Raw genomic sequence first — 62,226 nt, 5'->3', positions numbered from 1 at the left:
GGGTGATAATGGCTTAAAAATTAGAATTTTTAAATTAAAGTTGGAATACTGGATTTGGAGAAATAATAAATTTTTTATTTTATTTAAAAAAAATCAATTTCTAATTCTAATGTTTAATCAAAGGATTAACCTTTTGGTATATAATTTTAATAATATCCAATAATATTTTTGTATTTTTAACGAATTGAATTACTAGTTTAGTTATATTAAGCACTTGTGCAAACCAAATGTTTAAAAGCGAGGTTTAAATCTCTACTTACTTCTGATGGAATACAAAAACTTTGAACTCTATTGTTAGCGAATTACTGGATTTAGATATCTTATATTTATATTCAGAAATTAAATAATGTTATTAATTATTTGTTTAAACCGGTTCCACTAGTCTATAAGTGATCTATTTACTGATTGAATTATAATATTCTAATTTTATATTTTTTTCTATTCAATAATTTTATCTCTAGAAGTAGTGGACCAATGAAATATGGCATTCACTTATCATTTTTATTTTATTAAATTATGAATTTAATGTCAGAACAAACTAACCAAAGGTTGAATACGTAAACCTGTAACAGCCGTAAAAAATTATGAAATGGACAAATGGTACAAAAGTTTACCATCACCGTAAATCAAAATGTTTCTCTTTTTTTTTTTTAAATGATATAAATTGTTAGTTTTCACTTTTCACTGAAACTAATAAATGGCACTTCTATTTACGATGAGCCTCCAAATCTGTTATTTGCTTCACTGTCTTACTTCTTCTCTGCTGATATTTAGCATATGAATACCACACACCACCAGCTGTATTGATAACCAACCCAGTCACGTTCAAAGCATGGACTTGAACACCACCAAGTAAGACAAAACCAAGGGTCTGAAAGAAATTCAAGAAACATATTTAATATTTGCACCTAAGTTTTGAAAACGTGACATGGTAGCTCACACCCCATAATACAGATAACACTTCTCTAAATAGAAAGGCCATGAATTTGGTTCAATCAATAAAATATAAAGAACCAAGCATAGATAGATAATGTGTATGAAACTATGAATCAATACTCTCTGTCACGAAAATAGTTCAAAATTTTAGTGCCACGCCTATGACAAATTTTAAATGGCAAATAAAGTCTTACTTACCGTGGAACCGACCCCTTTGAGGACTCCAACAATAGTTGTCGTTAGAGCTGAATTAACAATAGTACACAAGAACATGGTGTAGTTGAGAACAATGCCCATTACCAATGAAAGAACAAGTATCACCAAAAATGGAAAAGAATAACTCTGCAAGAAAAGATTATGTTAGACATGAGCTTTTACATAAATAGATGACTAATTAAATAATATTAGAAGCTACATCAAACTATCACTAACGATCTTTTTAGCAGTTCCTTTTGAGATTATCATATTGATGAAGTGATTTACATCTAAATTCAAAATACAGAAGAGGCCATATGTTTGTAACATTCAATCAATGAAAGCTTAATCATGCACCAATTCCAACACGAAGAAATGGGTTATGATTCTGACCTTTGCTAGTAGTATTGATAAAGAATTTGGGAATTCCCCAGTGGCTATGATAAGAAACATCAAAAATGGAAGAGACAAAAAGCTATTATAGAACATTATTTCCACTGATGTAAGTCCATCCTCAGCACCAGATCTTTCCACCAGAACAAGATACATGGTCTGCAGAGATTAGTACACAACATTATGGCAAAGCACATAACTAAAGCATTAACACTACTACATTATAATTATAATGTTACTAATAATAGCAACGAAATATCAGAATGTAACCTGAAAAAAAACGGAAATGAAGGCCATGCTATACCCAAAAAGGTCAAAAGAAAAATCCCCAAGGGCAGCAATTAGAACTCCAGCAGCTGTCATTACCACTGAAAGGGTCACCTGAAACATGACATAAATAAACGTCATTTTCTATCGAGTTAATGTTTGAATAATACTAAAATTGGTAGATAAGTTAAAACTTATGACCATGCATAATTCTCATATTTTTAAACACAAATTTGGTCAGGCAAGTGTAGTGGATAAGATTATACTTTGGCCTCCATTTAGTGTAAATCTAATGATCATTTTAGATGGATTTCTCTCTTAGATATGTTGAAAGATTGAAAGGCTATGCTTTATAATGTTTTTTCCCATTTTGTTAACTATTGTTATTGAATGAGGATCTCATATCCTCTCTTTACTTTGTGTCCGTTTGGCAAATCACAGAACTAGAGATCTAGGTACATGGGACTAGGATATGGATTCCTAATCTTCCATTCTTCATCTTAATAATATCTTTATTTACCAAGTAAAACAGAACAAAAAAGGCAAATAAGAAAATTTTAACAAATTTACCTGCATTGTAGGTCTCCCCTTTCCATAGAAAAAACCAGCAATAAGTACAGCAAGAGGTGTAAGCCTCTTGATTGCAATATACATTGGAATATTGACTCCTTTCAAACTTGCCAAAGCAAATGCTACATTGGCATTATAAAAGATCGAAACTGGTAGCAGTCGCTTGGCCGTTGTCACATCCACACCTCTTGCTTTTGTGTACCCCATGCTTCTACCAAAGTGTATTAGCATGGTGGTAGCCAGTTGCTAAAGAAACACACACACTATCACTATCATTATTCAACATTCATAATTCATAATCTCAAATAAATATACTCCCACAATTTCACAATTTTTTTCTTTGACTAAATTGGTACACTGGAAAATTGATGTATCATGAATTATGGATGCTATCGTGTCCAACTACGTTTGATTGTTTCAAAGGGAAAGAGTACATTCATTCATAGTACTCACTAGAAAATAAATAACCAAAGTCCACACAAGCCTCTGTGTATTGGTTACCTGCAAAGTGAGGAGTGTCATTGAGTGTGCATACTGCATAAGAACAGCCTTGTTGATAAAAACCATGGCCATCGACGCAATTCCATACGATACTGCCGCAAACAAGCTGCGCCGAAACAACATCATCATGGTTACAAGATAAGACTGGAAATTGAAAAGCATTAGTGACTTATTTTCTAATTTCTAAGTGCAATATAAGAGGATTAAATTATTAATTATAGACACCTTTTCGGGCAAATCAAGCAACATGCATAACATGTTCAGTACTAAAAAAAAATTGAAATTCACTGAAGAACCTCATGTAAGAGCTGGTTTCTGCATCGTTACGGATCTCCATGGCCAATGGAGTGGCGAAGACGAGATCCAATCGAATCGAATCCAACGGCTACCGTGTCCTCTACACTAGAACACAAAGTCAACCCTGAAAAAGCAAAAGCAAAACCAAATCCAAATCACGTTGACGCAACCTCAAATGGATTCAAAACCATCGTAAAGAATACGCTCGGAAACTAATTAAACCAAACTACAGCTGGTGAAGGAAGATTCATTAACACAGAATGCTACAATTTTGTTAGGAAAATAATTAAGCAATGAAAGTCGAAAGCAAAAACCTGAAGAAACAAATGAGAAGGTTTAAATGAGAGGTTTACATGTTAATTGAGTGAGTTGGGAATTTAGGGAATTGGAGAGAGAAAGTGAAGCGTGAAAGGAGGAAATTGAATGAGTGAGTGAGTGAAGAGTGGGATTCTGAGATTTGGGGAATAGATAGAGGGAAAGGAAGAGAGAAAGATAAAGTAGTAAAATAAAATGGAATAGGAATTGGAATGAATAGAAAAAATGGCACGAGGCACCGATCGCCATCAAGATATAGGAGACGTTGTGGTTTTGGATCGTGTTCCTCGAAATCTTGGTAAAGATGAATGAATACATTATACATACACACAGGCCACAGCACACTCGTGAATCCAAATGGAATCTTCACTACCTTGTACATCTTTCGTTATCCTATTTTCATTTTCTCTTTAACTGCACAGTAGAATTACAATCGGTATACTATTCCAAGCGCACTATAAAATATATATTAAAAATAAATTAAATTATATATATTTATATGTAAATATAAAATAATAAAGTTTAATATATAAATAATATTTTTATTAAAATTAAAATCAATTATTATATAATTTATATATAAATACATATTTAATTTAAGCTATTAATATATATTTTAGATTAGTAGTTAATTTTAATATATATCTATTATAATTATTTTTTTAATATTATTAAAAGAAAAATCTTATTTACTCGGATACAATTATTTTGGCTTTTTTTAATAGATATTAAAAAAAAATTATTTACCAAAATGTATAGGGCCATTTATCTATTATATAAATCTTAAACGATAGTCATAGACTGTAGCATTATCTATAATGAGTTTTAAGTTGGTGATATACCAGCCAAGCACGTTGAAACCACAAAATATAATATTAAATCAAAATATATTTTTTCTCTAACATTTTTGAAATTCTTCAAAAATATTCCTAACGTTTACTTTGATTCAATTTTATTCTTAACGTTTGAAATACACTTCAATTTTATTCTTTATATTAATTTTTTATCAATAAAAAACTTTTCTTCTAATTATACTCTTATCACATACTCATCATCACATCGTACCATCTTCTCTCATCTCTCCTTATTCCAGCAACCTCTCTCCACTTCCATCGTCACCGTCAACATCCTCTTTTTATATCTTCCCCACTCCACCGTCACTCATTCTGTCTTTACAACCCCACTTCCATCATCAACATTATCTTCTCATCCCTTCAATCTCCATCACCACACCTTTCTCACTCTATCCGCCAAGCCCACCTTTGAGGAAGAGAATCCAAGCCCACCATGTCCATCACCTTCTCTTCTCTCCTCTCCCTCCTCCTATCCACTGTCTGCCATATCCTCGTCGAAACCAATCTTAACTATGTTAGCATCCTTCACCAATTATGAAAAGGACTTGACGACCCTAAACTCCTTTCATAGCCCGAAAGATGGTGGCGACCCATGTAGCGCTCTTTGTTGGGACTAAATTTTTTACGACGGAAAAAGAGTTGCTCAGATTTAAGCCAAGAATCTCAACCTCTCTGATCCCTTGGCTACAACCTTTAACCAACTCACCGCACTCACCAACGTTGGCCTCCAAATTCTCTACCATTAAATTCCTTCGACGGTCTCGATAGTTTGGAGGTTCTTGTGTTGGATCACAACAACCTGAACCCCACGAATGGCAGTTGGAGTCTCTCGCCGAGTCTTCGGCGTTCGACTCAGTTGACCAATCTCTCTTGTATGAGTTGTAATTTGGTAGGTTCCTTGACAGATTTTTTGGGAAAGATAAAATCTCTCTCGTTTTTAAAACTTTTCGACAACAGTTTGATCGGAAAGCTGCCGGCGACACTAAACGGCACCGTATTGTAGGTTTTGTGGCTAAACAACCAACACGGTAAATAACTTACTATGATAATTGATGTGGTTGATCACTATGGTATCACTAACAAGTTTGTGAATTCATGGAAACAAGTTTAGTGGGTCAATTCCAAAGAACATTGGAGACTTGGATTCATTGAAGGCTCTTAATCTCAATGGGAACTAGCTAGTTAGGCTTGTACCCGATGCATTAGGTAACATAAAATTGGAGAAATGAGAAGATGATGGAAGTGGGGTGGTGAAGGTAGAGTGAGTGGCGGAATAGTGAGGAAGGTATAGAGAGAGGATGTTGACGGTAATGATGGAAGTGGAGAGAGGTTGCTGGAACGAGGAGATATGAGAGAAGATGGTATAATATAATTATGAGTATGTGAGAATGGTATAATTGGGAAAAAAGTTTTTTATTGACAAAAAAATTAATATAAAGGGTAAAATTGAAGTGTATTTCAAACGTTAAGGATAAAACTGAATGAAATTAGACGTTAGGAGTATTTTTGAAAAATTTTGAAAACATTAGGGATAAAAAAAATATACTTTACCCTACAAGTAATGTCTATTGTGTGTAATTGTATGCCATCGTGTCTTTTAAAATTTGTGTCTCAATAACCAAACGATGAATGTGTGTTATCATATCTATGTTTTTTAAAGACACACTCACTAACCAAATACTGCCTTAGTATTTAAAAGGAAGAAGGGACAAAAATATACCTGAAAGTTTATGTGCTGAACACGATTACACTTTAATCATTTAATGAGTCGCGCGTGCACAATATTTATACACTCTGGCGGACACATTCACCCTTCCGGCCACAGGCGTGTGGCTTTGTTAATTTAAGTGGACATGTGGAGGTCTTTGCTCCTTGCTGGCAATGTGATTGTGAGTGAGGTATCCCCTTAGTGTCAACTCAGAATAAACCATTTAATTTTATCTTTAAATTATTAAAGAAAATTAATTAGAAACCCTCCATTAATTGGATTATGAAGAGTCAAGGTCCTTTGGTGTTCAACGTAAAAGAGTTTGCTAGTTTACTCAAAGAGAGTTAGAAAGTTAGAAAGCCCTAGCAGAGAGGCAATGTCATTGCCGTGAAGTCCTCACTTGATTGATCGTTGGAGGATTCTTTGCTAGTTTACTCAAAAAAAGGCAACACATACCACAACAGTGACGATCACGTATTGGAGTCAGCGACTATCAAAAGGTACTAACTTTTCTATTTTTGACTATACTGATTATGATAAAAATGCTCTTAGATGTTTAGTTAATAGTTAGTGATTGTCCCAAAAATGAGGGTTTTCCAGGTTTAGTAGTGATTATGAGAGTTTTATTTTTTCCGTAGATGTCAAGTCATATCACACTCGTGTATCACCATAGAGGAAGGTTAGAAAGAAATTCAAAAGGGGTTTCAGTATACAGTGGAGGTCAAGCGTCGTTAATACTCAGAGTCAATGTGGATACGCTGAACCTTTGTTTCATGGAGGGATTATTCAAAGACTTGGGATATATGCATTAGAAAGATTTTTACTGGAAAAAGCCTAATGCAGGGGCTGGTATTGCTCTTAAGCTACTTAAGCTTGATAGGGATGTGGTGAACATGTATGAGGATGCAATTAGAAATGATGATAGGGTGGTCCATGTGTATTGGGAGCACACTGTAGGCATTTCAACTGAGGTTGAGGTGGTTGATGTAGATGCAGAAGAGGTGCCGACCTCTGAAACTGAACCATCCATTGCGAACGCAAATACTGTAAACAAATCACCCAGGGGGAGGATAAAGAAGAGGGCACAAAGGACTCTAACACCAGCCAGGATTTTGAGCCAAGAAAACTAACAAACACAGTAGGCCAAAATTCATCCAGACATCCTTAACTTTAATAAGAAGAACCAACCAAAGGAAAAGATAACCAAAAATTCAATCTGATATAGCCACTGGAGCCCAATCTCAGCCCAAACCAATCCCACCTACAGCCCAGGTCCAACCCAAACAAGTTCATCCAACACTTGTGGCCTAATCCCAACACACATAAACTGATCCACCACCATAATCTAAATATGGAATTCAACCACAATCCAAAGTTGCACAAAATGAGGTCCCTACTAAGGAATCAAGCGGAAAGCAAAAGAACAGAAGAGCTTCTTACAAGAGGCCAGCTCCGAGTAAACAAACCTTTGTGCAATGAAGCAAAGGTGAAGCTCCTAAGATATTTGTCCCTCATCCAAGGAGTGAGTCTTCAAAAAATGATGATGACTCTGACCCAGATTACTATCAATATGAGTCTAAGGAGTTGCACAACCTTTATTCATCAGATTGTGATAGTGACTATGAGGCAGAGAGCACTGTTTGGCCTCAAGGAAATCCAAATGCTGCTTTAGTACATTTAAAGCTTAGGATGGAATTTGATACTATGGACCAATTCAAAAGAGCAGCTAGAAAGTTCAATATACAAATTGGAAGGAGTATCATGTTTAATGTCCTTGGACTATCTATTATTCAAGGTCTAATAAACCAAAGAGCTTTCAAGTAAAAATGTTTGTGAGACAACATGTTTGTGCAAAAGGCCACACCAACAAATCAGCTGATAGAAAGTGCGTTATTGAACAGTTAGAGGAGAAGTTAAGGGACCAAAGAGATTTTAAAACTGCTGAAGCTGAGGCATGGTTTAGAAGAGAGTTTAATGTCACCATTAACTACAAGAATATACAGAGAGCAATGAAGAAGGCAAGGGAGAATATTGAGGGCTCGGAGAGAGAGCAGTATGCTGAGTTAAGAGATTATATCCTTGCCCTATTGACTGCTAATCCAGGAGCAACTATTGACATAGACACAACCCCTATGCCTGATTCCCTCCCGATTTTCAAGAGACTTTGTATATGTTTTGATGTTTGCAAGAAAGGATTCATACAAGGTTGCAGACCATTTATTGGACTGAATGGAATATTCCTCAAAGGGTATTATGGTGGAGAGTTGCTTACAGCAGTGGAACAAGATGCTAACAATCAAATCTTTCCCATTACGCATGCAGTTGTTGACTTAGAGACAAGAGATAATTGGAGATGATTTTTAGAACTCCTGTATCATGATTTGCAAAACTATAGGGTGTATGGTTAGAACTTCATGAGTGACCAACATAAGGTAATTACTAACATCCTTCTTAGATTATGCATTGTTTCTTGGTTCATTTGGTAAACTGTTGTTGTTGACTGTTGTTATCTGTGTGTTTTTTGGGTCTCATACCAGTCATGGAGCAGGTTTTATTCCAAGTCCATCATCGTTATTGTTCAATGCACATTCGGGGTAATTTCACTAAAAGGTGGAAGGATAAGCAGTTGAAAAGAGCAGTTTAGGAATGTTGTAGAGCCAACCCTATTCATGAGTTTGAGGCTGCAATGATAAGGTTAAAGATAATCAACAATGCTACCTGAGAATACTTAGATAGACTTGACCCAAAGACTTGGACAAAGGCACATTTTAGTGAGTGGCCGAAGGTGGACAGTGTGACTAACAATAACTGTGAGACATTCAACAAAAAGATATCAAAGTACATACCTTGAGGGTTATGGCAAGGAACAAAAAGTCTCTTAGTGACTATATTGGTTCGGTTGCACCAAGACAACTTAGTAGGCTTGAGAGAGAAAAGGAAGAAAACAATAAATGGACTCCCACATGGACAGGTGATGATAATGAAAAAAATATATGAGGCTGAGAAGCATCCTACTAAAGTAATTGTGGACTTAGTAAATCAGAAGTGCACCTGTAGATTTTGAAAGCTCACAGGCTTACCTTGCAGACATGCTTGTGCAGCACTTGTTCTGAGAAGTCGTAAGCCAGAAGATCAGATTCATAACTAGTTGGGAATGGCAACATATAACACAATATATCAACATAACATCAATCTTGTACCAAGTAAAGAATTTTGGGATAAGGCTGAAGGATATTCCCTACTGCCTCCTCATTATAAGACAACTATTGAGCTGACCAACAAAAAAGAGAAAAAAAAGAGAAAAATGAAGCAAGACCGAATTCCAACCCACACAAGTTTAAAAGGAGATATGGAATAATTATTTGCAAGTACTGTGATAAGATATAAATGTATTGTATTATGTATTCAGATTGAAAAAAACTTATAATATTATATTTACACCAAGACATGTTTATATATTGTAGAGTGGCCACAACAGTAGGAGTTCTCAAAAAAAGCTTGATGATATGGCTGATGAGGTAGCAGCTATGGAAACAGAAGAAGCTGCTGCTGCAACTAAAAATCAAAACCAACCACAACCTGCACACAGCCATATCATCAAGCTTTTTATTATTATTGATTATATATTTAAACAAGTTTATCAAATTATTATTGATTATATATTTAAGAATTTAACATTTAAAATCTTACTGAATAATATACTAGTTATTTTAAAATTTAAATCTTTTAAATTTTTAAAAATTATAATTTTTATTATTATTTAATTATATGTTAGAACTCAATAATGAAAAAACCGATTTGTGGGATTACTTGTTGAATCTTTATATTTTAATATAGATTTTTTTTAAATAACTACTATATTTATTTAGTGAGATCTAAAAGATTAAAACATTTAAAATAACTACTATATTTATTTAGTGAAATCTAAAATATTAAAACTTTTAACATATAACTAGTTTTAATATTTTGAATTTCACTAAATAAATATAATAGTTATTTTAAATATTTTAATATTTTAGATCTTACTAAATAAATATAGTAGTTATTTTTAAAACACTATATTAAAATATTAAGATTCAACAAATGATCCCACAAATCGATTTTTCAATTATTGAGTTCTACTATATAAATTAAACAATAATAAAATTATAATTTAAAAAGATTTAAATTTCAAAATAAATATTATATTATTTAGTGAAATTTAAAATATTAATTTTTAAATATATAATCAACAATATTTTGATAAATTCATTTAAATACAAAATTTTATTATAAAAATTATAATTTAAAAATATAAAATTTTAAAATACAAATGAGAAAATAACTTTATAATAATTAAATTATTTTTATTATTTTATATAAAGAGAATTTTGTTTATTAAAGTCTAAAAGATAATATTAAAATTAGTACCATCAAAAAATTTTCAAAATTAATATTATGAAGAAAAATAAAAAAATATATAAAGACTAATTTAATTAATTTTTAAAAGTTTAAGGATGAAAATAACTTACGTTTGAAATTTATGGACTATTTTGATTATAAATAATTTTTTGACATGTCAAGTTATACGTGGTGTGTTAGGTATCACTGACCTAACACGTCAACCAATCATCTTGTGATACGTGATATTAACCTACCACATCATCATGCCACGTGGCACTTAACGTGACACTATTGGAAATAAATAGTATGACCACAATCCAATCAATCATGTGTCAAATAATTTGTTATTGTTATTATATTAAAATATTAATATAATAAGGTCTTTGATTAAATTTAGAGATTTATCATTATGATATTGATAATAATATTGAGAGATAAATCTTTTATAATTTAATTTAAATTATTCTTGGTCATAAGATTATTAAAACAAACACTAATAATCCGGAAAGATCAATATATATATAATAATCTTCATTAGATGTAGATTAGTAAAGCTCATTTATTAAATTATATATATAGACGGTACACATAGAGATATGACCATTGAACTTACTCAATTTGAAAATTTCTAATCGTTATAATTACCGTATATTTGTCAATAGGATATTTTCAAAATGAACATAGTAATTAAGTTTCCTCTGACTTGCGACTGTCATAATAATTAACAATGTCTTTATTATACTTTGATTATAGACACCTAATACTACCCTATGGTACTAGTTGAATGGATATTGGGTATGATTGAAATAATTATAGAATTAATGATTAGTAAAAAATGAATATGTAAACTCTCGATAAAGAGTTTGAGCTCTATGATTATAATGACTGAGATGAATAAAATATTGGCCAAGAAAATTGAATGAATGAAGAAATGAGTTTCTTAGGTCATTCACAATTTATTATAATAATAGTAATAAATTAGAGTTTGACAATTAAACTATACTCTAAAGATTAACCAAAACCTGGAAAGATGAAAGGAATTATACTTTGTTCTTCTCAGGTTCTTAGTAAAATTATATTACTTTATACTATCTGGTTATTGAGGAGTGTTGTTATATGCCAACATTGATTAGTAAATTTAGTATGACTAATTTAGTATCCGCTTAGTATTGAATCTATGAGGTTATACACTAACGAGCGCTCTAATATTTGCCGTAGAATTATTTAATTATTGTTTTAATTTAATTAAATAAATAATTATATTAATTCAAATTGAATATTATTATTTTTTTGCTAGCACCAAGAATATAATAATAGTATGATAATTGAGAATATTAAATGAGATATGAGAATAATTAGTTATTTTATTTCTGAATTTGAATTCTAAATTTAGATGAGATCCTAATTGATTCTATTTCAAATTGAGTTATGATATGATTTATAAATTTGAAAGATTCAAATTTAAAATCAATAACAAATCTCATACTATATATATGTATGCCAAGAGTAGAGAAAAAAAGACAAAAACCAAAGCAAGAGTTTTATTCCTTTATTTCTACTTGGGGTGTTCATGGTTTGGTTAATCAAAAAACCAAACCAGTTTTATGGTTAACCAAAAATATAGTATTGGTTAATTAACCAAATTGGTTTTACATGATGAAACTGGTTATTAACCGGTTATTGAAATTCAAAATCGGTTATTAAAACAAAAACCAGTTTTTACTTAAAAAATCGATTTTACATCAAAAAACCGATTTTACACCAAAAAACCGATTTTATGCCATAAAATTGGTTTTTACATGTAAAAATAGATTTTTACACAAAAATTAATATTTTTACATACAAAAACCTAAATTTTTAAACTTTTTAATTTAAATTTTTTAATCTAAATTTTTTTCTTTTTAAATGATACGAGTAACCTTTGTAAATAATGAAATTCCTTCCATTGCTTTTCTTCTATTTTCTTTCTTATCTCTTTTCAGTATTTTCTATATATAATTTTTTCTAATATAAATAATTTTCTTTCTAAATGATACGAGTAACTTTTTCTTATCTCCTTCTTTCCATCTCTCTCCTTTTCTCTCCCCTTCCTCTTCTCTCTTCATTCTCTCTCTTTCTCCCCTCCCCTATCTTTCTCTTCCTCTTTCTCCCCTCTCTCCCATTTCTCTCTTTCTCCCATTTTTCTCTCTCCTCCTCTCTTTTTTTTCTCTCTCTCCCCTTCCCATCTTTCTCCCCCTCCCCTTTCTTTCTATCTATCCTTCTCTCCCTCTCTCTCCCCTTCCCTCTTTCTCTCTCCCCTCCTCTCCCTCTCTCCTTCTCTCTCATTCTTCTCTTTTTCTGTCTCTCTCTCTTTCTCTCTCCCCATCCCTTCTCTATCTCCCCTCTCCCTTTCTCTCTCTTTGTCCCCTTTCTCTTCCTCTTTCTCTCTCTTTTTCTCTCTCTCATATCTTTTTTCTCTCTTCTTATCTCTCTTCTTTTTTCTTTCTCCTCCTTTATCTTCTCCTCCTCTCTCTTCTCTCTCGCTTTAGAGAGAAGAGGAAAAAAGAGATATAAGGGGATAGGCATTGAAAGAAGGTTGAGAGAGAAAGAAAAAAGAGAGAGTAAAAAAAGAAAGAGAAGAAGGAGAGAAAATGAACAGAGAAAAGGGAGAAGAGAAAAAAATGGGAGAGAAATAAAGAAAAAAAAAGAGAGATGAGCGATAGAGAGAGAAAGAGAGAAAAGAAAAAAAGAGAGAGAGAGAAAGAGAGGGGAGGGAAAGGGGAGAGAGAGGGCAAGGAGAGGGGAGAGAGAAAGAGAGAGAAAAAAGGAAAAAAGAGGAGAAAGGAGAGAGATATGGGAGAGAGAGGAGAGAGAGAGATAGGAGGAGAGAGAGGAGGAGGAGAGATAGAAAAAGGGGAGAGATGATTAGAGAGAGGAAGGAGAGGAGAGAGAGGAAGAGAGAGAAGGGAATGGGAGAAAGAGGGTAAGGAGAGAGAGAGGAAGTGAGAGAGCGGAGAGAAAGAGATAGAGAGACAGAGAGAGAATGAGAAAAAGAGAGAGGGAGAGAAGGAGAGAGAGAAGAGAGAATGGGAGAGAAGGATAGAGAGACAAGGGAGAGAGAAATAAAGACGAGGTGGAGAAAGAGGGGAGGGAGAGAGAGAGAAAGAGAGGAAGAAAGAGAAAGAGAGAGATAGGGGAGACTGAGGAAGAGAGAAGGAGGGAAGAGAGAAGGAGGGAAGAGAGAGAGAGAGAGAGAGAGAGAGAGAGAGAGAGAGAGAAGGGAGAGAAAGAGGAAGAGAGGGAGAAGCGGAGAGAGAGAGTGGGAGAGGAGATAAAGAGGAAAATGAGTGAGAGAGAAAGAGAAAGGGGGAAGGAAGGGGGAGAGAGAAGGATATGGGAGAGAAATAGGGGGAAAACAAGAGAGAGAGATGGAGAGAGAAAAGGAGAAGACAAAGAGGAGGAGGAGAAAGAGGAAAATGAGAGAGAGAGAGAGAGGAGGGAGAGAAGGGAGAGAAAGAGGAGAGAGAAAAGGGAGAGAAAGAGGAGAGAGAGAGAAGAGAAAGAAGGGAGGGAGAGAGAAAGAGAGAGAGAGAGAGTATGTAATTTGGTTTTGAAATTTGGTTTTGGTTTTGATTTTAATTTGGTTTTGGTTTTGGTTAACCGGTTAAAAACTGATTTTTTTATAATTTGGTTTTGGTTAACCAATTCTAATAAAGAGTGAAGTAACAACCCGACCCTGTCTATTTTCAAAAATGACAACGCAACCCCTCAAAATAAAATCGATCCACTTCGGTCCCTGTCCCCTGATTCCGTCACACAACGCGGTCCCTGTGGGTATTTTCCGTCAACTCTGAACGAAAAATGCTGACGTGTCAGGTTCAGAAATGGACATGAGTCTAATTGTCTCTAATTTAAATTGGTTAGGGATTTATTTGTCCTTATAATTCTTTAAACAATATTTTTTTTTAATTTTTTTATTCATTATATTAATATTCTTTTTCCAATAACTTATTAAATATATAATATAATAAGTACAAACTAATTAATAAATTATTCAAATTAAAAAATATCATTTATTATGAAACTAAATAAATAATTTTCAAATATAATTTTTAAATATATAAATAATAAACATTAAAATTCAGTTAATACATTAATAATAATAACCATATGATATACTATTAGTATTATGATCTAGATAATTTTTCATAATAAAGTGAAAACTAATGAACACATTATTTGATATATAGTAAAATATTTTTGAGTAATAACAAATTTAATTTTTTATCTCTTTAAACTAAATTAATAATTCTATTTGATATCTTTTTTACTAAAATACACTATGAGTAAACTATTAATACTAAATGAAATAATTAAAATAATATATATATATATATATATATATATATATATATATATATATATATATATATATCCTATGAAAACCATTTATAAACTCAACAAATTTAAAATATCAATAATATTATTAATCTATTAATAATACATATGGTCATAAGGTTATCGATTGATAAAGATTTATCAATATAATTATAATATAGATTAATTAAAATTTTAAGTATATTAAAATTCAATTAAAGAGATAAAAAATAGAATTATTTCAATTAGTATTTAATTATTTCCTTAAAGGTTATATATTTTAATTATTTCATTTAGTATTAGTAATTTGTTGATGTGTATTTTAGTACAAAGATATCAAATAGATTTATTAATTTAGTTTAAAGAGATAAAAAATTAAATTTGTTATTACTCAAAAATATTTTACTATATATCAAATAATGTGTTCATTATTTTTCATTTTATTGTGAAAAATTATCTAGATCATAATACTAATAATATACCATAGAGTTATTATTATTAATATATTAACTGAATTTTAATGTTTATTATTTATATATTTAAAAATTATATTTAAAAACTATTTATTAGTTTCATAATAAATGATATTTTTAAGTTTGAATAATTTATTAATTAGTTTGGATTTATTATATTATATATTTAATAGTTTATTGAAAAAAATATTAATATAATGAATACAAAAATAATTTAAAAAATATTATTTAAAGAATTATAAAGACAAATAAACCCCTAACCAATTTAAATTTAGAGACGATTAGACCCCTGTCCATTTCTGAACCTGACACGTCAGTATTTTTCGTTCAGAGTTGACGGAAAAATACCCACAGGGACCGCGTTGTGTGACGGAATTAGGGGGCAGGGACCAAAGTGGATCGATTTTATTTTGAGGAATCGCGTTGTCATTCTAGAAAATGGACAGGGACCAGATTGATACTTCACTCTTCTAAAAAATATGGATATGGTTTTAAAAATTGTTTTATTAAACTGGTTAACCAAAATGTGGTTATGGTTTTTTAACCGATTAACTATATTTTGGTTTTTTTATGAACACCCCTAATTTCTACATACATCAACATATGCGTGTCTAATTCTTGGAGAAGAATTTTATGGTGTGTAAAGAGTTGCAAAGAGATTTCTCAATTAGATCATATATCCATTGGTCAAGGAGTTGACAGCAAATGTTTGTGTCGATGTGGATACGCATAGAATCTTAGTACAATCGAAGAATAAAGTTTTTACTAAAGCGTCTAAAGGTATTTAGATCTGATAAAAGTTTAAGCATAAAATATATTTTTTTAATTATTTTTTTCTTCTGCTGCGTGTTATAAACACATGGTAATCCTTCAGATACGTCATCATCTAACTAATAAAAGGACCAATTTGAATTACGTTTTATCTTTCAAGGACTGATATGACTAAAAAAGTTATTTGAGGACTAATTTGAAAAATAGATGTTCTTTTAGTTATGATGTATAAACAACACGAATACACTGCATATATATAAAATATAAAGTATTTTTTTAGATAAATTACAATTTTCATATTTTATTGGTATTAAAATATAAAATAATTTTTTAACTATTTTTAATATCTTCTTTTAACTAAATAAAAGTATTTAAAATATTTTTTGTTTTAATAAATAATAATATATATTATTTTTAAACTAATTTCATGAATATATGTTAAGAATGATATACAACGATATTTAGGTATGTCCAAGTATGTTAAGAGAAGAATTTTTTATTTTTTATTATTTTTTATTTTTTATTAAGATACAGTTGAACACGGCAGACACACATGTCGATATCCCCTAATTCGACAGGTCAATGACTAATTCGTCGCGGATCTGAACTCCATTTAAGGGTCTGCCGCTGGCCAATGGGTTGCTGCATGCACAAGGTGGGATTCGAACTCCCGACACTTACTTAAACGGACGAGTGAGCTGACCACTCGACCAATCCGAGTTGGTTTGGGTACACCTATTTCATTTCTTTGTCCTATGCCTTAACCCTCGTTTTTTTTTTTTTGTTTTTCTGAAAATTAAAATCCAAGGCTACCCTTATGTTCGGATTTTGGCCCAAAAAATAAAGAGAAAGGGAAAAAAATAGGTTGATAGGGTAAAGCTAAACGGGTTTAGACCCGACCCTACCAAAAGTCCGAATCCCGTGGTTTGAGTTACAGTGGTAGTAAGTGGATGGAAGGAAGAGAGAGAGAGAGAGAAAGTAGAGAGAGAGAAAATGAGAAGAAACAAAGAGTGTGCAAATTCCAAAAAGAAAGAGTAGCCACACGCAATTGGGAACCATCTTTCGCAACCCTCACACCCACCCCCACCCACATCGCCCTCTTCCTCTCTCACATTCACGGTAAGCACTCAGAACCGAAAACTTCAAATTGAAAACAGAAAAACCCTTATTTTTCCCCCAATCACAGATTCCAATCACCGATTGGCGTTTCATCTCGTCACTATTTAGATTATCGACTTCGAATCTCGGTTTCTTAATCACACCATTTCGTTCCACCTTTTTTTTTTATCAGGAATCAATCGGGAGAAGAAATAACGAGAGAAGTTGCGACTGATTTCTCGGTGTGTGTTTTGGGGTTATTGCGTGGAATATGCAACATAGGCTGAAGTTGCAGCAACAACAACAACAAGCCCTAATGCAACAAGCCTTGCTTCAACAACAGCAGATGTACCACCCTGGCATGCTTGCTGCTGCAATGTCTCAGGTTCTCTCACTTTCTTTTTCGGGATTTTATCTTCTTATTTTAATTTTTTTTATAAATATATATGTTTAATTTGTAAGTAATAGATATTTGTATGTTGTTCAACTAGTGTATTCAGTGCTGCGTTTTACTCTTTCTGCTCTGGATTCAATTGCATATGCGTTGGTCTGAAGAATAAAATTAGGGTAAATGGAAAAATAGTGAAGTTACTAATTTAGGGTCTTAATGTTACTACTACCTCTGTGTGACTTGCCTTTTCTTTTTTCAAAAAAATAAAAAATAAAAAATAAATAAAGCTCCACTGCGTTAATTGATCATGGTTTCTATGGTTTTTTATTGAGCTTCTTCTTCCACTTTCACAGCGTTTTAAAATTTATACGAAGAGTCTGCCTTGGTTTTGTTTTTCCCCAATTTCATTTCATTAAGTATATATGATAAGTGCCTTTCTACTTCATTTAGTGGCTATTCAACTATTCGTAAGGTTTCATAGTAAGTAAGGCGGCACATGATGAAAATTGCTGGACAATTGACAATACTACTGCACGAATCTATAAAAATATTTATCAATTATGGATGCCTAAAGCATTCAGAGAATTGTCAACCCCAATAGGTTGAGTACTGAACAATTTTTTTTTATTTTATTTTTTTTACAATTGGTGAAATGGCCTGAATTGTTTTGTGTAACTTATTGGTTGGTTTGTCTTCTTTTTCTCCCTTTGGTTCTATATGGGAGTCTTCATGTAGTTGCTTGGACATTTCCCTTTTCCTTATTTATTCATTCTAGTTTTGAAATTTAGCAGATGGAGCCAGTTCCAGGTGGAAATCTACCCCCTGGGTTTGACACTTCTTCATGCCGTAGTGTGTAAGTGCTGGATTTCTTTCTGCTTTTACGTTTTCAGTGTACCAGAAGTAGTATACAGCTTTTGTATGGTGCCACCTAAATAATCTGAGGCTCTGTCCTTTCAGTTATGTAGGAAATATTCATGTAAATGTCACGGATAAACTTCTTGCAGAAGTTTTTCAGAGTGCTGGTCCTCTGGCTGGGTGCAAGCTCATAAGAAAAGAAAAGGTTTGATTCCGTATTAAACTTGATGTTCTCAGTTGATGATCTTCATTTATAGTTTTCGTCGTCTTCCTCTTTTAACAAGCATCACCTTAAAAACAAAATAGAATTGTGTATTTTCCTATGCTATATTACTAATATGAGTTATGAAAAATGAATATGGATATGGTAAGTGGGGGCTTTAGCTAACTGAAAATGTTTGATGAGACCAACTTTCAATATCAAAAGAGTTTTCTTTCACCAACTTCATTCTTTATAATCCTCCCTTGATGTGATGAATTTTTTTTTTTGGGGGGGGGGGGTGTTAGTACCTTCTCATAGCCATAAAAAATTATGATCACTTGTCTATCATGATGTTTAGGCAGTGAAAATGGGCTTCTCTACTTGGAATAGCCTATGCTGAAAGCTTAGAGCTTGATAGAAAATGCTGCAGCTAAGGTCATAGACTGCGTTAAATCATGTTATGTTATATGTGAATTGCTGTCATCAGTCCTGCTGTGGGAAGCAGAATTAACTTATCCCTTGTATCTGTTCTCTAGTTTCTGGTTTCTGCTGATTAGTGTCACTTTTCTGATTCACATTGGTTTTCCAGTCCTCTTATGGTTTTGTGGACTATCATGATCGAGCATCTGCAGCCCTTGCGATAATGACATTGCATGGAAGGCAACTGTAAGCATCATGTTTTACACTTGGTTATTTTGAATCTCCGATATTTGCATTGGTATGTGAACTGTGTGGAGACTTGCCGTGTATAGCCATTCTTACTGATACACCTATTGTATGGTTGCCAATATACATGTATTGTAATGTCTTAGTGGATGTCATGTTAATTATTCAATTTTGATAAGTTTGTTAGACTTTTCCTTAATGTGCTGCAGCACTTCACTAATTAATTAATTTGTTTTTTAATTTTTTTAATTCCTACCTGCAGATATGGTCAAGCACTTAAGGTGAATTGGGCATATGCCAATAGCAGTAGAGAGGATACTTCAGGTTACTCTTAAGCACACTCCATTTGTATTTCTTTGACTTATGATGATTTTCTTTTGTTCCTTTTTGGGGGTGTTATTTTTCTTTTTTATTTTTAGTTGTTTATTTTTTTTTCATTTTATTTTAAAATCATCAGGGCACTACAATATATTTGTTGGTGATTTGAGTCCAGAGGTTACTGATGCGACTTTATTTGCTTGCTTCTCAGTCTATCCTAGTTGTTCGTGAGTTCCTCATTGCTTTTTTCCCCCCTCTTCATTTCATTTTTTTCGTTCACTAGAGCAAGGTTTATTCTTTGAGATGGACTGATGGTGACTGTACTCTTAGTCATTATTGTTAGTGACAGTTGAAGGCTGATAATTGGTGTGGACAGTTAACTCTTAAACAGGTTACTGTACTGCAAGTTGCAATATACTCTGGCCTTGGAACTTACTTTTCATTCTCTATTGTATTCATTGCAGGGATGCAAGGGTTATGTGGGATCACAAAACTGGGCGCTCAAAAGGATATGGTTTTGTTTCTTTCCGTGATCATCAGGTAATGCTTATTTTGTGTACTCGAATGTGCTAGAGTGATAAACCAAAAAACCCTCCTAAAAGGTTGAAAATAGTTTTTAATTTTTTTAAGGTAAAACCAAGTATACTTTTTCTCCCCTAGCTTTTTGGTTTGGTTTCAAATTTACCCCATATTTTTTTCCCCACAATTTTGTACCAACATTTCAAAACACCTTCAGACCAACCCCCCACCCCAAGTCAACCACCCACCCTCAAACACATCACAAAAGGAAATCCTTTTTTTTTTTGCAGACTTCTATTGCATAGGAGCATATTTTCTATGAAAAAAGCTCTTGATTATGGATAATCTATGTTAGTCAGTGGGGTACAAGCCTTAGGTGAAGATTGATAGGTTGATTTTTAAGCTAGTAGGAAATTCGAGAGTTGAAGAAATTAACAATGGAGAGAAGGTCCTAAGTGTATATTTCTAAGGTATTGAAATTCCCATATGGGTGCTTCTTTTTTTTTCTCTTGGGGTCTCATCTGAGAGGGAGGTGATAATTCTCAATTGATTTTGGCGATGGTGCTGCTAGGCTTGAAAATATTCTTTTTATATTCTTCTGTGATGCTGATGAGAAATATGGGGGACTTTCATAAAGATATTAATACAATCAATTACATGGAGAGCAATATAAAGGTATCTAGTTTCCACCCATGTACCTGTTGATGATTGCTTGAAGAGAAAGGTCATCTATGGCAAGGAGGGTGATGGGAGAGAGAAGGTGGTGGTAATGGTGGTGGAGGTGATAGTAGACGGGTTGGAGGAGAGGAATGAAGGAAGATGATGGGAAAAGAGGGGGGGGGGGGGGGCATCAGATGAATGGAAGGGTGAAATTGAGGATGTTATACAACTTTAGATAGAAAATTGGAACAAAGAACGTTCTAGGAAAATTTGATACCAGAACCCATCATTAAGGACAAAAGTATAATCTATCCTATAGTCTTTTTTAGCACATGGTCTCTTTCCTTCCTTAAGTTGTATTATGATTATACTCACAATGATAGACATGGTGATGGCTATCATTCAAGTGTTTTCCAACTTAGACTAGATCAGAATACTTAATGTCGCTTGGAGCATAAAACCACTTTACATAAGCTGTACTATATTACATTGTTTTCTGCTTCTTTATTTATGGATGTATAAAGATCAATTTGAAGTTCTGAACTGGAATGGCATTTTCCAAGTTAAACTCTGCAAAGTTAGTTTGGTTTAATGTAGCTATGTTAGTTTTGTATTTAATTATGTCTCTATGCAATGTATATGCAGGATGCACAAAGTGCTATAAATGATATGACAGGTTAGTGATTTAATCATCTGTTCCTTTTTAGTTTTTTTTTTTTAAATTATTTTTGAATCTCATGCCATTTACTTTTGTTTCTACCAACTTGTGCTATTTCCTGCTTCTTATAGGTAAATGGCTGGGAAATAGGCAGATACGATGCAATTGGGCAACTAAGGGTGCCAGTACTAGCTCCAATGAAGAGAAGAGCACTGACAACCAAAATGCTGTTGTTCTTACAAATGGGTCTTCAGGTATTGTGTACCTTGCTAAAAATGAGTGATTGATTCTATTTGCATAACTGTGAAAATGTATAATAGACCACAGCTACTCTGGTAACATGCATACTTTGGTAGTATACGCTGGTTACATCCAAAGCTTGTCTTGTAGGGAAATGTTCCTAAAATTCTAATTGCTAGTTTTTTCTTAGATCAGATTTGATACATGCTTGGTTTATATATATGGGCTTTTGATATTTTCTGCTTGCACTCTATCTATGTTTTTAGATGAAGTGGATAAGAGATATCTAGCAGACACAAATAGTAAAGTTAATTTTGTTTAAGCTAGAGTTTCGTAAGCCTTTTTGTTTACTTTTTTGGTACATTAATATTATTTGGCAACATGTATTATCCTTACATATTCAGAATGCTGTTTCTGGATCAGTTTATGTATGGAAATTAAATTATTACAATAATTGATTCTACTTTGGGGTTTGGATTTTGGACCATACTTGTGCTCTATTACTTTATTTGCTTGTGTTTCATTTGCACATTTGGGATCTTCAGCAGGATTGTTGACGTACTCTTTTTTTTTAACCCCGGGTATTCTACAGATGGAGGTCAAGATAACAGCAATGAGGATGCCCCTGAAAACAATCCTGCATACACCACTGTTTATGTTGGCAACCTTCCCCATGATGTATGTATAGTAATTGAAGAATGAAATGCTATCATTATGTTTCCACATACATTTGTGCATAACTTAAAAATTTCATTCCTTTGTTCAAGAAATATTGAAAAGCATGTAATTATATGGTTTGGTTTGTGCGAATCGTCTAAGTATAATCTTTGATGAGTTTTTACAGCATGCATATTTTTGAATGATATGTATGTAAAAACCCTTGTATTTTCTGTTTTCTGTATCATGATCCAGTAATCAGTTTGACATTTGATAAAACCAATATACCAAAAGAATTTGATAGTGTTTGCAATAGTATTTTGCTCCAATCTTTCCAACTGCACAAGTGCCTTGCTGCATGTGATTAGTGATATAGACATGCCTAGGTCTGCAAAATTATGACTGACTTGACCTTGAACTAGTGTAGTTAAAAGTCAAGTTTGTTCTTGGTCTTGAACTTGACTGATAGCGTAGACTAGTCTAACAACATGTTTGGTTTTTCTGTTTGGAACCTTCCCAAACTCGTGCAATGTCTCTGCAATTTGAAGTCATGGTTGAGATTTGAGTTAATTGTAATATTTGCATCTACTTATCGATGAATACAATAACAATAAGAAAACCTTGTACTGTGTTCTAGATAAATCATATTTATAATTATCAATGAATATCTCTGTCAAGACTGGCAGTAATGGTCTGAATGTTGGTCTGTCTTGCAAAGTTGCAATTTCTTGAGCACTTTGAATTGTTCTGTCCACATATTTCTTGATAACTGATTCACCATATCTCTACAAATGTGGTATTTTGTTACAGGTAACACAAGCTGAACTCCACTGTCAATTTCATGCACTGGGGGCTGGAGTTATTGAGGAGGTTCGAGTTCAGAGGGATAAAGGTTTTGGATTTGTCAGATACAACACTCATGAGGAAGCAGCATTGGCCATTCAGATGGCTAATGGAAGAATAGTTCGTGGGAAGTCTATGAAGGTGAGAAATATGCCACTTGCTGCTTATCTATCTATTTAGGTTCTTAAGTGAGTGAGGATGCCATCCTTCTTTCTTATTTGCCAGTAGATGATGATGTTTCTTACATGTTTAGACATTAGACCCATACATGCACCCATGCGTGCCAATGACCTGACCTCATCCGTAAAAGAGACGTCACATATAGGAGGGTTTGGGATTTTGATTCAGATGACAAGTCTATACATATAGCATTCATGTCAATATGTCATGGAATGATAGGACTCATTTTATTATTTTGTTTGAATTGAAAATGAAAATGAATGAGTTTAATGAAATTCCATGGTTGCGAAGCACACCAAAATTCGGCATGTTTCCGCGTTTGTGTGAATAAAATGTAATTTCATTGGTTTGTGCAGTGTTCATGGGGCAGCAAGCCAACTCCTCCTGGAACAGCTTCAAATCCTCTGCCTCCTCCTGCTCAACCATATCAAATACTTCCTACTGCAGGGATGAACCAAGGCTATTCTCCTGCTGAGTTGTTGGCGTATCAACGCCAGCTGGCCTTGAGTCAAGCTGCTGTATCCGGCCTTTCAGGTCAAGCTCTTCTGCAGATGTCTGGACAACATGGCCTAGCTCCTGCATCAATGGGTATAAACTCCGGGGGATCCCAAGCCATGTATGACGGATATGCTGGTAATTCATCAAGACAGCAGCTCATGTACTATCGCTAAACATGCCGGTGCACATCAGAGTGTCCTTGTTGCATCTCATTTCTCTTGCTTCTCCACATCATGTCATTTTCCAAACTCGGCTTTTTCTTTTTAAATTGAGGTATTGTGGTTTGATATTTACTTTGAATTTTATCTCTTGTTGTAATTTGTATTGTTTGATCTTAAGTGGGTTTTATGACTAAGATAAAGGGAGATATCTATATGGGTTTTGCTAGAAAGGGTATTGAGTTTTTATGTTTGGGTAGTTTTCTTTAATGGTATTGTATATTATGACTATTAACTAAATTTTATGTTGATAATTTTATGCTTCTTATTTTCCTTTTTGTTGCCGCAAAAGGCGGAATATGTGCTCCTTCATGGATCAAATAATGGGGAATGCTGCGGTAGTAATTTGTATCAGCCAGAATACCCATTAGGAATTTAGGATACGCAAGCTTTCATTATTATGATGCATCACTTTAGATGTCTCTCATAACAGAACAATTTATGACAAGGATCACGGTTATTTTTTTCTACTCGCGATTTTAATTAATATCGTGAACAAAATAGTTGTAGCTTTTGGATATGGTTGCTTGTACATTTAGTCAAATTAATCGTTAAAAGATTACTTGTTCTTTAAGTTTGTTTTTGAAAGATTTTATTAATCAAATTGACTTTTTAAAGATTTATAAATTAATTATTTTTGTTTTTCAAAAATTTATAAATTAATTATTTGTCTTTTAGTTATTTGTTAACTTACATTATATATGACATTTAACATATTTAATTAGATGATAAACAAATATATTTATAAAGATTTATTATTTTAGTTTTGTTAAGTTATATTAAGATTATGGTTTATATATTTGAAAAATCTTCATAAATATAGTTAATTAGACATGTTATGTGTCATGTATGCTATCAATTAATATTTTATATCATTAATTATTGACGAAAACTATTAATTGAGTAGCGGAATAACAAAAATGATTAATTTATAATTTTTAAAGAATTAATTTAAATGATAAAAATTTTCAAAGAGAATTACCCTTTTGTTAAACTAATTTGACTATTAATCTTATTTTTTATTGGAAAAATGCAACACCATTAAAATTTAACCGTTAAGGATTATGTGTTATAATATATAATTTTGTAATATTTGTAGAATAATTAATAAAATAATTAATAATATTATATTATTTTTAAATTTTTATTCTGTCCAACTCTTGTTTATAACTGTGTTTAATAGAAGTGTTTTTGTAGATATGTTTAATAAAAATATTTTTTTTATGATTGTGTCTAATAGAAATGTCTTTATAAATATATTTTCTGGATGTATCTCTTTATACATATATTTAAAATATAATAATTAATTATTATTGGCAATAAATTAGAATATATTGGTACCCTATATATTTTTTTTTCGATAACTATGATTGGAACTACAAGTACATTAGTTGACCACTAGATTAGTAATATATATTATATAATATAATTTCAAAGTTTTAAAATTTTTTGGGGTCATGGTGTACACTTGCCCGTTGCCCCCCTTAAAACCCGCTCTGTTCATAGATGCAACACCCTTGCAGACTGACCCATAATTTTTTCTCCGCACCACCCTTCTCTCACTAGTGACACTTCGATTGTTCTCGTTGCAGATCCTTTGGTTGCTGAAAAAGCTATAAGAGATTAGGAGAGAATGAGTTTTGATTTTTGAAGATACTCGAGGTGGTTTAAGAAATTGTGAGGGAGTGGAATAGAACTATATAACCGCGCATCTCTTTGAAAATGGGATGGACAAAATGACCTTTTTGGCGGAAAAGTATAGATACAAATGTTTAATTGGTAGTCGTCAAAATTACTTTTAGTCGGCAAAATAATAATAAAGAAGTTTTATAATTACATTTATTTTTTTGAATAATTATTTATGCTATTAATGTAAAAGATAGTTATTTTTATTTATGTTATGATGTGTAATTAGATGCATGTATAATACTCATAAAATAACAATATATTAAAATTAAATTCAAATAATAAAGCCATAAAATTTAAGGTAAACTAACGTTTTACTTTGGTTCAGTTAACCTTGCCATGGAAACATGAGTCTCTTACACATACCCCAAATTGGTTTTAAAAAAAGTCTTGAATATTCTTAAGACATCTTTGTTAACAAATAATAATAATAATAATAAATACATAAATAAATAAATTCTTAATTTTTTAATTTAAAAATACATAAATTTTTAACTAATTAAAAATATAAAAATATTTCTGATTTTTTAAAATACAAAATATTTAAATTTGATTATTTAAAATATATTAAAAACAAATTAATTCTTTAAAAAATTTAAATATTTTATATTTTAAAAATTAAAAAATATTTTTATATTTTTAATTAATAAAAAATTTATTTATTCTCGAAATAAAAAAGAATCCCGATAGAAAGTCAATGAGATATTTGTACAATGTGTACAATGGGCCGCTTATTTGACCAAATATGAGTTAAAAATGAAAATTATCCACAAAATAATGAATTTAAAAACTCTTATTCAATTATTTCACATCAAATTTCAAATTTTAAATTTTTAAAAAATACAGTTAGTTATTTCAAAAAAATAACCATCTGAAATCCTCCAATACTCTCTTCTTTTTCAACTGGCGGCTACTCCACCTTCGTTAATAATCATCCCATTTCACCGTCGCTACTTAGCTTGCTACATGCCACTCACCCTTAATAAAAATAACCATTCACTTAAGGATAAAAATAATCATCCGCATACCTAATGAATTGAACATCTAACATATTTTAATTATATATAAATAAACCCAATCTAATTAAAATAATCATCTACATAAAAATAAAATAACCATCCGCATACCTACTAAAATTATCATCCTAAATTGACCATTAAAAATTAAAATAGAAGAAGAAGATGAATAAATAGAAGAAACTATTATTGTGGTGAAACATAATTTTAAAGGACTAGTCATGATAAAAGCGGCACTGTTGTGAAGCATAGGGCTCAAATCATGAAACAAGCTAATCATGCTTGGATCCGAAAAAGAAGAAGAGCATGGTGGTATCCTCGGTGAGAAGAGACTTGAAGGAACGGGAAAAAGAGAAGCCGGTTTGGAAGAGAGGCACGAAAATAGCGGTAGCAACGTTAGGCTGAGCGTCGGAAGGCGTGACGCATTGGGTTGACTGGCGGAGGTGAGGACGGTGCCTGTAGGAGGATGCGACGGTCTCGGTATGGCCGGCGAAAAATTTAGTGACGCGAGGTGAGAATCGAAAAAAATGACGGTAAATTTTGGATGTGTATTAAAAGTTACGGTAAGATTAAAAATAATCGTATATAGTGTGAATGGATTTAAATACTAATTTTAATTTTTAAATTTTAAAATTTAAAATTAAATAATTAATTAATGATCTAATTTTTTATTTTAATTTTACTTTTTTTTTAATTTATTCTACACATTATACACAATTAATATTAGTTCCAATAGAGTCACAAAAAAAAATATTAGTTCCAATAAATCATCAATTTCTCGTTTACTCTAATAATAAGGTAGAAGCTCATGTATGGTAGAAGGCGAAGGAAGGGTGATGCTTACACGCGCGCTTGCTTTGCGTGTGACTTAACTCGCAATCATTCTCCATCTGCTTCTCAAGCAACACACAGCAGAGCCGAATTCACAGATCCCCCAATCCGTCAACGCCAAAATCCTTCGGTTTTTTATGAAACTTGAAACCAACCCTAACCCAATCCCATATACTTAGGTCACAACACAATTGCATAATCCCCTTTCTCGATCCAATTTTCACATATCATATTATATTATCCTTCTAATGTGATCGTTTCAGCTTCCTCTCTCTCAGATCCAACTTCTCCCTTTTCAGTTTCCTTCTTTTCTTAATCCGTTTCCTGTGGCAAACTAATTAACAGGTGTTTTATTTATTTATTTATTTATTTTGTTGATTGATTAGTTAAATTAATTAGTTTGGTTCTGTATCTATTTATTTATTTATTTTTCGTTGTTGTTGTTGTTGTTGCAGGGGTTTAATTTAGTTGTTTTATTGGGTACTGAGTTTGGATTGATGTACAATGCAGAGAACTCGTAAAGCTCTTCTGTTGGAAAGAAGAGCTTTTGGTTTAGAAAAGCCTAATAAGAATAACACAGATGGGAGCAAACAACAACAGTTGTATAAAGTTTCAATCTCATTGGTATTTGTTCTCTGGGGCTTAATCTTACTCTTCAGCTTGTGGATTAGTGGCGGCCATGGTTACTCCGGTATCTATCTATCTGTGTTTTGCTCTGTGCTTGCCCCATTTTGCATTTGATGTGAATCACTGTACATTGTATTGTAGGATGGAAATGTTGGTTTTGGTTTAGATGGCAATGTGACATTTTTGGTATTCCTCGTGATTGAACTGAAAAGAAGTTGCTAGCAGGAGGGTGGGAATTATATAAGGGGATGGGGGATATCTTGGAATAGGAAGGAACCAGGTTTATGACTTAGGAGAGTGTTGAGTCTCTCAAATACTCAACAATAGGAGAAATTTGGCCTCTCGAAGTGCGAACACATTGTACTGCTTCTTGCAATTTCAGTGTTACAATTTCATTGTTATAAATTCAGAGAGCATTTTCTTGTGCAATTATCCCTTATGAATATCAGGTTTGTTACAAAACGTTCTCGTTGTTCTTTATTAACAAGCATGGGAAAATTACCTGTTGAGAGCCAATTTCTCCATTTTGGAGTGAAATACCTTTTACTGGTATCATCCTGTGTCAACAACAAGCCTGTAAGACACCTAACCATAAAAGGTTCAATTTATAGTAGTTACTCTTTACTGGCCACCAAAGCAGCTTCCAAGATTTCTTCCTGCAATAAAAGCACTGTGATTCTGAGATACTGCCCCTCAACTGTTTTAAGTGTTTAGCCAATTTTTTCTGTTTCAGGATAAAGAATCTGATCAAATGTTGACTTTAGTTTATTAGTATATGTTATTAACTGCATTTTGGGTGTAAAAAAAAATATAATGTTTATATACCCTGTTCATCATTCATTCTCATGCATCCCTTTATTTTTTTTTCTTTTTTCCTTCCCTTTCTCTTATAGGCTATGATAACTATGTTGACATGAAATTCTGATAAATTTATTAATGGTATTGATTTTGAAGAACATCCACTTGGTGTATCAAACTGGAATGAAGATAAGCATGGACAGTGTAAAATATCTCATTCTGCTTTTGATTTTTTTATCAAAGCAAATGATGCTTACATTTCTTCTGAGGCTATACATGGTGTTGAGTCACTCCCCAATGAAGAGAGCCGAGATTTTGCTGTAACTGATCCTATTAACAAGGAAACTTCTCATTCTCCTGCTAGAGAGGAACCTGTATTGGAGAGTCATCAATCTGCTGCCAAACTTGAAGAAAATTTAACTTGGGATGTGCCTCTTGGTCTCGATGAATTCAAAAGCAGAGCAATTAGTTCAAAAACCAAATCTGGCGGTAGTCCATCTGTAAGTGTAATACATAGAGTGGAGCCTGGTGGTGCTGAATACAATTATGCTTCAGCAGCTAAGGGTGCAAAAGTGTTAGCTTCTAACAAAGAAGCCAAAGGTGCCTCTAATATCTTAAGCCGAGACAAAGATAAATATCTTCGAAATCCATGTTCTGCTGAAGAGAAATTTGTCGTTATTGAACTCTCAGAAGAAACCTTAGTAGATACAATAGAGATAGCTAATTTTGAGCACCATTCTTCCAATTTAAAAGCTTTTGAACTGCATGGAAGTTTGGTCTATCCAACGGATGATTGGGTTTTCCTTGGGAATTTCACAGCCTCAAATGTGAAGCATGCTCAAACGTTTGTTCTTCAGGAACCAAAATGGGTGAGATATCTAAAATTGAATCTTCAAAGCCACTATGGTTCAGAATTTTACTGCACACTGAGTGTGGTTGAAGTTTATGGTGTGGATGCTGTTGAGAGGATGCTGGAGGATTTGATATATACTCAAGATAATTTATTTGCATCTGGAGAGGGTAATGGTGACAAGAAGACAGTATCACTTCATCCTAACCCTGCTGAGAGTGAAAATATACAACAGAATGCTTCCGAGGGGATCTACTCTGACCCTGCTTCAGATATCTCTTCTGCAAGTCATGGAACTGTAAATAGTAATGTTCCTGATCCGGTTGACGAAATCCGTCAGCAAGTTGGCAGGATGCCTGGGGATACTGTTCTCAAGATTTTAATGCAGAAAGTTCGTTCTCTAGACTTAAATTTATCTGTCCTGGAGCGGTATTTGAAAGATTTGAATTCTAGATATATCAATATTTTTAAAGATTACAGAAAAGAAATAGAAGAAAAAGATATACTTCTACAGAAGTTCAAAGAAGACGTTAGGGAACTCCTTGAACAGCAGGATATTTTGGTATGTTAATTTCTATCTGGATTTTGTTGCCAACATCTGCATTTGGTTATGTAAGGTCATTGTTCAACGTAACTCGTATTGAAATTTAACTTCCTCGCCCTTGCAGATCAAAGAGGCTAGTTATCTAAATACCTGGAAGTCCCATATTTCCATACAGATGGATCATCTTCTCAAGGACAATGCTGCTTTGAGGTAAGATCTTTTCTTTATGTGCTTTTTCTTAGTTAGCTCACTATAAGATGCTAGCTCAGATTTCATAATTGGCGTACTTGAGAAATCATCAAAAGTAGTTTCCGTGAATCTCCCTGCCTTGGTCTTTGTATTAGGTTTCTAGGAACCAGATCGGACTTGTCACTTTGGCCAGAAAATTAGTGAACAAGCCGCGGTCACCTAAACCTAAGCACAACCAGCCAGTTATGGCGCAAAAATGTGAAATTTTTAGTAATAACATGGCAGCTTCAGTTACATACTGCAATTTTATTACCAAATCATTCAGTATTTCAGCCTTACAATAATTGAACAATGTTCAAACCTACCATTTGTACAAAGTAGATTGAACCAACTATTCCCTTGTTTTAATAAGCCTTTAAGGGGAGCAAATAGTTATTTTATCTATAATCTACAACAAATTAAAAGAAAGTTCTTCCAAAGTGCTAAAATAATTTGGGTGTGAAATTACAGTTTTTGATAAAAGTAAAACATTTTAAGCATTTATTAAATGCACCACTACGTTGTAGATAAAAAAAAATTTGAAATCATTTTCGTTCTATTTATTTGTTCTTCTTAAATATTTTCAAAATAAATTATTTATCGTTATTATTATGTTTAAATTTTGAGTATTATGCAATATAGTTTTTAGGACGTGTGTATTAAACTGTGATTCAGTTCTTTTAGATTTTTAATTTTTAGTTTATTTTTAACAATTTTCAGATCTGAGGTTGAAAAGGTCAGGGAGAAGCAGGCTTCTTTAGAGAACAAGGGTGTAGTGGTCTTTTTCATTTGTTGTATATTTGCAATGGTAGCTATATTACGGCTAGCTCTGGATATGACTGCAAGTGTCTATAGAGTACTAAGTGTTAATAGAACACTTCATTCCATGAAATTTTGTAATGGTAGGTATCCCTGGTATCTCTTATTGTTTAGTTGTAGTGTTATTATTTTCATATTAACTTTGTGATATCTCATTTTTGAAAATATATTATTTTTGTGTTAGATGGTTAGCGAAAAGGCTGCTTCTATGTTATTAGACTATGGTTTGCTTTCAATTTGATTGGATACAGTTATCATTAAGGTTATAAATAATTGGCTAATAGATTAAAATAAGCATAAAGTTACGATCGAGTTGTATAGGGGTCGGGGAATTAAACAATTGGATTGTTTGAATTAATTAAATAGAGAATATTTAATTTCAAAATAAATTATAGAATCTTCAAAAATCAAGATTTAAATGTGGTGGATATTATTAACAAATCATTTACAAGTTACGATGAGTGGATTGGTGGTGAATCCTGTAATTGATGATGACAATATTTGAAATGGCTATAAATTGTTATTGTAGTGTTATGAGTTTTTTTTTTTTTCTTTGTTCCACTTTGTTGTGTTGAATTTTTTTACTTTAAAAAAATATTTAATTTCAAATTGTTTACTATTTGCACATGTTTTGCTAATGACCTTATTTTTGCGAAGGCCACCTAAGAAACAAAAGCGAAGTATAAAAAGAAACTTCATTAACAAACACTAGTTTAGTTTATTCGTTATTTTTATATCTTAGCAAGTTTGAAATGTAGTTAGTTAATAAAAGTTGGATTGAACACTAGTCTTGAGTATACAATTTTTTGTTATACCTATAACACATTTTTTGTCAATTCAAAATTGATCACAACGTAATATATTAACTCAAAATACGTAAATAAAAAATTCTTCGACTACATATTTAATGATATTTAATTTTAATAAAATCTGGCATAGATAATTTTCACTATATTCTATTGTAAATTAATATTTAAATTGGTAAAATATATATCTCCTATTAACATTTATATACAGTCTGATTTTGTTTAAATTAATATCAATATTATTCAATCCTAACTCATACATAGGAGGAATCCACTTACGCTAAATGTGACTTACACCATCCAATAAATTCACTTTTTCCTTTATTTTATTTATTTATTGGTCAGGAATGAATTCTTATAAGCAATCAGTTGCTTTCATTGTTGGTATAGCATGGTTGTGAACCTTTTGAGCTTGCTTTTAACCACTACAATAAAAGATTAAGGACAAAACGGTAAACATTGATCTCACTTTCCAAGATTGATAGTTGATATAGAAAGGGGATCTCCATAATCATTGGAGACTTGGAGTTTGAACTTGGACCCTCTGTGATTAGGCAAAAGAAGCATGCTGGCAATGAGCACAAAGGGTATCGAAGAAACAGTCAATGACAAAGCCCAAACCCCTTCAAGCACAGGCAAGTAAGAATGGACATTAGTTTATATTTCCCTTCTCAAGATGAAACAACGCTAAAAGGAGAGAAATAGTGTACGACCGTACCTAGACCAAGCACATACTAACAAAACGATACTTGGTGGAAACATTTGATTGGAATACCATATGATCATCATCTAATTATAAATAAGTACTTCAATTTTAACATTGACTTATCAATAATATGTCATCAATTGCCGTCGTCCATCTGAATCATATATCATCCTGACCCAAAGAACAAGACCTTTTAAACAAGATCCTTCAAATCACTTCATCAAATGCACTATTTTAACCATCTATATGTTAACGTCCAAAAAAAATATATATATATACGTTGCAATTGAAGTGACGTCAGTACCATTTCATTCATGTGTCATTGGCAATGCAACCCCTGATATCATGGTGCTGCATCTGATCAGATCACAATGAAAACGTGATCAAAATCGAAAAGAAAATAAACCCCCAGAAATCATCGTAAAGATTCCAACACAAATAAAGCCTCAAAAGAAATCCATTAACCCCTAGAAGATTATAGATGTTTAATAAAAGCATAATGCAATGGTGAAGATGAATATTGGGCGAAGAGTAAAGATTACACCTTTTGCAATAGAAAAAAAAATACAAAATTAAAGACATCATGTACAATACACTACTTTCAAAATATAACTACAATATTCACTCTTCATCAAACATAACTCTTCACCAAAGAAATTCTCTTAATAAAATGACATTCGGCACTGCAGTCTTTTAAAAGTCCATTTGTCCAAATCAAATCTTTTGGGTGTTATTTTGGTGGTTTACTAGACAAACAAAAATACCAAAAATAAAGATGAAGAACCGGGAAACAGATCATCCCCATTGTATTAGAAATTTAGAATAATGCATACAGTGGTCGTTTAAACGAATCCGAGACAGGGTATCATTTTAGTAATTACAAGCATAATAATACAGTTTGTTCATCCAAAAAATAAGTGCATTCTCAACTAAATTTCTTTTAAAAAAACGGCTAATTAATAAAAGCAATGAAAGAGAAAAGAAAGAATATTGAGTAGAGAAACATGACCGATGCATTCAAGTCCACCCTGATGCCAAGCTTCAAGAAATTGAGACAAGACCCAAAAACATACACTAAATAAGCTATAGTCTTCTATGTACACACATTTCTCGACCTAAATTATCCTGCAGAAACAAAGAATTGTGACCTTAACCCTCAAAGGTATGAATGGGGCGAGAGCAGTCTCACCCTCCAAAAATGTATCAAAACACGAATCGTATGGTCAAGTGGTGGCCAGTCAGCCATTTGTTAAACTCTGTATCCGGAAGAACCTGGAGGAGCAGGAGGTAGTCGATTAGGTGTCCGTCGACTGCCAGAGTTTGCACCAGAGTTTACATCACCATTTTGTACAGGATCAATATGACCATTGGATGCTGATCTCAGTGAACCACTTCGGCTAACAGGGCCATTGGCAGCTGCATCAAAGGCTGATCTCCAGTCATCACCTGGACCATTGCTTCTTGGACTAGGACTACTATCTGTAAACCAAAAACCAGAGCAAAAAATGAAAAAGTAGTGATTAGTCAAAATAGGGAGATTGTAAAGCAGAACGGATTTGGTTTCAATAGAAAATAGGCCTAGGAGTTGGATTCTCTTAAGGTGCAAGATGCAATTTACAAAGTAACATAGGTAACCAGTCCACTAGCAAAACATTCAAGAAAGTGAATTCTATGTCAGAATCCATGATTCAGCAAGCAAATTCTTGATAGCATCCAAACCAAAAAGTGGCAATTTTGGGCACTTGAAAAAACCCCAAGGATGTCGCACTTAAAAAGTTTACCAGTTGACCACAAATCAAACATGTAATCCATTTAGAAGATGGCAGACACACCTGCACTACCATTTGACCAACTTGAGGCAGCAGCTGCTCGATTGTCATGAATACTCAGTTGCCTTGTCAATTTTGACAGAAGTGAAGATTGTTTCTGGTAGCGCTCTCGCCTGCTCTTGACATTTTGATCTTCTAGAAGCAACTGCTCAATCCTAGCAGTACTTTGAGCACTAATCATGAAAGATACTTAAAAAGTTTAGTGCAGGTGAAGTCAAAACAGCAATAATTATAAAATCATTGTTGAATACAGAATTGCAACACCCACATGAGAAAGAGTGAAAGAGATGCAAGCAAAGAAAAACAGAGATAAATCATTTTCAGGAATTGAAAAGAAATACTTCATGATATTTACATTATTTTCAAAGTTGAATTTAACTAAAACATAGAGGAACCACAAAGGGGGGATCATCAGATTTTTTTTTTTTTTAAATGACATCCCTTCAAAGATTTGTAGGAACAAAACTGACAAACAACAGGGGATGAATTAATGTTAGGAAAGAAAAACAAATGTGAAAGCATTAAAATATTTCTGTACCTGACAGAACTATATAATTGATTCAGCATGTCTTCTTTGGCTTTCTCAACTTGGCAGAGGACAACAGCCTGCGAAACAATCATCCAGAATTTGCATCAAGCATTAATATTGACAAATCCGAGAGGATCCACCAAATATAATATGGTAAGACAAAAGCTCACTTTTGGAACATTAGCAGCTAAACTGTTTAAAACTGCTTCAACATAGCCACGAACTTCTTGAGACATCCATCGTAGTTCTTCCTCTGGGTCAGCAGGTCTTCGGGCCATTGTTTCCTGAGATGGGACATAACAAACATAATAGTAGCCAGTCAATAATCACAGTTTGAGGATTGGCATTTATTCAGTAATTTAATTCCAAAATATGTGTTATCCAAACCCTTGCTTCTGCCCATCCTTCTCTGAAGTTCTATACTGAAAAGTTTGTTGCAAATTTTAGTCAGAAATGAACAAATTTACAAATAAAATAATTCTTGATTTGAAATAGATTAGACTCAGGAGCATGGAATGTTAGAGTTGGTCATGTCAGGTAGCATGGCATCTGGGAAGAAATAGTTTACCAAAACCCAAACCCAGTGTGTCAAGTTAGTCAGTTTCTTTATTTAGCAAATTCTGCTCTCCACCCTTTCTCCAGAGTCCAGACCATGTTATCAGTTTTGGAAATGTAAACGTTAATGAGTTTGCTGCTGTCATCCAATCACTTCTCCACTCATCCATTTGCAGGCATGAATCCTTATTTTTGTATCGGTTAGTTTCAATTCATCATCTTAATTCAACAGAACATGTTTTATGGCAAGGTGGCTTATCAAGCACTCAATCATTTTACAGCATATTCCAGAACTTACTCACCAAGGAACCATCAGAGTGGCTATGCCTCATAGATCCACCCTCGGATGGCAATCTTATTTGTCCTCCCTTAGCTTTTATAACTTGGCTTATCTTATTAATCCATTCAACCTTATCAGCAGCACTTTCAGCCTTCAAAACAACAGCACTGTGGGCTGCAAGAGTACAAACATATCATAATTAAACTGTTTCAATAAGATTTTCAGATATGAATATATTGTTGACAGCTATAGGACAGGAGGAATTACTTTTCAGAACAGTTTTATATGGAACTCTACTAGTGATTTTAAATACAAGGGTGACTTTGCTAGAATCAGCTGCATTGGATTTCTTGTCCTTTGAACTTTTAGACGGCGGATCATCTTCATCTGATGCCTCTTCAATGTTACACTCCTGCAGGGCAATTTAAATTAAATGACATCATAAAAATAAAAAGCAATTGTAAGCTTATGAAAACTATTGGTTATGCTTAACTCTCTACTTCCCACAGGCTAACATCACTATATCCTTCCATAATTATATAGATAAGGGTAAGAATATGCCCATAGTAAAATATACGCACCCTGACACAGTAGTAAGTTGTGGTGCTTAGAAATGATGAATGTGCAGAAGTAATAATAGCACTACATACCTCTAACGTAACAACACCACGAAAATGCCTTTCCTCTTGTTTTTTGGTGTACCCAAGCTGTAAAGTGAAAAGTTGAAGTATAATAAAATAAAAAATAACAAGATGTAACACATTGAAAAACATGATAAATGTTTGAAAATATTAAGAATCAAAATACATGAATAATAAATAAATAATTAAATAGGAGGCAGAGCTTGGCACTATATCCCTTAAGTCATAATCCTATCACATTTTTCGAAGATTTCCATAATCCTTTTCTTTTCTATCTAAACACCAATATCAATCATGGTATCCAGATCTAAATATACTTAAGGATCAAATCCCATTACATTTAGGGTGGTGCACTCCAATGTAATGGTTTAATGGTACTTCTCAATCTTACTAACTTGATATTCTAGTTTTTCTCAAGTACCGAGTTAGTACACAAATTCCATTTAAGATTTATATAAATAAGAATTTCATTAAGATTTAAGGAATAAGAGTGGGAAAACTTAGAATATAATTAGCAATATTTTTAGAAGCCTCAAGATGCTCCTATACTTCTTGGGGAAGGTATTAGCTATTGTGAACTCAATGCCATATTAAGTCAAGAATGAGTCATCCTAGATGTGTATATTAGAACATCTAGGAAAACCTTTTATGTTTTCAACAAAAGGCTTATCTGGTTAGAAACAAATTTCAAGAAGAAATAGGCAGAATTTTGTGAAGATGCAGAAAATTGTTACTACGTTTAGTCAGGTTCAAGTGGGCAATATTCAAACGACCTGCATATCAACAAGATAACACAGAATAATTCAATCAATGGAGCCAGCAGGTACAAACCTTTCCTGTCTTCTCATTTAGAACAAACCATCGCCTGCTCCAACCATTAGTTTTGGCACTTTTCTTTAACAAATACCCTGAAAACAATGTATAAGATTCAACATTTCAACACACTCTGGATTTTAAAAAAAAAAAGAAATATCAGAAAGTGAGAAACTTTAATAACAAAGCCAGAATGCATGCAAGGGGGGATCATTGAAAAAAGATTATTCTAACTACAATTAACAAGACATTTTTAAGGGGAAAAGTATCTTGGATAACTTGCCAATTGCCACAAATACACTGTATTTTATGATATTAACATTGGTTCACGGGATTCAAAATTATACACATCAGATCAAAATCTTCTAAACCTATAAATCAACCAGATAAATTGAATCGCATTTATATTGAACCAAACAAATTCAGGTAGAATAATCATATGGACATCTTACTTTTTCTTTTTTATTGCTCATCCAGAGATGAAACTATTAACTATAAGCAGCCACATTTTAAAAATAAATATATTGCTAAGTGCCCTAAGGCACTCTTTAAGGAACAATAAATTGAAGATACTTTATAGAAAAATAAAATTTTTAAGTGACTGTATCAACATTTACAAAACACTTAGCACTTTTAAATCCTTTAGAGTGCCCTAGATAGCAAAACCTATGAAAGAATATAGACATTTAAGCTCCTACAATATAAACTCCATTAAAACATGTTTACAAAAAATCATCACTTAAATATACAGCATATGACTTTTACATAATTGGTAGATCTACTAAACAGGGAAGATGTCATTCTATCAAATTTGAGGAAGTTTCCTACACACAACTACTTAGAGCATGTTTCTTTCAACAACCTAGGGAAGTACTTTACGAATTCAGTTGGAAGGCTTTGAGAAAGTTGAAATAATTTATGTGTTTGGTTAGGTTACGTCAAGAGAATGCTTCTTGTTCAAAAAGCGATAGAACAAAATTACTTTTATTTGTTAATATAGAAATAATAGTTGAGATCCTATCTTGAAAGTACCTCCTAGAAATGAATAGTAAATCCAAGAGCACCTACAAGTACCTTTAGTTGCTGGAAGAATAGTCAGTTGCAGGAAAAACAAAACACACACGTTGAACACTATACAAACTCATTTTCATTTTTCAGAACTTGCTTTTGGGATTTACAAAATGCAAACAACACAGGAACTTATAAAATGTTTCAGAGTTTGGAACAGGAGGATGTTTCTAGTAGCATAAAGCATGAAACAAACCTGCAGTTATTTCTCCTTCAGGACCTGCAGTCTTCAAACCAGAGCCTTCTTGCCCTTCTTTCTCTCCCTGTCCTGATTTGTCCTTTTCCTTCTCTTTGTCCTTCTTCTCATCCTTCATTGATTTCATGCTTCCACCAGTTTGAGGACTACTGGCCTAAAATAAGTTAACAAGTAACAGAATTAATCCAACAAAGCACAATCAGAATTGCAAAATAACAATCCATCCTATACTATTATCAAGATTGATTTAGAGCCCACTAACCCGGTTAAGAATAGATTGTTCTCCATCTTGCCCCTTTTTTGAGGATCGACCCCCCTTAAGTTCTTCCTCACGGCGTTGTCTTTCCATCCTAAGGTAAATGAGGACAATTAATAGATATAAATTACGAAGATACCAAGAATATTTTATATGCAAGGGGCGAAAAAATATGATGGTTAAATTTTTGTTTCTTGAAATACAGACATGTAAAATTTACAGTGTTAGACAGGTAGCTGATATATTCAGAATCCTGTCCTTTCCCATGTTATCATGGTGTGGCGAAAAATGCAAATAACAGAGAAAGATAGCACAGGGAGCAGATACTCCCTGAAGGAGGAGAGAATCTGTATCCACACACACACAAAAAAAAAGGGCCATTGTATCCAATTTACCTCCGTTGTACCAAACGAATGAAATGCTGGGGTGGCACAAATGCACGCTCCATATCAACAAGTGCAACCACCATTTTCTTTGCTTCATTTTTAAACCCTTCTAGTGCAGCCGTAGCAATTGCCACAACCTTTGAAAAAAGGTATTTCAGGGTTATTTAAAATTGAAAGGGGAAGTCCACTCCATATGACAGGACAGAGTTCAGAAGGGAAGAAAAGAATAGAGGAACCAAAAAGTATATCAAATTAACCGTGACATGTAAAACAAAAATATGAAGTAGGAATGGAACAATGAAGTGCCATACCTCCCTCTTGAAAGGTGGGTATCTTCCTAAACCAGGTGTAGCATTGGCAGAAGCTGAAACAATATCTAGCAAGACACGATGCACCTAGAGCATAAGGCCATGGAATCTTCGTTAGTAGGTAGAAAACAGAGGTGAAGAATTTCATCTAGTGCTATGTATAACATGGATAAAATATATTTGTTCCGGACCCCTAACATTTAATTTGATTCAATTTTGTCCCAGACATCTAAAATAAATTTCAATATACGACTATTGATAATATTTTGGTAGTCAACAAGTGGTCAAATATTCTTTTTCCAATTTTACCCCTCCATATACACATCATCATCAATTCTCGTTCTACACCCTCATCCCACCATTCCCCCCCCCCCCCAAAAAAAAAAAAGTCTCACCCTGGAAAATAGGATTGGCATTTGGAAGAACAGTCTCGCATTGGACTTGGGAGATGACACCCCCCCTCTCTTGAAGACAACGACCCTCACCTTCAAGGCTTTACCAACGTCAACACCATCGACACCTATACTACTCTAACACCGCCAACGGAGTGAGATGGTAGCCCTCCTCCAATGCTTACAACCCGAATGCCATCAAAGTCATCAACACCCGCTCCCTCCAGGTTGGCCACATCAATTGCACTGTCATCGCCATCAAGACCATCATGCCCCCACCAACCTACCCTGCCAAATTCACATTTTTGTCCCTATCCCTTCTTTACCCACACTCATTGAACACATCTCCCAAACCATCCCACACCTCATAACCAAAATTGACCACTTGCTTACCATGTCAGACTCCATTGATATTGAAGAAACGTGTGCCAACATGGGGTTGAAGAGTGTAGACGAGATTTTCAGGCTTGTTGATGGGAGGTGGATGCAATGCAAGTGGCAATGGAGGGGTAAGGGTGGGGGGTGAATGGTGTGGTGGTGAAAAAAGAAGGGTGTTTGATTAATGAATGATGACGATGTGTACATTTGTTTTGGGTGTTTTTTTTGGGGGGGGGGGAAGAAAAGAAGAATTGACCACTACTATAAAAAAATTAAAGGTAGGAAGTATAATTGAAACTTATTCTAAACAGTCGGAGTATTTTTGAAACTTCTCGAAAAAAGAAACAAAAAGTATACTTTATCCTTATAGGAAAATGCCTCAAATTATTCGCAACTCAAATTCATTGTACATATTCTACACATAATTAAACAAATATACCTCCTCCACGCAAAGACGTGATGGTTCTTTTGCAAGCTCCAAGACCCCTTTAATTAGAGATCTCAATCCCTTTTCAGGTGAAATAAGATATGGCTGATAACCATCTGCTTCTAACACAATCTGATACCAGAGAGAAATTGTCGCAGTGAGCAACAAACCCAAAAAAGTAAAAGAATAGAACACAGGGATTAAAAAACAGTTTTCAATCTTACCCTCTTTACATTGTTGATATCGAAATGTCTATCTAGAGGTAATTGCTTCATTCTATCAGGAAATCTTCCCTCAAAACAAGCAACTACTTTCCAACCAGCTCCCTGGCAGATAAAATTATATTAATTTTGGGGAATAATGCTTCAGTTTCTAAAGAAACAAAATAATAAAGGAAGATTCATTAATACAAAATTACAAATTGAGAAGCAATTTGTCATTAAATGCTTATTATTTAAAATATATTCTACTTGCAATAACAAATATAACATCAATGGATGCTACACAATACTATCTTTTCCAACTAGAATAGTAGAACAATGATAATGAAATTCTTGAATGCATTTTAATGAAATATCCCCTTCCTCGTATCCCAAATCTCTCAATGTTAACCTTCATAAAACAGGATTGAGCCCACAGAAATGCTTTTCAATGGACAGCAGATATGCTGTGGCATACAAAAAATAGATGAAGGTATAAAATATTTGGCAATACAGAAACAGCAATACAAATACTATACAACATAAAAACAAAACTTCAAATTCAAACAAAATATATAATCGTGACAACATACCTCACCAGTGGTAATGTGCTGTAGAAACCTATCCTCAAATTCACGGCAAAGTTCCAAGGCTATAGCACGTGTGCCCTCTGAAGTGGAGACCAATGACTCACCAAGCCTTGCCAATTCATCCTGAACTATCTGAGACTTCCCTTGTAACCTTTTAACATTATATCATACAAAACATATTAATGGAGTTCACTTTCTAATAACTGACATTTGCAAATGTGAAATTTATTTGTAGAAAGCAATTACGCGGTCAATGTTTTCCCTAATAACAAGAACACCAATCACATAATCGCCAAGGTAGTTATGTGAGTGGATTTTAATACTATTTTAGAGTTTGGACATTGTCTAGTGAACATCTCACAAGTAGGAGGGAGATTGCTCAAAAGGTTACAAAAATTTCCACCAGATATCAGAAGCAATAAGTACAAATCAGAGAACTCAAATCATGTCTATAAAAAGGCAAACATACACTGGCTATTGCAACTACAACAAAAAGAATAATTTAAGTTTCATTTTTTAAGCAATCCAATCCTCATCAATAACTTCTAAAAATCACAAATCATTTAGCTTTAGACAGTTATACAGATTGTAAACAAAATAAAGAAGTTACTAAAAAAAGATTATGACTTCACATATATGGCAATAAACAACAAACATCAATTTTATTGTAAAAGTCAAGCTTAGGTTCCAGTAAAATCAAGAACCAATAAAATAGGATATTCAATAAGAAAATTTCATGTTGTACCACATGGAAATTACCCGGAAAGAAGGTTAGGGAGCCGAAGCCGCATACGATTCTGAATCTGCTGTGCTAGAGCATCCACTAAAGCTATCCTTCCAAGCTTATTTTGCGGAGCTCCAGTCAGTATGGACTTGAGGCTTTCACTCTCCGCTCTCCAAGCAGTTTCTAAAGAGTTTTCAGCACCAGCAGATCCAGACTGTGCTGTAGCTATTGAAACTGATTGACCAATCAAAGCAACCCATGGAATATCTGATGCTTTTGCAGGACCCTGATTCAATAGGAGTGCTTGAACTGCAGCCAGTGACTTCTGATCATTTGCAGCTTGATCTATTTTACTAATAACACCAATGGTTCTGGTACCTATGTTAAATTAATTTACTTATTGAGTGTACTATTGGTATCAACAGCAAACCAAAAATTGTAAAAAGAATGAAAAAGTTTTAAGGAGCATAATTCCACAAATTGCTATGTAGCAATACTCTTAAACAGGGAAAGTGCAAATAGTACACCTTCTCCATCATATTCCTTTGCAACTCTCAGGGCTCGAGAAGATGCGACTTCAGGTGCTTGAGATGCAGGTATAATAACAAGCAAAATGGCATCATTGTGCTCCGCATATTCACTAATCTATACATTGAACAAAGTAAGCAACATAAGAATATCAACACTGCCAGATGAAATAAATTACAGAAGCAATTAGCAAATGAGGCCATCCATTACCATTGAATCATCCATGATGCGCTGATCCAACCCAGGTAAATCAAGCAACTTCAGAGGTGGTGCTGGGATGGAAAGGCATTACAAAGAGTGTTAAGATGCAGAACAAACTAAAAGGGAAGAAGGAGGATAACGGCACACTAGAAACACTCCCCCCCCCCCCCCCCCCCCCAAAAAAAAAACCACCACCAAAAAGAAAAAAGAAGGAAAATTGATGCAGCAGGTTCAAAATCTCATACAAGCCAACTACCAGTAGTTATCTGATACCACAATTAAGTACGCAGACATTGCATGCAACACCAAGAAACTTTGAATTTTCAGAAAGCTACATCAATCTCAAAACAAATCACACTGAACCAAATTTCCAATGTTAGCACAGAGCTATGCATATTACCATCACAGTTGCCAAACCAATGAACTTTTATTTCACTAGTTCTAAAATAACAGCACATAGCAACCAACAATAATCACAAATGCCAGATCACCAAACCTGTACTCGTCCGCAGCTTCAAATGTATCTGATCTCGGCTCTTGCCAGAAGAGCCCTTACTCAGTCTATCCTGCAAAGAATGCCTCAAAGCACCTGCAGCAGTGAAAACAAGTAAAACCCCAAATCTGTACAGATCAGAAACTTGTGTTCATATGACTAAGAGCAAAAACGGTGACGTTCAAAAATCAAGCAACGAAAACACAAAACGAGAGAAGAGAAGAGCAACTAACTTGCGGAGACTTGCTGGGACTTATTGTCGATCTGCAATATAATGGATTTGCTACTCAAAGCAGTGTCTCGCTGAAGATCAATGCATATAGGAGCACGCGTAGCTCCATTTTCACCAGTAGGCTGAAAAAAATTAAATAAAAGTAAGAACCAGCTCCAACTTCAGTTCAATTTTACAATAATAGGTAAGGGATCGAAGAGAGCGTGAGAATTCGAGCTTACCAATACGGGATGCCCAATCAAACTGTTCAATACAGCGGATTTACCAGCACCCTACAAAATTGGAACATGAGCGCACACACGCTGAGAGAAGATAAAACAACGTGGTATTCAGAAGAAAGAAAAAACATAGCTGCTAGAGGAATATGAAGTTCTCTTTTTTGGTACTCACAACATTGCCGAGTGCTACGACGTTGAGGAAAGTGGAGGGCCTTCTAGAAGATGAAGCGTCGTCGACGTCTTCGTCGGCGAGTAGCGCCGCCGCTTGGCGCATCGAATCGGCCAGCTCCGACAAGTCCTCGATCGCAGCCATCGATCACTCGAAAGCACCCAAGGTTAAAACAAAGTAAAGACCCTTTGAAATCAGAATCGAACACTTGCGGTTATATATTTAGGGATCGATCGAGATCGAGATCGAGATCGAACCCTAGTTTGCGATCTGCGAAGACGTTTTCCGCTCAGATCTCTGAGTCTTCTCCCTCTCTGTAAGATTTCAGGGAACTTGGGGTTTGCCTCTTCTAACTAAATAAATTGAAGGTAGATTCTCTGAAAATTCAAAAAAGTACGCAGTCGCTCTCTCTCTCTCTCTCTCTCTCTCTCTCTCTCTCTCTCTCTCTCTCTAAGCGTCCGCGTTTTGAAATGGTTGTCTCGGTGTCGGACTTCTCAGTCGTCTTTGTGACGTCGTTTTATTTTGAATTGTGTTCTGTTTTTAACTTTTAACTCTAGACATAAACTTCAGTCCGTGAAGAAAAAAAATAAAAACTACACTACATCCCAAGCACTTTTCATTTTTGGAATTAGGTTGACAAAGATGATTTGTTGGATGAAAAATATTAGATGTTTATCAAAATTTATTGATTTTGGTTATCAATTAGTTATTAATATTTAAAAATATAAAATAAATTAGATTAAAAGTTAATAATTTATTTAAAAATTTTAATAATATAAAATTAAATTGAATTTTAATATTTAAAAAAATGAATAAAATTATAAAATTGAATTGAATTTCATATTTATCAAATAAATTAAAATTTTACAGTGGACAATTTATACTTTATTAATATACCATCATATTTAAATAATAAATATACTTATTTATTAAATTGTATAACTCAATTAAAACCTTGTATCTTTTAAGTTTTAACTAAAAAAATTTTCAACTAAAATTTGTTCTAGATCTACTACATATCCAAATAATATTGTCACCCAAATCCAAGTAAGTAGATTTAATACCAATAAAAATTATTCTCATTAAAAAGAGCGTGATTACAGACGCATGCATTATTTACGTTATTGTTGTCATCTTCTTTTTCTTTACATTCTTCCTCTTCCTTTTCTTTCTCCTTCTCCTTCTTCTGCTATTTTTTCTTTTCTATCTCTTTTTCCTTCTTCGCGAAGATCCTTCTCCTTCTTCGCTTGTTTTCTTCTCATTATCATTCTTTTGTTGCTGCTATAGAAAGTGAAGGAGGAAGAGAAGAAAGAATTTTGAATTGTGCATGAGAACAAGTCCAAATATATCTTAATTGACTAAAAAATGAACCGAAATTATATAATAATTGTGACACAATTAACTCAGAAATGAACCTAAATTACATAATAAACTGCGACACAATTAACTAAAAAATGAACTGAAATTACATAACAATTGTGACACAATTAACTCAGAAATGAATCGAAATTTACTATCATGATTGCGATACATAAACCCAGTTCGAAAAACAAGTACACAAATAAGACTGAATCATGAACAAAAAACACATTCAAAATCAATTTTACATCAAACAACGTCATTAATATATTTTTTCTTCTTTTTTGTTTGATATTTTCTTCTCTTTTTTTGTTTTGTTCCTCTAAAGAGAGTGAAACAAGAAGAACTATAAGAAAATAAAAAAGAAGGAGAAGATGAAGAAGAAAAATATGAAAAAGAAGAAGAAGAAGCAGCAGCAAAAGATGATGACAAAGAGGAGAAGGAGTTTTGAATTGTGCAAGACAAAGAGTCCAAATGCATCTTAATTCACTCAGAAATAAACCGAAATTTTATAATGATTACGACATAATTAACTCAGAAATGAACCGAAATAATGGATTGCTACACATTTAACTCAGACATGAACCAAAATTACATAGCAATTGCGACACAATTAATTCAAAAATGAACCAAATTTTACCATAATGATTGCGACACATAAACTTAGTTCGAAAATAAGCACACAAACAAGACTGAATCATGAACAAAAATACATCCAAAATCAATTTTGGATCAGACAACATCATTAATATATTTCTTCTTTTTTTGTTTGATATTTTCTTTTCTTTTTCTTGGTTTTATTTTTCTCAAGAGAGTAAATAAAAAAATTTTGAAAAAATAAAATAAGAAGGTAAAGATGAAGAAGAAACAGATTAAAAAGAAGAAGAAAAATAATAGAAGATGAGGAAAAAGAATTTTGAATTGTGCAGGACAACGAGTCCAAATGCACCTTAATTCACTCAGAAACGAACCGAAATTATATAATGATTATGACACAATTAACTCATAAATGAACCAAAATTACATAATGAACTGCAATACAATTAACTTAGAAATGAACCGAAATTACATAACAATTGCGACACAATTAACTAAAAAATGAACCGAAATTACATAATGATCGGGACATATAAACTCAGTTCGAAAATAAGCACACAAACAAAACTGAATCGTGAACAGGAACACATCTAAAATTAATTTTGGATCAGGCAACATTATCAACATGGCAAAAATGCAACAATGACAATAACAATAACGATGATAACGATAACGACGATATTAAGAAGAAGAAGAAGAAGAAGAAGAAGAATAAGCAGCAACGCGAGGAGAGAAGAAAACGAAAAAAAACGCGTGATCTAAAATTGCTTGGATGAATTTTGATGTTAAAATTGCTTGGATGTAGAGAATATCTGAATTTGCTTGGATGAATACCTGAAGGTGATGAGAAAAGAGAAAGTATTTGTTAAAATGAATGAGGCGTTGTAAGGAAGTGAGTGAAAAGTTTAGAATAAGTAACTAGATTATAAGAACATTTTAGACATTTTAATTGAAATCCCAATAGAATGGAATTCCTAATTAGACCTATTTGGGTTGGAATTGATTTTAACAAAAAAAAAAAAGGAATTAAATTGAATTTCATCTAAACTAATTTAATTACTTTTGTTTCAAACACTGAAATTGAATTCGAAATTTCTAAACACCATGTAAAGAAACTAGAATAAGAACTTTTTTAGAAACTTATAAATTAAAATTTACTCAAAAATTATTTTTTTTTATTTAGAACAAATAAAAAAAACTTGAATTTATTTGAGAATTCTAATCCACACTTTTTTTCTCATCTACAAATTAGATCAAAAGAAATATGATTTTGAAATCAATTCTCATACCAAACAAGCTTAATATGTCAAATATCAAAAATATTTCTGTTTATATATTTTAATAATAAGTAGATGTTTAATCAAATAATTTTATTAGAGATAAAATTATAAAAGAAGAAAATTTAATCCATATAAGAGTTATTCTAAACTAAAGAATTGATTTCCATTTTATTAATATGATATAGTCATTTCAAACCATAAAATTGAGTTTCAAATAAAAATGAATTCTATTTTTTAGGAAAATAGAATTATTTTCTCACATTTAAATAGTTTTCAAACAAGCTCTAAAGAAATCGAGTTGATTCTAAGTGATATCCAAAAACAATAAATTTTGATAGTGCATTTCTCTTTTTGAATTATAGGTGGCTAGGATGTTATTCTCAAATATGACGTCGTTTGATTTGGGGGACAAAAATTGAATTTTCCGATTTTTGGAAAGTACGGACTATCCAATTTCTAGGATATAGAATTTAGATTCTTTGATTTTTAAAATTTGACCCTCTGATTCTTGTTTTTAAAAAATTTAAAATAGAGATATCGGATCCTCCAATTTTATTTTTTCTCACAATTTTAAAAAAACTAAAAAGGATAACGCTAGGGAGACAATGAAATATGTCTACAATGGCTACAATGGACCGTTTTATAAGGCCCAATTTAGTTTAATAGGATAAATTAACCCATTAATAACCCTAATCTTTTATAGATGTTTAGTTAACCATACCACAAAATTATATTTAATTATATTTTTTCCCCAAAATCCTAATAAAGGAGATTGAGGCCGTTTCACTCCCAATCAATTAACCTTGCATTTGTTGAACAGAACCAAGAAGACCCCTCAGCGCCGTTTTGCAAGGAAGACTCCGCAGCGCCGCAAACGCCAACCAACCGTGGCCGTCGAGAAGACCCCACCGTCATCGCCCGAGGCCGTCAAGAGAACCACGCCGTGACCGCCCGAGGACGTGGAGAACAGCCCGCCTTCATCGCCCGAGGAAGTCCGTGCCCCGCCTCTGATCAGCGCCGAAGGGAGAGCGGCGGCTGAACACCCTGCCGTCACCGACCCGGAAACCGTCCGCGCTGTGCCTTCGGTCAGAGCTGAAGGCAGAGGAGCGCTCACGACCGAAAGGAGCATTCTAGCAGTTTTACTCGCGTGGGCAATGCCATCGCCGACCAGCTGAACATCCGATCCGCGGTAATCAGCCGCGTTCTCGAAGTATCTGTTAGTATCTGTAGTTGTTCATTTTTTGAATGCTTATTGCTGTTGCATGTTGTGTTAGAGATAGATTTTGTTGATTATATGAGCGTTTAACCATGGTGAGAAAGCTTTGGGTGCCATGGTAGCATCCCGGAGATTGTGGGCTAGGTAGTTCATTTACGTTGTTGCAATTCATGTTGATTTAACTTTAGCGCAGGAAAAGTATGAAAAAGTTTGTTCCTTTTGGTTTCATATCATTTTAAATTAATTTTTTTCCTTTTTTTGGTGTGTATCTGTGTGGACCATGTGCATTTAATTTGACGTTTTCTTGGTTGACCATTGTTGGATCTTCGTTGACATTATCACGGATGGTTACTTTAGTATGATAATGGATGTTTAGTCTTGAAATTTTGATAAAGATTGGTCAATTTTTGCTACCAAATATGTTTCTCTTGTCACTGTAACCAAACAATTAACCTCTCTTTATGATATTGATATGTAATAACACTAAAAGAATTTTGTTCTCAAGCCTGGACCCCCTGATTTTTAGACCTGAGCGAAGAAATTAAAGTTAGTATGCTCTAACAAGGTAATGTTTGCTACATGGACCAAGGAATGTGTTGGTGGCTTTGCGAGGCATCTTTGTATCATGTTGTTTTGTGCAAAACAAGCTTGACTTTATATGCATTAATATACTTAAATCCTGCTTCCAGCTACATGAGCCGGATAAATACACAGTATTAATTTTTTTTGTGCCGCAGGAAGCCGTAAAACAACCATTCTATCTCAAGTTCAGGCTCTAAACAAATCAAGCGTGTTAACCTACTATTAGGTGAATCCCCTTTGTTTAGTTTTCCTTATATAATAATTCTCACAACATGCATGTTGGTTTATACAACTTGATATCACGGTGTCCGCTTTCTATATGTTTGTATTTGTTGCGTTGTTGGATGGCTTCCAAGATTCCGCCTGAAACATGTACCTATCATCTTTGTTCCAACCTACTGATGAACAGCTAAGTGCCGTCGCTGAATCTTGTGCTAGGAAGAGGACTGAAACCATAATTGTGTCTTTGGTGCATCTTATAATTTCTAAACGGTCTTGTTTATTATGTCATTCAACAGTTTATAATGAACACGCTTATTTTATCTTTTGGTTTTTGTATGATTATTGATTATTAAATAAAAATTTCAATTCTATATGCTCATGTCAGACTTGCCTGAAGTGAATAGCTTTTTTGTGAATCATTTATTGGCATGCCCTCTAGTGAAGGAAGAAAACAATATCTGGAGCTCTCTACTTGATGAATTGTGTGAAACTAGTTTTCCTTGATGTTTGGTATGCTTGTAGTTGAAAGATGTGCTCCTGGTATTCGATTGTTAGTGATATTTGACATGACCCATAGTTATTTTAATTGTTAGTTAAGTGTGTGGATGGTCAGTTGTATTGTGTATCTGCTGATATATGTATTGATGAATTAGTTTTTCATCCTAATTATAGATGGTTTACTGTTTCTGTTCCTTCTAATTTTAGATGCAATGAATCTTGCTTAGATGCTTGGTTGTTTCTAGTGAAGAACTCCATTGTTGCAATTTCAGTATATTGGAACGTGTAGAATAAATTATGGGTGTAGATGGTTGCAATTGATTTAGTGTTAGATAAATAATACCTACTGAAGTGATTCATGGTTGAGCTATTGTTGTTGGTGGTGAGATTCTAGCACTTATAGTCTTTAAGATTGGATGAAGGTTGTCTAATTCTATTAGACCTTCTTGGTACAAGGCATGTGAGTGCATGGATTGGTTTTTGTGTGTTTGAGTTAAGGGTGCACGAGTTGTCACTATTTGTGTATGTGTGCTATTTATATCATTATGTGCAGTATCATCACGTATATTGTTTTGTGCAGTGTCATCATTTATTTGAACATCATTATTAATGTGAGACTTATTATGACTAACTTGTGTAATTTCAATTTGAAAGTTCAAAGGCTGATTATTTTCTCCGTGATATTCATGATAAGCATAATCATATGAAAAAGGATCCTGGCTTATGGTTTTATTGTAATACTGTTCATAACCTTCAGGTATTGCATGTTACTTTAGAAAAGGAAAATAAAACTCATAATTCTACATTTCTTGATATGAAAATTTGTCTGCTTTATAAATCTAAGAGTACAAGGTTGGAATGATTACAAGGTTTATTTGCTACGTTATTAAATTTTTTTTTACTTGTGTATAAACTGAAAAGATGTTTGCATTGGATTGCAGAGGACATGTTGTGTGATTTTATATGTGGCTTACCCATGAAGAGGACCATTACACAATAGATTGAAGAATTATCCAAGAAAAAGATAGACAAAAGAAGAAAAAAATAAGTCGAATAAAAGTGAAAATAGTACAATCCTCTTTGATATTGTTTATTTGTTGAATAGTTAGAGTTTAGTTATAAGACAATATGATGTTTTTTAGTCACAAATGTATAGATATTCCTTTTTTTATTTTGCTTGTCTCAATCGAATAAACATCCAGTTAAGAATAAAAATAACTATCCGCATACCTAGTGAATTAAACATCTGTTGTATCGTAATTAAAAATTATGATTTGGAATTGGCCATTTTACTAGTGATCAATGATCATGTACTGCAGTTAGCCAGCAATAACAAGGTAACTATTTTGTGACAAAACTGACTCACTCTTTTTGTTTCATGCATTTTATTATTCTATTATTTCTTTGGGTTCTAAAGGGTAAAAATTAATTACTTAACCTTTCTTTTTTTCATTATTGTTACTTTTCATGCATTGATGACACGAATATATCATACTTTAAAAAGGATTGCAATCATCTGAATGATGTAAATGCATAAACCACATACATAGATGTAGGTTAATTTAGAAAAATATTAAAATTAAGGGAGAATTCACTCTTATCTAATCTTGGTCACAATTTAATTTATACCACTATCAATAAAATTTATATATATTGAGAATGATAAAATTTTCTAGTAATTCTTTCTAACGACTAAAAACTTAATTTAATTTTAATACATTGTCAGTGTAAATTAGTTTTATGCAATTTTTGTTAGTACTATTTTACTTTGATTACGTGAATAATCATATAAAAAGATAGGTGTGATTAGTCAAGTAGGTAAAATGTTTTACACAATCAGTGCATGAAAATTAAATTCCTTAAAGTTATAAGAAAATTTTGCTTTTTTATGTATTCACATAAGATACATAATAACTAATTAATACAAACAACCAAACATCTACTTGAAAATGAAAATAACAATTCGCATACCTATTAAACTAAACATCTAGCATAATTTAATTGTATCTACTTGAATCTAATACTAACAACCAAACATCCACGTAACAGTAAAAATAACCATCTGTACACTTAGTATAATGAACATCCAACATAATTTAATTGTATTTATTTGAATCTAATAGTAACAACCAAACACCAACTGAACAATGAAAATAACCATCTGTACATCTAGTAAAATGAATATCTAACATAATTTAAATGTATTTACTTGAATCCAATCCGAACAACTAAACACTTAATAATGAAATTGACCATCTACAGACCTAGTAAAATGAACATACAACATAACTTAATTTGGTCTACTTGAATCCAATACAAAAAACTAAACATCACTTAGTTTATGAATCCTAATCTTACTTACGAAACCGACTTTCATTATATAGTTCGCATAAAAATCCTGTTCTAGTTGCAAAGATCAAACCGCAATCCAACTCTTGGTATTTCTTCTTTATGGAGGCCACTGTGATTCGGTAACTATGTATCAATTCACAACAAACATCGCTCAATGTCACATATGAATATTACTAAATTGTAAAATCTACTTATTGTTAAATCAACAATAAGTTAAAATTTGAACCTCATGCCTCAGTTTCATCACATCCAACATAATTTATTTGTATTTACTTGAATCCAATCCAAACAACTAAATAATTAATAATGAAATTAACCATCCATTAAAACTTCAAAGGAAAGGATATCTTCAAACAACTAAACACATAATTTATTTGTACAACATAGGCATATAGAAGAAATAGAATTGGCAAAAATAAATAGTGAAGATAAGTTTGAGTATATTATTATCCTAGTAAGTATTTAGGATTAAAAAAATTACACAAAAACACAATAACATACATTAAAACCTCAAAGGAAAGGATAACTTTAACAACTTATATTGTCAAGATAATTTCCAATCACACTAAACTAGAATTGTTCCTACCAATTACCTGTGACCAATAATGAATCTAATAACAATTTCCTTCTCGCGCTCTAACTGAAGAAGTTGTTTTCCTGTTCAAACAGGTATTAGATATATATTAAAGTTGGTCATGCCATTCTAATTCAATGTCCTCTCAATGTTAGGATCCATATAAACATCTATCAGCATAAAACTTTTCCTCTAATATTTTATCCCATTTTTTAAAGGTAGATACCAACATTGACTCTTAGCAGAAACAATTTCTAGGGGAAATATAATATACCCTGAGGCATCCAAGTCTCTCGGACCGAATCACGCCTCTTCCTGCTGTTGAAAGCTGTGTTTATTCCAATCACTACAAAGGCCTTCTGTTGGAGATAAGTGTGTATGTCCAACAAAATACTATCATGAATTATTATTATTATTATTCCTTTTTATAAGAATAAACTTTTATAATTTATGATAGTGTCCTTAATTAAAAATTAGAAACGAATAATTACGATAGGGATCGTAATAATGAGATATACGTTTTTTTAGTACTTTTAATTTAAATTGTTCTTAATCGTAGAATCACTAAAAATGGGACATTAGTGATTCGGATAGATTAATATATATATAATAGTCTTCATTGGATGAAGATTAATAGATCTCATTTGTTAAATTATATATATAAATGGTATATATAGAGATATAACCATTGAACTGACTCACTCTAAGAATTCCTAATGGTTATAATTACCGTATATTTGTCAATAGGATATTCTTATGATGAACATAATATTAGAATTTTCCTTTGACCTGCGACTATCATAGTAATTAACAATGTATTTGTTATACTTTGATTCTGGACACCTAACACCCTACGGTGTTAGTTGAATGGACATTGGGTATGATTTAAATACTTGTATAATTAATGATTAGTCAAAATGGAATCCATCAACTATGGTAATGAGTTTGAGCTCTACGATTATAATGAATAAAATAAACAATGCCTTGGCCAAGGGGTTTGAATGAATTAAGAAATGAGTTTCTTAAGTCATTCATAATTCATTATAATAATGGTAACAAGTTAGAGTTTGACAATCAAACCGTACTCTAAAAGTTAGCCAAGAGCTGAAAAGATGGAAGGAGTTGTATTTTTGTTCATCTTGGGTTCTTAGTAAAAAATATTATTACTTCATACTATCGGGTCGTCAAGGAGCGTTGCTAGACGCCAACCTTGATTAGTAAATATAGTATGACTAATATACTACCCGCTTAGTATTGAACCTATGGGGTCACACACTAACGAGTGTTCTAATCCTTGGTAAATAATTATTTAATTATTATTTTGATTAGATCAAATAAATAATTATATTAATTCAAATGGAGTATTATTATATTCTTTGCTAGCACCATGAATATAATAATATTATAATTGAGAATATTAAATAATTAATTATGTATTCTATGATGAGTTTTAAATATGGATAAGATCCTAACTGATTTTGTCTCAAATTAAGTTGTAATTTGATTCACAAATCAGTCACCAATCTCATACTATATATGTGTATATGATAAAAGAAAGAAAACATAAGTTTTCTCTTTTTATCTCCACATACACAAATATTCCAAATTCTTAGTGAAGAATTGCTGGTGCAAGGAGTTGCAAGAAACTTCTCAGTTAAATCCATTGGTCAAAGAGTTGACAACAAGGATTAGTCTCGGTGTGGATACACATAGTACCTTCGTACCATCGAAGGGGAAAGCTTTATTCACTAGGGTACTCAGGTATTGGCATCTAACCCATCTTATTTCAATAAAATTTTAAGCACAAAATAGATCAATAGGATTACTTTATTACTTCCGCTGCGTGTTATGAACACTTGTAATCCTACACCTTCTTCCTAGGAGCACCTTCCCCGGATATCCCTATGGTAGTGGCCGTGCTATTCGAGTCTGAGATCCTGGCTTCATGAGAACTCCTAGCAGCTGCTAGTTCCATTTGAAGCATGAAAAACTGCTTATCTAAAGCCCTGGCATGCCTCAATATAAATACAGAGAGGGAAAAAAAAGCAATTATTCATTTATTATTCAACCCCAAAATACAATAAAAATACAAATAAGAAAGCTCCAATTGCAACCAAATCTAAGCCAAAAAGGGAAAGAGACTCAGGTTAATTAGTTAAATGCTCACATGCTCAAATTATGTTCCCCTTTCAACAGACGCGACGCAGGGGAGCAGAGGGCAGCCTTCTTCGTTGGGAACGCGTGGCGCATCGGAGCATAGGGCAATCTTCTTCATCGTCGGGAAGGCGACGCAGGGGATCAGAGGCGTTGCGGCTTGCGGCGCAGTGGCACGACTTTCGAGTGCCGTTTTGGGGTTGGATTTCTTCATCGTGAGTGGGAGAATCGCGGTGGTGTTGGGGGTGGCTTTGTGCATGGAAGAAGTCGCGGATGTCTCGCCTCACGGGTAGGGGAGTCGCGTCAGAGAAAGAAGTCGCGGTGGGCTGCACGTTTGACGATTGGATTTTTGACGGTTTAGAATTTCACTAATGAAATCTCGTTGTAAAGTATAGTTTCTAAACCAAGCAATAATCCTTTCATACAAAAAGTTGTTTGTCACAAGTACAAACCCCTAAAATTTATAAACCGAAGTATTGGACCTCGGGTCGTTCTCCCTAGGATTTACAATAAAGTGTCTTGTTATTGGTTGTGAGTTATATTTGGGGTTTTTAAGATTTTAGACAAGAAATATAAATGGCAAAGAAAATAAACTAACAACTAGCAAAGCTCTTGGCAAGATATGAGAACTTGAAGTCCTATCCTAGTTATCCTCCTCAATTGTGATGGCAAATTGTCCATTGCTCCCACTTAGTCAACCTCTAACCATGGAGGAAAGTCAAGTGGATGAATCAATTTGATTCCTCAAGTCCTAATCAACTCCTAAAGGAAAGACTAGCTTTAGAGGCATTCAAATCAATTAGCAACTTCTAATTATCAATCAACAAAGGGAATTAGATAACTCAAGAGTTACTAATTACTCTACCTAGGCCAAGAGGAACAAAACCTACACTAAAATCCAACCGAGCATTTCATCAAACACTTGGAAGGCCTAAAAGAAAAGCAAAGCAAATTGACAACAAGAAGAGAATCTAACAACAATTATTGAAAGAAATTAACAACAACAATAAAAAAAACACAATCATTATGAATTACCTTGAATTGAATTAAAAGAAAGTAGAAGGAACAATACTAGATCTACAACAAAATGTAAGAACAACATAAAAGAGATTACACCAAAAGAATAGGAGAAGAATGAATGTAACTACAAGGAATTGAGAATATAGAAGTAGAAGAAGATGAATCTAAATCTAGATCTAAGAACTAAACCTAATCCTAATCCTAATTCTAGAGAGAAGTGAGAGCTTCTCTCTCTAGAAACTACTTCTAAAAACTAACTATCTATCCAATTATTTCCTCCTTAGTCTATGGGTGTGAATGTGTATGAATGTATATCAATCCCCTTCAATCCTTGGCTCTTATATGCATTTTGGCGCCAAAGTTGGTTGCTGAAAACCTTCCAAAATCGCCAGGCACGTGTTACATTAATGAGGTCATGTGCCATCATCGGCGCGTGCGCGCACGGTACGCGTGCGCGTCCTTGTCCTGTTTCGCAATGTGCGCGCGAGCGCCTTGTGCGCGCGAGCGCCTTGTGCGCGTGCGCGTGCATAGCCTGGATCAATTCTTTGGCTTTTTGTGCTTCCCTCCACTTGTATGCTTCCTTCCTTGCTTCCTTTGATCCATGCCTAGCCTATTTCAATCCTGTAATTACTAGCAAACACATCAAGGCATCTTATGGAATCAAAGAGAAACTTAGAATTCATCAAAATAAGGCTCAAAAAGCATGTTTTTACACTTAAGCACGAATATAGGAGAGATAACAAAACCATGCTAATTCATAGGCTAAATGTGACAAAAGGTTATCAAGACACTCTAAATTTAATACAAAACAAACCGTCAAATTGGGGTTTGTCAACGTTGCGCCGATCAATTTCATGTGGGAAAAAGATTTTCAGGGGACGGCGGGTGCTCGAAGATTGCCGTAGAGGGGCGCGGCATTGGCTGTGGATGCACGGCAATTGCTGGCGTCCAGTAGGTGAGAGGGTCCAGCGAGAGAAAGATAAGCTGAGAGGCTAGTTGCAGAGCCTCAATTCACCAATATGAAAACCCTAATTTGTTTCAAATTTTAAATTAGAAAGAATTCAAAATTAATTAATAACCCATAATTTAATTTTAATTTCAATTAAACCCCATTGTATCCATTGTACAATAAGGCTATTATTTCCTCATACTTTTTCTACTAAAAATGATCATGTTGGAATATATCACTTATTTTACTTCTATAAAAAAAAATAGCCACATACCAAAAAATGGTACACTGGAACTAAGAAATGAAATCGAAAAACAAAAGACAGCCAATTAATAACATGCAATTTTCTGTTCGAAATAGGTAATTTTTTTGGAGTTGGTTCGAGTTATCTCTTAGACTTTGTTTAGTGGAGGAAAGAAATAGAAAAACATGAAATTGAGTAAAAAAATGAAAAGAAAAGAAATTAAGGTGAAATTTAATTTCTATTGGTATATTTGAATGGAAAAAAATACAATGAAAAAATATTGAAGATGTTTAATTTATAATGTTTATTTAAAAGAAAAATTGAAAAAAAATAACTAAAATTATATAATGATAATTTTATCCTTTATACTGTATAAGGATGTTATTTTGTATATTATTATATATAATATATTTTAACTATAATATATTTTAACTATATATTATTATAAACTCTCCATCAAAAAATATATTTAATTGTAAAAGAATCTTAACCAATTAAAACATAACTATTTTTTTTAACTTATAATAAAATTTTAACATAAATTACATATAAAAAAAATTAAAAATGCAAAAAAGTAAACTAACTCGACCATGAATTTTGCCCATTTTTTTATAGATAACATGTATACATATAGAAATTGTGCGTCCATTAACAATAATAATATATGCTTTATAAATCATAAAACATTGCATGTTGTTATTAAAACATTTTATCGAATAATTTAAAGACATGAAAATAAGTAAACCAATAAACCAAATTAAAATGTAATTTTTTTCATATATTTCAAAATTCAGTGACAAACACAGAGACCCATGGATATATGGAATGAAATATAAAATAGCAAGAGCAAAATAAAAATTTATCTAATTTGTTTTAGTAGAAGCAAAAAGGTGTAATGACTAGATAGTCGATAGTTGCGCAGTGATTGTGCAGTAGTAGATGAATGCATAGTAACTAACAACTACCGTGGTTGATAGTGTTGAGGTTGAGTAGCATTAATGGTTGTATTATGGAATTGAAGAAGATTTTTCGAAGAAAGGAGACGTAGTATTTGAAAGAAAGAAAGAAATGTTTTTTCCTTTCATTTTCCTGCACAAATAAGGGTGAATTTTTTTTTAGGTCTCACTTACTTTTTTACACTATTTATTATTGTCTTTCATATTTTCCATCCAAACTTACAGTTAAAATTTGAATGTTCATCCCTATTATTTTTTTCTGTACTCTTTTTCTTCTAATTTCTACCGAAACAAAAACAGCATTATTACTAAAAATTTCAATACTCTAAAATAAAAAAAATTTGGTAAAATATTAAAATAATGGGTAAAGTACTAAATTAGTCCTTTATGTTTGGGTGTAATCCTGTTTTGGTCTTTAAGATTTAAAGTGTTCTATTTGAATCCAAAAAAGTTTCATTTAACTTCAATTTAGTTCCACCGTGAGGTCAAAGATAAATAATTAACGAAATATCCTACATGACAGCAGTATAAGAACAAGATCAATAATTTGGAGAATAAGTACAAGCTCTAGAGGCACAAAATCAACCGTGGATACATCAATACATGTATTTAACATTTTTTTTAGTTTTATAGAAAATATTTCATTTTAATTATAAGAAAAATGATAAATAAATGTATTAATGCATCAACGATTGATTTTGTGCTTCTACAGCTTGTACTTATTCTTGAGATTATCAACCTAGTTCTTATACTGCTGTCATGTAGAGCATTTCGTTAATTATGGGGTAAATATGGTTTTAGTTCCTAAAGTTTAGCGCCAGAATCGAAACCGTCCCTCATCTAATTTTTTATTTAAAATTGTCCTTAACGTTTTTTTTCATATTAAAATCGTCCTTTTAATTTTTTTTCGGACAAAAATAACCTCACCACTATAGCACAATTACCTTCTCCACCACCACCACCACCAACACCAACACCACCACCACCACCACCACCACCACCACCACCACCACCACCACCACCACCACCACTATGGATAATGGAATCATAAGAACTCAGAACCAAAATCTACCACCACCACCCCCACCCACTGCTACTCTATCACCATCCGCATCACACCAACCAAAACTCAGAAAATCAACATCATCATTGTCATACTCATCAGAACTCAGATCTAGAACTCAAATTTAGAAAAACAACCCTGAATTCAAACTCAGAAAAACAAGAACTCAACTCAAAAATCATCATCATCATCAGAACCCATAACTCAGAATCTAGAATTCAAACTCAGAAAAACAAACACAAAACTCAAACTCAAGCAAACCCAGAAGAAGCAGAAGACGAAGCAGAAACAGAGATCGAAGCAAGAAACTGATGCGGCGAGGCGGCGAGGAGCAGCAGCGACGGTGGCGCTGGCAGCGGCGAGGCGACAAGAAGCAGCAGCGCGAGTCCTTCTCCCTCTTCGCATCTCTCTCTGTCTGATCTCTCTCCTCTAGCGTGGGTGGCTGGCGCGACAGTGAGGGTTGGGCGAGAGATGAGGGTTGGGCGGTGAGGCGGTGAGGGCTGGGCCTGGCGGTGAGGCGCGGGGCGCGGCGATGAGGGCTGAGCTCGGCGGTAAGGTACTGGGCGTAGCGGTGAGGGGCTGACTTCCCCTTTCCCCTTTCCCTCCCCTCCCCTCCCTTTACCTTTTTCCTTCCTCAACAACACATTTTTTTTTGTTTTTTTTTTTAAATTTTATAACTTTTTTATTAAAACAGGGGCAGTTTAGGAATAATATAAAAAGATTATTAAAAAGGACGATTTTAATACGAAAAAAAACGTTAAAGACGATTTTAAATCGAAAATTAGATGATAGATGGTTTCGATTCTGGCGCTAAACTTTAGGGACCAAAACCATACTTAACCCCGTTAATTATTTATCTTTGACCTCCGGTAGGACTAAATTGAAGCTAAATGAAACTTTTTTTGATTCAAATAGGACATTTTAAACTTTAAGACCCAAAACAGAATTACGCCAAACATAGGGGACCAATTTAGTACTTTATCATAAAATAACAGATTGCTTGGTGTTAAATTGGCAAAATTAAGTTATATTGTGCCATCAAAGTATCTATGCTTTGCTAGGATTTTTCAAACAAAGTTATTATGCCATCAAGGTCAAAGTAAAAAAGTTAAAAAGTTTTCATGTCCAATATCTAAACTTTTCATAGTCATTCTGCTCGATCTCGTGAATACTGCATGGCAAATCAAAGAGAAACCATGCAAAGTTAGACGCTTGTAAACGAAAGAGAGAGTGATTATATAATTCAACTGGGAGAGGAGGATATAAGGGAAATGATTAATAATTGCATCAACATCTAATAGGAAAATTGTTTCCCGAGAAAGCCTTTTTTAAGGGGATCATAGAAGGAGCTCTTAAGGCCATATGGGTGGCGTCTTGAGGGTTTTACGGTGGCAGAATTTGAGAGCAATCATTTTCAATTTTTTTTTGAGAGAGAATGGAATGTACTGAGAATTTGAAAGGGATCTCCATGGTTGTTTAAAGACTTTGCATTGCAGGTTCAACGCTGGGAGAGAAAAAAGAAAGTAAAAAAATAGTTGATCACCTCTCTACTAGTTTGACCTCAGTTTTGGGGAGTACCAAAAACTTACAAGACTTAGAAGCAACAAAAAAACTCAGTGGAGGGCTGGGAAGAGTCTTGGATGCAGGTTTCTTTGACATAAAGGAGAGAGAATCTAGAATCATTATGGTGAGAGTTGGTCTTAATGGAGGAAGAATTGTGAAAGACTCTCTTAGACTTGTTGGACTAGATAAAAACACGCTTGAAGTGATTGTCCGGTATGAAAGAGTTGGGATTGCTTGCACTTATTGCGCAAGAATAGGCCATGATCATAGAATGTGTCCCAATTTTATGGAGGATTCAAAGAAGAATAGTCTGAAAGAAGATAAAATTGGGGAGTGGATGCGGGTTGATCAAGTGGGCATAAGAGTAGAGTTGAAAGAGGCTGAAAATACAAAAAAGGTAAGGGAAATCAACTTGCAGATGCTGTATGCTGGAAAAAAACCCTTCCCAGACTGTCTTATTGAAGGATTTTTTGGGCTGAGTTTCAAGAGACCGTGAAGGGAGAATCAGGTGACAATTTCTCAACCAACAAAGCTTAATCAAAGGATAAAAAAAATAGTACTAACAACAGGGATGATGCTATTGTGATAACAAATCATCATATTCTTTATGCTTGCGAAAGCAAGAAGCTAACTTATGATAGAGTGCTCACTGAAAGTCGTACCAACAACCTAATTATGGAGATCATATTAGCCAATTCAAGAGAATAAAATATATGGCAAGAATTGGCCAGGAAGGAACCGGAACATGGAGCGGTAATAAGAAAAGAGTAGGAGAAGATAATAAGGAAGACAGAAAGATCTAGAATATGGCTATAGCTGAGGAGGTTATGGAGCTTGAGATGGTGGAGGGTGCCAGTCGTTCAATGGCACCCCAAGCTCCATGAGAATCCTTACGTGAAACTGTCGGGATTTGAGGAGACCCTGACAATCCATAACCTTAAAGAGATGTGTAAATTTTACTCTTTCGAAGTGATTTTTTTCTGTAAAACAAAAAATCAATCTCGCTTTGTGGAGCAAAAAGTTAGATCATGTGGCTATTCGAGTTTCACAACTGTAAATCCGAGTGAATTATCAGGAGGCTTGGCTCTTTCTTGAAAGGACTACATGCTTGTGAGAATTCTAGCTCAAAAATCCCTTTCATTAATTGTTACCATTAAGGATGAGAGCAAGAACCTAACATGGAGACTAGTGAGAGTTTATCTAAGCACTAATGAACAAGTTCAATTGCAATAATTTGAAGAACTCACTGGA

The 62,226-nt window shown here is 33.3% G+C and overlaps 4 protein-coding genes across 8 annotated transcripts; 2 read left to right on the top strand and 2 right to left on the bottom strand.

Annotated features, from left to right (window-relative positions):
* Positions 1 to 469: 469 nt before the first annotated feature.
* On the bottom strand, positions 470 to 3,875 carry LOC112707760 (UDP-galactose/UDP-glucose transporter 7). Of its 2 annotated transcripts, none has more exons than XM_025759700.3 (8): positions 3,513 to 3,875; positions 3,159 to 3,283; positions 2,863 to 2,968; positions 2,362 to 2,607; positions 1,795 to 1,905; positions 1,525 to 1,683; positions 1,135 to 1,278; positions 470 to 871 (listed from the first exon to the last, which is right to left on the bottom strand). In XM_025759700.3, the coding sequence occupies exons 2-8, from the start codon at positions 3,197 to 3,199 to the stop codon at positions 707 to 709; spliced, it is 972 nt and encodes a 323-aa protein (XP_025615485.1). In that variant the 5' UTR covers positions 3,200 to 3,283; positions 3,513 to 3,875; the 3' UTR covers positions 470 to 706. The 2 variants fall into 2 exon arrangements, with proteins under 2 accessions (XP_025615485.1, XP_025615484.1); XM_025759699.3 differs by having other exon boundaries at positions 3,474 to 3,861.
* A 13,077-nt stretch (positions 3,876 to 16,952) lies between these two features.
* On the top strand, positions 16,953 to 24,290 carry LOC112707759 (oligouridylate-binding protein 1). 2 transcript variants are annotated; one of them, XM_025759698.3, is made up of 13 exons: positions 16,953 to 17,138; positions 17,311 to 17,502; positions 18,300 to 18,361; positions 18,466 to 18,568; positions 19,155 to 19,231; positions 19,494 to 19,555; positions 19,689 to 19,776; positions 20,014 to 20,089; positions 21,374 to 21,404; positions 21,518 to 21,640; positions 22,219 to 22,304; positions 23,094 to 23,267; positions 23,663 to 24,290. In XM_025759698.3, the coding sequence occupies exons 2-13, from the start codon at positions 17,389 to 17,391 to the stop codon at positions 23,975 to 23,977; spliced, it is 1,311 nt and encodes a 436-aa protein (XP_025615483.1). In that variant the 5' UTR covers positions 16,953 to 17,138; positions 17,311 to 17,388; the 3' UTR covers positions 23,978 to 24,290. The 2 variants fall into 2 exon arrangements, with proteins under 2 accessions (XP_025615483.1, XP_025615482.1); XM_025759697.3 differs by having other exon boundaries at positions 18,297 to 18,361.
* A 3,168-nt stretch (positions 24,291 to 27,458) lies between these two features.
* LOC112707758 (SUN domain-containing protein 3) lies at positions 27,459 to 31,604 on the top strand. The gene is made up of 5 exons (XM_025759696.3): positions 27,459 to 27,900; positions 28,011 to 28,246; positions 29,137 to 30,392; positions 30,499 to 30,584; positions 31,323 to 31,604. Exons 2-5 carry the CDS (start codon positions 28,060 to 28,062, stop codon positions 31,567 to 31,569), a joined length of 1,776 nt encoding a protein of 591 aa, XP_025615481.1. The 5' UTR covers positions 27,459 to 27,900; positions 28,011 to 28,059; the 3' UTR covers positions 31,570 to 31,604.
* A 2,099-nt stretch (positions 31,605 to 33,703) lies between these two features.
* On the bottom strand, positions 33,704 to 45,002 carry LOC112707756 (dynamin-2B). 3 transcript variants are annotated; one of them, XR_011864896.1, is made up of 22 exons: positions 44,350 to 44,901; positions 44,181 to 44,231; positions 43,961 to 44,081; positions 43,731 to 43,823; positions 43,244 to 43,305; positions 43,033 to 43,150; positions 42,541 to 42,883; positions 41,785 to 41,932; positions 41,216 to 41,317; positions 41,004 to 41,123; positions 39,798 to 39,881; positions 39,496 to 39,623; positions 39,107 to 39,194; positions 38,845 to 38,998; positions 37,599 to 37,675; positions 36,777 to 36,833; positions 36,394 to 36,538; positions 36,149 to 36,300; positions 35,462 to 36,031; positions 35,301 to 35,368; positions 34,766 to 34,935; positions 33,704 to 34,412 (listed from the first exon to the last, which is right to left on the bottom strand). XR_011864896.1 is itself a non-coding variant. In XM_025759694.3 (22 exons), the coding sequence occupies exons 1-22, from the start codon at positions 44,488 to 44,490 to the stop codon at positions 34,183 to 34,185; spliced, it is 2,766 nt and encodes a 921-aa protein (XP_025615479.1). In that variant the 5' UTR covers positions 44,491 to 45,002; the 3' UTR covers positions 33,704 to 34,182. The 3 variants fall into 3 exon arrangements, 2 of the variants coding, with proteins under 2 accessions (XP_025615479.1, XP_072057591.1); XM_025759694.3 differs by having other exon boundaries at positions 35,462 to 35,575; positions 44,350 to 45,002; XM_072201490.1 differs by having other exon boundaries at positions 35,462 to 35,575; positions 44,181 to 44,261; positions 44,350 to 44,840.
* Between the last annotated feature and the right edge of the window lie 17,224 nt (positions 45,003 to 62,226).

The sequence above is a fragment of the Arachis hypogaea genome, chromosome 8, assembly GCF_003086295.3.
Source record: "Arachis hypogaea cultivar Tifrunner chromosome 8, arahy.Tifrunner.gnm2.J5K5, whole genome shotgun sequence".
Taxonomy (NCBI): domain Eukaryota; kingdom Viridiplantae; phylum Streptophyta; class Magnoliopsida; order Fabales; family Fabaceae; genus Arachis; species Arachis hypogaea.
Note: the sequence above shows the minus strand (reverse complement) of the source record. Positions and strands in the feature narration are given on the sequence as shown.

What these genes read in the sequence shown, in the direction of transcription:
- LOC112707759 (XM_025759697.3), top strand. Translation starts at nt 17,389, where the DNA reads ATGCAACATAGGCTGAAGTTGCAGCAACAACAACAACAAGCCCTAATG. An exon ending in TTGCTGCTGCAATGTCTCAG is followed by an intron (nt 17,503 to 18,296) that starts GTTCTCTCACTT and finishes TTTGAAATTTAG; the next exon opens with CAGATGGAGCCAGTTCCAGG. An exon ending in ACTTCTTCATGCCGTAGTGT is followed by an intron (nt 18,362 to 18,465) that starts GTAAGTGCTGGA and finishes CTGTCCTTTCAG; the next exon opens with TTATGTAGGAAATATTCATG.
- LOC112707758 (XM_025759696.3), top strand. Translation starts at nt 28,060, where the DNA reads ATGCAGAGAACTCGTAAAGCTCTTCTGTTGGAAAGAAGAGCTTTTGGT. An exon ending in TGGCGGCCATGGTTACTCCG is followed by an intron (nt 28,247 to 29,136) that starts GTATCTATCTAT and finishes TTGATTTTGAAG; the next exon opens with AACATCCACTTGGTGTATCA. An exon ending in AAGGACAATGCTGCTTTGAG is followed by an intron (nt 30,585 to 31,322) that starts GTAAGATCTTTT and finishes AACAATTTTCAG; the next exon opens with ATCTGAGGTTGAAAAGGTCA.
- LOC112707760 (XM_025759700.3), bottom strand. Translation starts at nt 3,199, where the DNA reads ATGGAGATCCGTAACGATGCAGAAACCAGCTCTTACATGAG. An exon ending in TATCAATACTACTAGCAAAG is followed by an intron (nt 1,279 to 1,524) that starts GTCAGAATCATA and finishes CTTTTCTTGCAG; the next exon opens with AGTTATTCTTTTCCATTTTT. An exon ending in TCAAAGGGGTCGGTTCCACG is followed by an intron (nt 872 to 1,134) that starts GTAAGTAAGACT and finishes AATTTCTTTCAG; the next exon opens with ACCCTTGGTTTTGTCTTACT.
- LOC112707756 (XM_025759694.3), bottom strand. Translation starts at nt 44,490, where the DNA reads ATGGCTGCGATCGAGGACTTGTCGGAGCTGGCCGATTCGATGCGCCAA. An exon ending in TAGCTGCTAATGTTCCAAAA is followed by an intron (nt 35,369 to 35,461) that starts GTGAGCTTTTGT and finishes ATTGTTTCGCAG; the next exon opens with GCTGTTGTCCTCTGCCAAGT. An exon ending in CAATTATATAGTTCTGTCAG is followed by an intron (nt 34,936 to 35,300) that starts GTACAGAAATAT and finishes TTTCATGATTAG; the next exon opens with TGCTCAAAGTACTGCTAGGA.